The 72,089-nt window shown below is 34.7% G+C and overlaps 2 protein-coding genes and 6 pseudogenes across 8 annotated transcripts; 3 read left to right on the top strand and 5 right to left on the bottom strand.

Moving 5' to 3' along the window:
* Positions 1-15,933: 15,933 nt before the first annotated feature.
* Positions 15,934-19,386, bottom strand: LOC143570060 (receptor-like protein Cf-9). Its single transcript, XM_077055813.1, has 2 exons — positions 17,948-19,386; positions 15,934-17,791 (listed from the first exon to the last, which is right to left on the bottom strand). Exons 1-2 carry the CDS (start codon positions 19,318-19,320, stop codon positions 16,081-16,083), a joined length of 3,084 nt encoding a protein of 1,027 aa, XP_076911928.1. The 5' UTR covers positions 19,321-19,386; the 3' UTR covers positions 15,934-16,080.
* Positions 19,387-19,836: 450 nt separating this feature from the next.
* LOC143570084 (putative ABC1 protein At2g40090) lies at positions 19,837-29,553 on the bottom strand (annotated as a pseudogene). The gene is made up of 15 exons (XR_013141862.1): positions 29,371-29,553; positions 26,044-26,198; positions 25,845-25,970; positions 25,656-25,760; positions 25,469-25,569; positions 25,342-25,378; positions 22,250-22,375; positions 21,963-22,063; positions 21,836-21,872; positions 21,499-21,685; positions 21,309-21,419; positions 20,622-20,714; positions 20,361-20,534; positions 20,167-20,280; positions 19,837-20,061 (listed from the first exon to the last, which is right to left on the bottom strand). The product of XR_013141862.1 is annotated as a putative ABC1 protein At2g40090 (transcript).
* Positions 29,554-36,381: 6,828 nt separating this feature from the next.
* LOC143570083 (putative ABC1 protein At2g40090) lies at positions 36,382-39,257 on the bottom strand (annotated as a pseudogene). Its single transcript, XR_013141861.1, has 11 exons — positions 39,128-39,257; positions 38,916-39,041; positions 38,736-38,831; positions 38,540-38,640; positions 38,413-38,449; positions 38,076-38,262; positions 37,897-37,996; positions 37,210-37,302; positions 36,953-37,122; positions 36,753-36,871; positions 36,382-36,647 (listed from the first exon to the last, which is right to left on the bottom strand). The product of XR_013141861.1 is annotated as a putative ABC1 protein At2g40090 (transcript).
* A 1,476-nt stretch (positions 39,258-40,733) lies between these two features.
* Positions 40,734-43,803, bottom strand: LOC143570059 (receptor-like protein Cf-9; annotated as a pseudogene). Its single transcript, XR_013141852.1, has 2 exons — positions 40,889-43,803; positions 40,734-40,785 (listed from the first exon to the last, which is right to left on the bottom strand). The product of XR_013141852.1 is annotated as a receptor-like protein Cf-9 (transcript).
* Positions 43,804-45,988: 2,185 nt separating this feature from the next.
* LOC143570058 (uncharacterized) lies at positions 45,989-49,141 on the top strand (annotated as a pseudogene). The gene is made up of 2 exons (XR_013141850.1): positions 45,989-48,639; positions 48,717-49,141. The product of XR_013141850.1 is annotated as an uncharacterized LOC143570058 (transcript).
* Positions 49,142-50,913: 1,772 nt separating this feature from the next.
* On the bottom strand, positions 50,914-53,630 carry LOC143570057 (uncharacterized; annotated as a pseudogene). Its single transcript, XR_013141849.1, has 5 exons — positions 53,525-53,630; positions 52,656-52,767; positions 52,413-52,533; positions 51,322-52,311; positions 50,914-51,223 (listed from the first exon to the last, which is right to left on the bottom strand). The product of XR_013141849.1 is annotated as an uncharacterized LOC143570057 (transcript).
* Positions 53,631-59,244: 5,614 nt separating this feature from the next.
* On the top strand, positions 59,245-64,321 carry LOC143570082 (arginyl-tRNA--protein transferase 1-like; annotated as a pseudogene). Its single transcript, XR_013141860.1, has 5 exons — positions 59,245-59,356; positions 61,145-61,334; positions 62,115-63,137; positions 63,219-63,445; positions 64,287-64,321. The product of XR_013141860.1 is annotated as an arginyl-tRNA--protein transferase 1-like (transcript).
* A 3,554-nt stretch (positions 64,322-67,875) lies between these two features.
* On the top strand, positions 67,876-71,717 carry LOC143570073 (arginyl-tRNA--protein transferase 2-like). Its single transcript, XM_077055822.1, has 5 exons — positions 67,876-68,029; positions 69,742-69,931; positions 70,005-71,033; positions 71,102-71,423; positions 71,494-71,717. The coding sequence occupies exons 1-5, from the start codon at positions 67,876-67,878 to the stop codon at positions 71,608-71,610; spliced, it is 1,812 nt and encodes a 603-aa protein (XP_076911937.1). The 3' UTR covers positions 71,611-71,717.
* The last annotated feature ends 372 nt before the right edge of the window (positions 71,718-72,089 follow it).

Raw genomic sequence — 72,089 nt, 5'->3', positions numbered from 1 at the left:
CGTAGCGTCACAAAAAGGACCATAAGTAAAACTTACTATGGATTACGAGTTAAATATTACATTCACATTGCATGATAACAAATCAGAAATTTGATATATTAAAAGTATAAGTTTTAAAGTTTTTTATAAAAGATATTTATTTAAGTATTATTATATTTTTAAAACCAATGCCGTTTTTTAGATTATAGATATGTAAAAGAATGGTGTTTTAAAATTTTTTTTAAAGATGACTATCTGAAAAGTCAAATATCTAAATTCTAAAAACTCAAAATATGTCTTGTAAACAAATGCAGAATAAGTCCCAATTTAAGAAATTATGTTCAAGGCTTTTGAATCTTAAGTCTGAAGTACCATCGTGACAAATTGGGGTACGTAGGCCCATGGGTCAGGTGATATAGATTGTTGTGGGCCCACTTCCTTATCTAGAAAGCATGTTGACGTCACTTAGAGCATTAATAACAGATAGATTTTTAGATGCTGTTTTTAATGACTCACAGTTTTCCAGACCCTCTCTTTCTTAACAATTCATCAAAAGTTAGTAAATCTGTTATTACTCAACAGTTGTGGGCGTTCATTGCTACGATTAACCCCGATTGTTGCCGGGTTTACCCGAACCCTAGGAGGCGGTTGTCGGTTTCTGTATGTGGTGGTCGCCGGTGAAGATTGTGGTTGGCTGAAACCCTAGGCTGGGAAACCTTTGGATAGTTATGGCGGTGGCTGGGTTTTGTACAGCGAAAGTGGGCTTAACCATGTGAGTTGTACATACCATAAAGGTCACAAAGAACTTTACTCTGACCAATTTTGTTAACTTGCACCTAGCTCTCACTGAATATTATTGATTGTGTTATCTTTGATATCTGCAGTTCGTTTTGTAGCTCATGATTGTTGCCGGTATCCTTTTCTGAACTCTAGCCGTCGGTTGCCTCAAGGCGTCCGGTACCGTCACAAAACCAGAATATAATAATCTTTTATTATTATCGAAAACACCAAAATTACAAATCCAAGGCACTTGAGCAACAAAACGAATTAACAGAATCAGTGCAGTAGAAACTTGATTGTGAGAACACGAGCAATCACGATTCAAGAATGATGAAACCCTATATAATAAAGAATGACCAGAGAGGGTATAATAATAATCCAAAGTTGTGTCGGCTGCTACTCCAAAAAGAGACCAGATCCTTCACTAATAGCAAAACCCTAGCAAGTGGGCCTTCTAACTTGAACCAGTAGCATAACCCATCCAGCAACCAAGCCCATCCAACATCCAAGCTCACGAGCCCAATCAGCCAAGAATAACATAAAACAATTATAAGAAATATTAGAAAGAGTAAGCAAACAAATAAGTATAAGACATAAAACTGAAGTGTAAAATGTATATTTTAACAGGTACTACTATGCTGCTGTTTTACCTGTGGCTTTAAGGCCTACAAACTATGACTCGCCTTGGATGACACGGGTTAGGATTATCATGTATATGAGCATATGATGATTGTCGTATACTGTTACGGGTTCCGATTCGATACCCTTGGTGGCAATTAAGTCGAATTTCCATTCACCAAATGTTGGTCTTTCGGTGTTCGCCTTTCGTTAAGTTGGCCTCTTAGATAAGGGAAGTGATGATCATGTATCTGAGTCTCTACTCTCTACAGCCAGCAAACGTTAGGTTGGCTTTTGATTTCATTTTCGTTTTTGTTATAATCTTTTATAACAACAATTAATTTTTAATCAACTCTAATGCGAATTTGGATCTCTTCAGATTCGTTTGCTGAGTTAACAGTTTTTGTTAACTGATCATTACCAGTCGATGCGCAGATTATGATTGCCGGGGTAGATAACACAATTTTTATACAGGTTAGTTTAGTTCCGGAAATGATTATGTTTTACGAATTAATATGGGCCGAATACATGTACGTGTACAAACTGATGTTATTTTGTGGAATATTAAAACCTTTCTTTATTTAAAATGCTTGAATGTGCATACCACAATTCTGAGTAATAGTAGCAGTGTCATGATATATAATACATGACTTAAAAGTTTTAGTTATGTGTTTGTTTAATATGATTGAGAAGTTTTGACAGTGGACTTTAAAGTCAACCAGTCAATTATCGTTGGTATAATTAAAATTAAAATTGTTTATAATGCAGGAGGTTTTTGTGCTCAAAAATTATTCATGTACCTTCATTTGTAAACGCAATGCTTGGAGCCTTTTACTTGCGCACATGAGCCCAGATATCGATGTGTACCAATGCATAGAGTGATAATACAATGATAAAGGAAAGTACGGACATAAACTAGCTGATGTGCGTAAGTACTTTTGGCATAGACTATTGATTTTCTTAATTTTTATTTTTTGGTATACTACTATGTGTTGTTATTTCATTTTTTTATGTTTTATTTTTTATTTTTTTTCCTTAAAAAGGTTTAGACTTTGCTTTGACATATGTGGATTGGGTAATTGGTGAGCTGCTTGACAAGATTATTCCTGTGAACTGCTCTGTCACATTACTTATAACGAAAAGGTAGCATTTCACATATTTTTTGTGCACATCTAAATGCAGTGACGATATGTTATTGATAGTTTTCACTTTAATTTGCAGGCTTTAACACTAATTGGTGATAACATGGATGGAGCTCGTGAAGGGAAATGGACTGTTGTTATTCATTGAGCTAGAGGCTATGCATATTTATATGCATTATCTTTCTTTTGCCTTTATCTAGCCAAGAACATATCCTGAACATCCATGTTTGGGTTGACGAGCTCCATTATCTTCGGCAAGTTTGTGTGTTCTTGACAGATGCTTTGTGGCAACCCAACCTTCATAGGTGCAACCAAATCACCACCACCACATGATGGTTGCAACCCCTTCCGACAAAGTGCTGCCTAATTCTTGACAATAGCCTAGTAACGATTTAATAGTAATAATAATGATTAATAACTAAATACTTAATATATTTCACCAATCTCTCAGTTTGATTATCACACGTCCGTAGAAACATACCTATGTTTCTGCGGCTAACTTCTGAAACTCAGAAACGCCCATAGGCCTGTTGCAGACAATAGCTTTTGTATTATCCAAAGTTTCACTATACTTAAGAGGTTTATTATTTAACAACCAAACACACCTATACATCTTAATGGTCCCATTAAATGGTAAACAAACAGCCCCTAAGACAAGATCACTTGCTGAACAACATAATAATCATCACAAATATTCCACATAATTCAGAAAGTTCTGCACGCTTGCATGATTCAAAAGGGTCCAGTCCAGCCACACTTGAAAATTCAACATAATCTAGAAAAAGAAGGATTTTGATTTACCATGAATCTGAGTTGACAGTCCCTAACATCGAAAAGTTTTTCACACAAAAAGCACCAACATCACATAATTACTATTGAGATTCAAAAACAGTGAGACAAAATTCACCTAGCAAATAACATAATAACAGTAGAGTTTATGTGGTGGGACCCCGTCCTTTACGGAATGGTTGAAAACGAAAGATAAGGAACTCAAAATTATTGATGGTGATTCAAAGAATGACGGACGTGTGAAAATCAAACTGAGAGATTGGTGAAATATATTAAGTATTTAGTTATTCATTATTATTATTATTATCATTATCATTTATGGCATGTTAATTAACCACTAAACGAATGATGTGTGAAAGTAGAATTGAGAAGTTGATGACATGGATTAAGTGTGCAGTTCCAACGCGAAGTATAAATAATTGTCATTTATGTTTCGCATAGTAAATGGTCTCATATTCGAGTTGACGTTCTAAATTTAAACGTTATGCTTTGCATGATTATTTTTGGTAATTTGATTCATTTAGTAATTTACTTTATTTTAATAATGTGTATTACAGTATCTCGTTATATTTGACGTATCGTACCAGGTTTGTTATAACAATTTCAAATATTCATTTGTTTTGAAATAATAATTATTGAGTGAAATAATTATCACTGATCTAGCGGAAATGACATTTATTAGCTAAATGGGATTATCGGTATGTTATTATATATATTAAAAACAGGATTTTCCTCCTCCATACAATAACACTATTCAATTTCATATTATTTTATTGTTAAGACCATGCTCCAAACAAAAGATTAACATCACTTTACATAATCAAATGGTTATTTTTCCCTTTGTTTTACTTAATGTTTTAGCTAATTATAATGTTTAACAAACTATATCTATATCGGTTTTAGCTAATTATAATGTTTAACAAACTATATCGGTTTGTCGACTTTACATGTATTATTTATCATTTAAACGATTTTCCGTTAAGGACGGGGTCCCAGTGAGCACCACATAAACTCTACTGTTATTATGTTATTTACTAGGTGAATTTTGTCTCACTGTTTTTGAATCTCAATAGTAATTATGTGATGTTGGTGCTTTTTGTGTGAAAAACTTTTCGATGTTAGGGACTGTCAACTCAGATTCATGGTAAATCAAAATCCTTCTTTTTCTAGATTATGTTGAATTTTCAAGTAGACGAACCACAGCGAAAGAGGGGACGTGAAACTCGGTCCTTGTGCCTGTATATTAAAGGTAGCAAGATTATGAGCTCGTTATCGTATATGTGAAAGCATCAAGAAAAATCCTATCATGCAACTTAGCATAAGTACATTGTATTCAAAGTATCGTTACTACACGTGTGATCGAGCTTGGACGACCCATTAAGGTTTTTTGACCCGTAGACGAACGTTGGGTTGTATGTTGTTGAGGACGCATGCTTTACCTTGTATGCTTTAGTGGTACTTGTGTTCCCATGTGCATATAAGTATATATACGTGTCTATAAATGTAATTAATAATAAGTAATTATCAACGAAATATGTTAAAGACTCATCCAAAAGTATGTAGTTCATATATTTCATTTCTAATTTGTCAATTAGACATTTATAATAAAAAAATGTATGACACATGTATAGAAAAGTTTGCATCATAAAAGACGCCTAAAGACTTATATGCTTAACTATATCTTTCACATACAAGCCCTTGTATACGTTTGTAACAAGCATATAGTTATCTAGTTTAAGTGTTGAGAGGCAATGATCTATTATTGTGAAATGCATGTCCGCTCGAACAAAGATACACACTCTTTTGTTAATACTTTACTATCAACAAACAGTAACGCAAATAATAACAATGATATTATGAATGATGGTATTAATCAAAATAATAATAATAATAATAATGTTTATTAATGAGCAAAGCACGTTTATCATCAAATAACTACCTACATCATAGTATTTATTATTGACTAACACTTGTTTATTATAGATTTGTTCACATCAATTTAATATTGTGTCCGATCGTGCCTCGCGATCCTTATTGGTTTTACCAATTGTCGCATATTAACGACCATATAACTATAACATGTATTACTTATTGTCATGCATTCGTTATTAAGTTACTAAGATATTATTAATAACAATAGTGACGGTATTAGCAATGTTAATATAATAAATATAACAGTTATTAAGATTTCTTATGAAATTAAGCGCGTAACCGGCTTTTGCTCGTTGATTACATGGTCATCTTAAGTTATTCTTCCTATATCCAATTAATATGTCGTTGGTCGGGTCGGGTCGTTAAAGCTCGGTCCGTAGACCCACACACGATTAATTTTATTTGAATGATGAATATGTAAAGATAATTTTTTTTACCTTCTCGTTTGTTTATACCCGATATCGATCGGGTTTGACCGAGCTGACAATGTTTTGTAGTAATTGATTTACATATAAACCAGCTTGTTGAAGACCCATTTAGAACTACCAACACCCAAACATCAACAAATCTGTGGGTGCTCGAGCACCACCACAAAACGCCGGTGCATTAAAAAACAACCTGATAGGTTTGTTATAACAATTCAAATATTCATTTGTTTTGAAATAATAATTATTGAGTGAAATAATTATCACTAATCTAGCGGAAATGACATGCTTATCAATTATTAGCTAAATGGTATTATCGGTATATTTAATATTAAAATTAAAATACCATATTACTGAATCGAAATGTAGGGGTTGTCACACAGAAAATGTCATTGAGCTCAACCATAAATTCAAAATTTTAAATAAGAATGTGCTTTCAAAGATATCCTACCGGTTGACCTATATGTGACCAGGCTTAATGTATATTCCGCCATTTTTAAAAGTAAAGTTCTTCGAGCCGACGTGCACTCCTGGTGTGGACCTCATGTTTAACTTTCGTCCTCTCAATGCTATCTTCTGACAAGTGAATATTGATAATTTAAAAGTACACCAGTAGTCATATATTTTAGAATCAATTTAAATACATTGTAGAACTCATTCAAATTGTATGAAAAATTGCTTCAATATAACCTATCAAAAAAAACCTTGCAATGGTGATGGTGGTGGTAGATCCGCGCGACAAAAATGGTGGTGGTCAGGCGGTGGTTGTGGTGGGGGTGGCAGTGGTAAGTGGTGGTAGCATTGGTAGTGATGGCGATGGTGGTGATCAGAAAGTGACAGTGGTGGTGATGGTGATGGTTAGGCGGCGGCGGTGACAATGGTTGTGGTGGTAGCGCTGATGGTGGTGGCGACGGTAGTGATGGCGACGACGACGGTGGCGGTGGCGATCAAGTGGTGGTGGTGGCGATGGTAGTGGTTGTTGAGAAAGTAGGGTGAAGGATGAATGGAATGAAAAAGAAGTAGGGGTAGGAAGGAATAGTTTTGATGTAAATGTGATTACATCTGTAATAGATGATTCCATCGTTCCATTGAGCAACCAAACATCACTTTTTCCATTTCCATACAATAAATCATTCAATTCTCCCTGTCATTTCTGCATACCAAACGCTATTGAGTGTAACCTCGCTTCAATATCGGTTTCTTAAAATAACAAAATTAAAATTTAATAGAAAGTTTATTAAATGAATGCTCTATTTATCTTTCATTCCATAAAATAAATCATTTTAATGTTGTGAATTGCGATTCACTCTAGTAACCGATCTCTTTATCTTTCATTATCATTATCCAAATGGAAAGAGCATTTGATGGCTATAGATATTCATATTTTGCTACAATCTATATATACACATCATGGCTATTCGTTTGTGGTATAGATCTATTTCTAAATGGAATACAAGACTTTTGAGTCAATAGGCCTTAAACTCATGCAAAATATCCAACTTTTAATGGTTTGTGGTCCATAACAATAAGTCTCACTCATATAGTAGCATAGTGAAGACTTTTCAATAACGTATTTTTTTGGTTTACAAGACTTTTGACTTGTTCTGTATACATGCAAATACCTTTTAAAATAATTTAACTAATTGATTTTAGGAAGATGAGCATCATAAACACGTTACTGCTACTGAGTTAAGGTGCATATAATGATCGTAGACCACGACTAACATCCACTAGTCTATTCTCTGTCGATGAAAAAAGATGTATATAACACAAAGAAACAAAAGAAAGAAGTACGGGGTGAATGAATCGAAACAGTAGGGTCCTTGGATTGGTAACTTACCCTTTTATCCAATTTTATGTACCGGTAAACAAGATTCTTACGCAAAACTTCAAAACTTAGAATATAGATTTTAATAAACAAGTGGCACGTCAGGGAAGCCGGCTAAGCCTTAACCGCCACTTTATAGGCACGGAATTTTCTGAAAATTAAACGGAACCCACTTTCACTCTATAAAAATTCGACATGTGTCAAAAACGGCTAAACTTAGCCTACATCTATGGTTATTTAGCAGACATCCTCGACTCTTAGCCGGTTTCAAAATATGTATGTATTCACTTAGCCGACTTCATATATTCCTTCTTAGCCGGCTCAAGCTCGGTTTATAGGCTAAAGCTACACTTAGCCGCCTTCTTTTTTCCTTTTAGCCGTCAAAATTTAAAATATTTACATACCCAATTAAATACTTACCCGGCTTTCATGTTTTTTTTTCTCTCGGTCGACTTTGTTTTCTCTCTTAGCCGGCATGCTTTAGGCACCAAAATTAAACATTTTTACCTACCTGTTAAAACACTTAGCCCGCTTCCATTATTTTTACTCTTAGCCGTCTTCATTTTTTTCCCTTAACCGGCTTGTTTTAACAACCAAAATTAAATATTTTTACCTACCTAAGAAGACACTTACCTGATAAAATTTTGGCGGCCAAAAGCGAAAAAAAACGACGGCTAAGTGAAGCTTTAGCCTACAAGTCAAGTTGGAACCGGCTAAGAAGGAATATATGAAGACAGCTAAGTGAATAGACATACATATATTCCAAAGTCGGCTAAGAGTCAAATATATCGCCTAAATAACTAGAGATGTAGGCTAAGTTTTGCCGTCTTTGACACATGTCGAATTTTTATAGTCTCTAATTAGGTCCTGTTTATTTTTCACAAAATTTCGTGCACATAAAGTGGCGGCTAAGGCGGCTTTAGCCGGCTTCCATGACATGCCACTTGTTTATCGGACAAAAACTCAATAATTAGATGAATACGGGTTAAATTAACATGCCTATTTTAATATTTTTCAAGTCAAATTTGTTATTTTGGTATCCTTTAAATTTTTTTTTTTCAATCTTGTTAGCTTTAGTAATGTCCCATTAAAAGAAATAATACAAGAACCACCAAAAAGGTGAGTCATTTAGGGATGGCAACGGGTCGGTTTCGGGGCGGGGAATGCCAATCCCATACCCGGCCCGGTTATATAAAACCCATTACCAAAACCGTCTAAAAACCCGCAGGGACTAAACGGGGAATCCCGTCGGGGATTCGGGGAAAACCGCAGGTATTCGGGGAAACCCGTCTAGCATAAACGGTTTTTAAACGGGCTAAATTCCCCGTGGGGATCCCCATTTAACCATCGGGTTCACCATTTAAAACCCGATTGTAAGAAAATGATACAAAAATTACAATACATTATTAATACATAAAAAGTTCAATATCCAAACACATTACACATACAAAAGACATTAATACATAAAAATATTTATTTCTCGCCATCACTATGGAAATTAACTTCATGATTGATCCTTCTTTCACGTCCATACGGAACCCATTCAACCATTCAAACACTTGTCACGCCGGATTGCTACGATAATCAAACATTAACATATTAATTGGAAACTATATAAGAATCAATGTTAAACCATATATATATGTATTACCTCAGTACCATCGTCACAATCATATTCAATAGTTTGGCAATATGCTTCGGATTCTTCTGAACAAGTTGCTATATTCATATCACAAAAGTCAAAAGTCTAAAACTAAAAAGACGTGTAATTAATGAAATAAAATGTTTGTTTACCTTTGATTTCATTCAACAACCAACTTTGGGCGCACATTAACGCTTCCAATGTTTTTGGATGAAGACGGCTACAATGTGGACTTACCAATCTACCACTTGTACTAAAAGCGGACTCGGAAGCAACGGTAGATATTGGAATCGCCAATATATCTCGAGCAATCTTTTGCAACCTTGGGTACTTGACACCATTTGTTTTCCACCAAGCTAAAAGGTCAATCTCATTGTCTTTTCTCCAAACTTTCTCTTGTGGATACAAATCAAGCTCCGTTGTGACACCTAATATATAAAGTCATAATCAATTTGTCCAATTAAATAAAGTTAATACAATTAACGAATAAAGTTAAATAATGTAAAAAATAAGTCATACCCGAATGATTATCCTCTTCAACGAATGTGAAGTATTTGTTGAAAAATCTTCCATCCCCCGCATTGTTTTAACTTGATCTCACACTATCATCCCGTGAAGTTCCTTGACCGTAACTTTCATAATCTTGAAACAACCTATATACAAGCTCCTTAAGTTTTATTATCTCACTCTCCTACTTTTCAGAACCATATATCTTTGGAAAAGCAAACTCCATTGCTTTCAATTTGTAACGAGGATCCAAAACTGCTGCTACTCCCATTACCCCATGAATAACCGACCAATATTTATCAAACTTAACAATCATCTTCTCTGCCATCATCTTGATCATAGGGTCTCGATCTTCTTTCCATATACCCAAAGAAGATTTAATTTCACATATTGATGGAAAAAAGACATTCGCTGTCGAATATTTAGTACCCGAGAACATCAAAGTCAGCTCATAAAACAAACTCAACTTATCACAAATGCTTGAACCTAATTCCCAATCTCTTTCAGTTGGCAAAGTTTTATATTGGGTTTCTCTTTGCTTTAAACGTTTGAAAACTTCCTTGTAAAGAATAGCAACTTTCAACATTAGATATGTCGAATTCCAACGTGTTTTGCAATCAAGAGGTAACCTTTTTTAACAATCTATTGCTAAATGACGAGCAGCTTCCTCAAACTTTTCTACTCTTTTTTGTGTTCCCGTCCAAAAAAACAACACTCTCTCTAATTCTTTCGATTCCTTCACCAATGACAGATAAACCATCTTGAACTATTAAGTTCAATATGTGCGCACAACATCGCATATGAAACAACTCCCCACTTAGAATCAAAGAGCTTAAAGACAACTTATCCAATAAATAGTGAATCATTAAATCATTAGTGCTGCAATTATCAACTGTTACTGTTGATATCTTTCTATCAATATTCCAATCACACAAAGATTGATATAACACCTCAGCAAGAACTTCAGCAGTATGTGGAGAAGGTACATAAATAAACCTAGTAAAAGTACATTTAATAAAACATTCAACATATTAAAGTAGCAATTAATAAAACAAATTTTGAAGTATACCTCATTATTCGGCTTTGCATTTCCCATTTCTCGTCAATTAGATGTGCGGTAATTGACATGAAACCTTTCTTTTGATTACCCGATGTCCACATATCCGTGGTAATTGCAATCCGGCTTTGATTTTTTTTCCAAGATCCTTTAATAAATCAAAGATATAAATTAAAAGGCAATTAAGTAATAACTAATTATATTAAAACCAAATAATTAATGAAACATACCCCATTGTCTTTTCTTTTTCAAAGTCATAAATCTCAAAATATCACTCTTTAAGGTATTTCGTGATGGAACCTTAAATAAAGGTTGTAGTCCGGTCACAAACTTTCTAAACTTATGATGTTCAACAATCACAAGAGGATATTCATGAACAATAACCATCTCGGCTAGATCTTTCCTTGACTTGTAGGGATCAAAGTTTAAACAAGTTAGATTTGCTTGTCCGTCGGTTGTTTTTTTTCCCATCCCCAATACTTGTTGACGTATATCTCTTTGGTTTCGTTTTGGACAAAATTTGTTATAATGATCAAGTAAGTGGCGTGTTCCATTCTCACTCTTAGCTCCTAATTTTCTCTTGCAATAGTGGCACTCCGCCTTGTCTTCACCATTGATCGTCATCTTCTCGAAGTGGTTCCATACAATTGACGTAAGTTTTCGGTTCCTAGAACCCATGTTGCTATCATCATTTTGGGTTGGGGTTTGGGTTTGCTCTCCTGTGGTTGTGTGTGATGGACCTTCATTGCTTGTATTTGGTGAAGATTGGTTCATACAATTATTGCTATCGGCTTGTGAATTATCACCCGGAGATGTTTGTGGTTGTTGTGTGTGTCCTTCCATAAATCCTACGAATAATTATGAAAATGTAAACAAAATATGATTAGTGAAAGTATAATCAATCGTTGAAATTATAATCTTTAAGCACAAGTGCTAATTGCAAATGACTTCGCTTTAACAAGTGGTAATTGCAAATGACTCCGCTTTATATATTAAACACATAGAATAAATGATAAATTTTCTACTTCATCACCAATAATGGCCCTTCATTTTAAATTTTTAGCAGGTATTTGAGAAACATTTCATATCAAATTAAAAAACAATGCTTGTTTTTGTGACCAACAAGTGAGCAGATGAAGGTTTTTTTTACTTACAGTAAATTGCCCGCTCTTGTGAATTGGGGAACAGGAACTTTTGTGTGACAAAAACAGAAACTATAAAAAATGAGCCCCTCAAAAACTAAATCTATCAAAAACAGAAACTAAATCTATCAAAATCGATTTTGAAACCAAAACAGATTTTCAAAAACTAATTTATCTAAGATGTTGAGCGGACTGAATCCGATGGGGCTGGAGACGACGGATGGCGGCGGCGACTGAAGGAATGGGGCTGTGTGCGGTGGCTGTGGAGACGACGGTGGCCGTGGAAGGTGGAGGTGGCTGTGGACGGTGGAGGTGGCTGTGTGTGGGGTTGTATGCGGCTGTGGAGTACTGGAGTGTGGCTTGACTGGCTTGAGGCTTCCATAGTTTCATATTTAGGGTTAGGGAACTTAGGGGTTGTTTGGTAGTGGATTTGATCGGGGTGAAATGGAATTAGAAATATTTCTTTTGTTTGTTTTCCACTTTTCATTTCTATTTCTCTTTCTATTTCTCTAAAACTAGAGAATTCCATTTCTCTTTAAAACAAAGAGAAATCCATTTCTCAGCAGCCTCCTCATAGCATGTCACCACCTCGTCTCCGGCCACCACCCCGTCTCCAAGTCTGCAACCGCCACCTCGTCTCCAAGTCTGCAACCACCACCCCGTCTCTGCCGTTCGCAGTGGTGAACACAGAGATGGTAACCGGTTGTAGGTTGCAGGTGGTACGGGTGAACGGAGATTAGGGTTTCAAGTGGTGGTTCGTGGTAGGTTAGGGTTTTCAGATGGTCGGGTGATTGTGGTCGCAGGTGGGTGACAGTGGTGGTGGAAATCGGCGGTGTTCGCAGGTGGCTTTTGATTATCATCATCATCATCGCCACCACAACCACCACCACAAAATCTCCAAAGAGGCAGTGATGACAGATCTGAGCCTCCTTTTTCTATATCTTATGTTCCAAAAATTTGAATCTTTTTAATTTCTTGTGTACTGTGGTTGAAGAAGGGGATTTGGTGGCGGCAGCCGGTGGTGGTGGGCTGTGGTGGTGGTGCTGGTGGTGTGGGGCTGTGGTGGTGGTGCTGGTGGTGGTGGGGCTGTGGTGGTGGGGCTGCGGTAGTGAGTGGTGTCAGGTTGGGTGGAGGTGGGGTTGGGTATGGAAGAGTTCTCTGTTTATTTTCTCGTGTACCAAACAAGAGAAATGATTCTCATTCTCCATACCAATTCTCTTTCTCTGCAATTCCATTTCCATTTCTATTTTCTCTCCTTTTCCATTCTCTGTACCAAACACAGGGTAAATAATAAATAATATATAAATATAAAAATCATATTTAATTAAACGGGTATACGGGCGGGTACAGGCAATACCATCCCCGCCCCGAACCCGATTAACTTAAACGGGGAATCCCCGTACCCGGACCCGTCCCCGATTAAGTGTCCCCGAACCCCGCCCCGTTCAGGGCGGGTTTCGGTTTTCCCCATCGGGTTTGGTTATTTTTGCCATCCCTAGAGTCATTCAACGAATACATAGACCCGTGGGCCGGAAGATAAAGATTGTTGAGGGGCCACTTCCATGTTTTTAGAAAACATGATGACGTCACCTTATGCAATCCATGTTTGTCTTTTCTATTTTTATATTTCTATTTCTTTTTAATTTCCCAAATCACTTATCTCTAAAATTTCATAATTCATTAAAAGAATAATATTATTTTATTAATTGAAATTTGTTTAATGTAAATTAGAAAAAAATATCTGCTAAGAATTCAAATTAATTTATAGACTTTTAAGGCATCTTAGATTCATGTAACAAAAAAATGAGGAACGAAAGTAACTACAGTTTTAAAAAGAAAAAAAATACTTATGTTTAAAATTAAATGAAGAGCGACGCTATATGAAGAAAGTGGGCCCTCCTCCTCTCATACACATACATATATATGTATATATAATGGGTCGTTAAAGGGGCTTTAAACCACAACCATAGTGAAGAGCCTTACTAGTAGGGCTGTAAACGAACCGAACGAACACGAATAAGGCATTGTTCATGTCCATTCATTACTGAAATAATGTGTTCACTAATGGTTCACTAACACTTACCGAACAAGATTTTATGTTCGTGTTCGTTCATTAAGGAAATGAATATGTTCACGAATGGTTCACGAACATAGACATAATCGACATAGCCTAGAGGACCAACGTATTCATCAATGTGAATAATGAAAGCCTGTAAACGAATCGAACAAACACAAACAAGGGCATGTTCGCTCAATTAACTTTAAACGAACACGAACACTTAATCGAACAAATATTTATGTTCATTGTCGTTTATTTAAAAAATGAACATTTGTGTTTGTTTGCTTAAGATCTAAACGAACATTTGGCTTCAGTTTGTTTTTACAGTTGATAAGCATATTGACCTCATGACCAAGCAAACACTACAAATCAAACTATTATTGATGATATATGGACCCTTTGGAATATTAAACTGCTCTTCCAGTTTCACGCACTTAAGCTGTTCGATAAAATGCCTGAATGAGTAATTACATCTAAAAATAGATAGACCAGATATTGGTACGTAGAGGATTTAAAAGGAATTAATTATTAAGGTACAAGCCAGAAACATAATATTGATGATGCTGAAGTACCTCTAGTGATCAAACATAAGAAAACAGGGCAATTGTTAACTCTTTTGCATGGTTGAAGATGTGAATCCAGAAACAACACTAATATAGATCATAAGAATCTCGGTCGAAAACAAATGTGAGATGACCTGTGGTGCTAAGCAAGTCTAAGAAAAAACAGTAGCTTCCTAATAGATGTTGAATTTGGTGACTTCGTTGCTTTTATTGCAGCTGGAAATATATTGTTGTAGTCGGAACTAGCTTGTCTCGTTCTTAGACATTATACTTTGCAACCTTATGGAACCATAAACCTAACTAGCTGTAGCGGTATCTGCTCGCATTTGGTGTCCTGCTTTTTATAATCACAGAAGGATCAACAAAGGCTAATCTTGAAAACTTTGACCCTTTGCACCTTTCGGTTTTCGGGGTATTTGGAAGGGTTCATCCGTAATTTTCTTCGCATATGATGGGTTTGACGGAGTGGCAACATTTGGTGAAGAAACCAAGAAGCCGGGAAGAGATACACCCATCGAGTTAGTCGGGTCTATGTTGATTGTCATCACCACTGACTCACTTCTGGCTGCAGTGTTGTGTCTAATGCAACCTTACAACCAAATTGATGTTGATGCCTCTTTCACAGTTGCATTTGAAGCTGTGGGGATGAACAGGGCTAATATATTAGACGCGTTAAAGGGAAAGCTTTCATCATAGCTGAATCTAGATACTTCACTCACATCGCCTGATCTCACATGTTACCGCCCATTCGAGCTGTGGTCCATAAAAAGGTTGGGACACCGGTTAATGCAGCCATTATCATGACTGCTACAAACTGCCTGGTCACGAGCCTCAATGTTCTAGCAAATCTACTTTCCATATCTTGGGACATCGGTTAATGCAGCCATTATCATGACTGTTCATATTCTTGCTAGTGGCAATCGGGCAATTGTGAGACGATACTACTCAACGGGGGTGACAACGGGCCAATATATATATTGGTGTTGACCGTTGTTCGGCTACTGGGATGGGTTTTGTTTGGGCATAGGGAATAAACTGTTGGTTTGTGTATCTGTTTGTTGTGCATACTAAGAAAAATATATATATTCTGCACAAGCAATTGCGCTGAACCACTTTTGTTTGAAAATACAAAAACATGCACATGAAAATCTGCTAATTTCATGTTAAATCAGCAACCAGTCACCCCTGCAGCAAATCTAACGCAAAAAATACACATGGAACTTTGCTAATTTCATGTTAAATGTCTGAATAACAGCAATGAAAAGTTAAACCAATTACTATTATAAAAGAGATTTTTGACTATCAAACGTAATTTTGAGACATTGTAATGCAAAACTAAAACAAATACTCAAAATGTAGACATTGTAATACAAAATTTAAACAAATACTCAAATATAGACATTGTAATACAAAATTAAAACAAATACTTAAAATATAGCATAATTTGATCAGAAAGTTCCCTACAACTGCCTGATTCAAAAGGGTCCAGATGCACCCTAAACTTCTTTACCTGCATCATATTTAAAAAAAAATGAAAGAAAACAAAGTTACGAGTTCTGAACAGTTTTGGAGAATAGAAAAACATATGAAATACATACCATTCATGAACTAATTTTATCATCTTCTCTTATTTTGCCTCTTCATGATCACATAGTTTGCTTCATCAACAATTGCATTGACCCATTTCGGTCTTCCGGTTGATAGCATTAGATATCCCAACACGAACCCAAGTAAGATTCCACATATGTATCCCATCATCACCACTTTCCATGCAAATCCACTCTCATCTTCATCTCCATCACCTTCAAGTTGTGGTTCGTGCAGACGCTCACTGCAATTTTTGGGCAATGGAAACCCACAGAGTTTTGGATTCCCTCCAAACGAATTCCCTTCAAATGTGTTGAACTGTTTTCCTTGCGGAATGTGACCCATGAGATGGTTTTGGGACAGATTTAAGAACTCCAGAAAGGTCACATCAGCAAGGCTTTGTGGGATCTCTCCTGTGAGTTTGTTCCAAGACAGGTCTAAGGATTCAATTTCTGAAATATTTCCAAGAGCCTGTGGGATTCGGCCCGTTAGGCTGTTATGGGACAGGTTGAGCGCTTTCAAAGAGTTTAGATTACCAATGATGTTTGGAATCTCCCCTTCAAATTTATTGTTTGATAGATCGACAATAGTGTACTCAACGAAAAGTCGCGTGAAAATTTGATCCACTCCTTTAATCGTAATAGTGATAGAGTAATACATGTTACCCGTTTGCATATATTTTGGTTCTGTGTTACTTGTTACCACATTCTTCATCGCCTTGAAATTTTGAAAATATTTTGTAGGGAGTTTGCCTACAAACCCATTATGAGATGAGTCAAGAACTCGCAGACTTGGAAATGGGAAATTAACAAAGGAAGAGGGTACAATGCCACCATGAAAATTGTTTGATCTGAGGACGAGAACCTGTAAATTGGGAAGATCTTTTAACCAACCCGGGAATGTGTCATTTAAGTGGTTGTTTCCCAAATCAATTACACTCAATTGTTTACATTTGTTTAAAGAAGCTGGCACCTTTCCTTCTAACTCATTTCCATTCAAAAGAAACCATTGTAATTGGCCCCAATCCTTGTATACATTTGGAATGGTGCCAGCTATTGAGTTATTTGAAAGATCCAAAAGTACCAACAGATTTCCTCCTATCTCCCCTACCCAATCAGGAATGTGCCCATGTATATCATTTATTGACAGATCTAAGTATCTAAGAGCTGTCATGGATCGAATGGATGCCGGAAACACCTTTAGGCTACAAGAGGCCAAACCTAAGGTCATAAAATTAGGATTGACATAATGATTAGCATTATTGGTGGTAACAGATATACCACTAAATGACAGAATGAGTGCTTCAAGGTTTGTGAGGCTTGATAACAATGTATCCAACTCCCATTCACCTGTAAAATTATTATATGAAAGGTCTAGGGAAGTGAGGTTGGTAAGCCGTTGAAATGTTTGCTGGATGGGGCCATTATCAAGCACATCAATCTGCCCGCTTAATCGATTGTTAGAAAGGGATAATACTATTAAAGATTGAAGAGAAAACAACTCCGGTGGCATATTTCCTTGGAACATGTTATGATCAAGCACGATATATTCTATAGAAGAAAGGGTAAACAATGAAGAAGGTAATGTTCCAGAAAGCTTGTTATATGATAAATCTAGATATTCAAGGGATCTAAGGTTACCTATGGATTTGGGAAGGGACCCATTGAAACCACAATATGAGAGTCTCAAGTAAAATAAAGATGTGAGATGGCCAATTGAGATGGGTATCTCTCCTGATAAGCTTGTGTATGACAGATCCAAGTAAGTTAAAGATTTAAGATTGCCAATTGAGATGGGTATCTCTCTTGATAAGCTTGTGAGTGCCAGATCCAAGTAAGTTAAAGATTTGAGATTGCCAATTGAGATGGGTATCTCTCCTGATAAGCTTGTGTATGACAGATCCAAGAAAATTAAAGATGTGAGATTGCCAATTGAGATGGGTATCTCTCCTGATAAGCTTGTGTCTGCCAGACGCAAGTAAATTAAAGATGTGAGATTGCCAATTGAAGTGGGTATCTCTCCTGATAAGCTTGTGTATGACAGATCCAAGTAAGTTAAAGATTTGAGATTGCCAATTGAAGTGGGTATCTCTCCTGATATGTTTGTCTCTGATAGATCTAAAACCGTGAGAGGGATGATAGTGCTTGTGTTAACATTGGGAAGTGGACCAGAGAGATTTTTGTTATCTGACAAGTAAAGTCTTTCCAGATATTCAAGACTTAAGATGTTATCAGGTAACCTTCCTTGTAAGCCGGTGGAGATAAGACCAAGTGATCTTAGAGAAGAAGAGATATTAAGATAGGTGGGTAAAACAAAACCTATATTAACTTCATCAAGACAAAGGTCTCTCAAAAAAGTGGAATTTTCAAGGAGAATACTGAAAATATGAGGTTGCATATGCAATTTATCATTCGAAAAGATACCAAGTGAAACCAATTTAGGAAGAAGTGTGATCTGTGAAGGAATATGCCCTGTGAAATTGTTTCCCCACAAGTAAAGTTCTTCCAAAGACTGAAGACTGAATATGTTGATAGGTAGGTTTCCTTGCAATCCATTGCAGCCCAGATTTAGCAATTTTAAAGAAGAAGAGATATTCAAATTATTAGGTAAAACTGAAGAGATATTAAGATATGCTAGCGAAAGTTCTTCCATAGCAGTAGAATTTTGAAGCAGATTGATGAAAACATGAGGTTTTAAAATAAGATCAACCCCATTAAAAATCCTAATGTTAGAGAGATCAAGGGACACCAATTTATGAAGGTGTGAAATGTCTGTGGGAACTTGACCCGTAAACCCACAAGAAGACATGTTGAGATGTGTGAGACTATTAGAAAGCTTGCTTATGTGAGGTGGAAACTGAGAATCAGTAAAATTATTGTAAGCAAGGTTGAGTCTCTGGAGACGAGGAAGGTGAAAAAGAGTCGTGTTAGGGTGGATAGTACCTTGCAGCATACCACAACTAAGGTCAAGACCAATAACATCTCCAGTGGAGCGGTCACAAGTAACTCCATTCCAATCACAACAGTCCGTACTTGTGTTCCACTTTATAATTTTTGGAATATAACCCGAACCAAGCCAATCTTCACACAAGTAGTTAAACCAAGACATGTTATAATTGATTGAGGAAAGGTTTTGTTTGAACAGAATCAAAGCATGGGCTTGTTTAACTGAACATCTATGAGTGGTGTTCATAGAAGATGAAGAGGATGAACTGGGAGAGATAAAAATAATAAACGAAAGGAAAAAGAAGAGCAGCATTGAATTACTCATTTTTGTTGTTGGTGTGTTTCTAGTAGCTATACATATTCATACTTTGGTACAATCTATATAAACACATTATGGCTATTTGTTCAATAACGTGTCTTTTGGTTTACAAGACTTTGATTTGGTCATGTCTTTTAGGGTTTTGGAAGTATACTTACAAATATCTTGTAATGAAATTAAGCAAATTGGTTTCAGGATGACAAATATCATAGACACATTATTGCTTCATAAATCAAACATAAGGCAAACGCGTTACAATTGTCTCAAATAGTGAACATAGACCACAACTTACATTATCATATTCCATATGGAGATATAAAATGCGGAGATAAAAAAATATAATAAACAAAAAAGTGAAATTTCATCTAACGTCTCAAAACACATACTCTGTCCAATGAACTGAAAATATATAGATTGGTGCCAATAAAGTTGGCTAATTTATTGATTTCCTCAAACTAGCATGGTTGTTAGTAACAAGGGATTCATCCCCAAAGAATACAAACGTAAATGATTTTTGTCTCCGATATAAATGCTAATGATTATTCAAAACTAACTAAAAGCTGTACGGAATTGCAGCATCCACAAGGCAACCTGCATTATGAAAAAGCGGGCCTCTAATGAAATCTGCTCAAAGCAGACAAATAGGTAGGTAAAGAGCGAACTCGCATGTGACAACTTTTCCTCAATCAATGCCTCTGAAGAAACTCTTCCAATGATTATGAAAGACTCCACAGATGGTCTTTGTATCTGTCGATAAACAATATACAAACCTCACTTCCACACACTTTCAAATTATAATTATTATTATACATGTTCAAAAGACATTTATAAATCTGGTAAAAAAGAAGATACCAAAGCGATATTTACAGAACGCAAGCAATCATTGGTCTTTAACATCAGCAGGATAAATCGAGGTAGTTTATGCAAAAGCACTGTGATTTGCAGGAAATACTGAGAAGCATACATCTGCAAAACAAGACATCAACAGTCAAAATGAAAAGGCCCAAATGATTCAATTGTTAGTTATGAAGGGTGAGTCAGTTCACCTGACGTTCTGAGTGATCATTGCCTTGTATGGCAAGATGGTCAACTGCAGGGTCAATGACCCGATTCCAAGGCCTCATTGTAAGAATCCCTGCAAATAATGCATAAAGATCCTCTCCGGCACCCAATTTCATGCAATTTTCCTTGATTCCTTTCGCATCAGCCAGTACTAAAGCCTGCAAAAACATTCACATGATAAGCTTGTTGATCACGTAAACATGGTAAGAAGATAAAAGGTGATTATTAAGATTCAAGAAAAACACCTTCCAGAGGGCAGCATAGTTGGTCCTAGTGGAAACGTCAAGTTGTTTGTACAGGCCGTGGTCCAGCGGTACTAATTGCGGCTTTCTTCTTCCCATTTATATGCATACAAAAAAAACATCAAATAAATTTATAACATGGAAAACTTTAGCAAAAAGAACAAATGAAAGTATGACTGTGAAAGACGGTGTATAAAATGGAAAACATCATCTAATTGTAAATATTCGCATTTCTTATATGTTTAAAGTTTAATATATAAAAATCATCTAGGTCTCTTATCATATTTGATCAAAGCTCTGTTTGTATGAGAAATTTGATAAAAATCGAAAGCTTTTAGATTAATAAGCATCGTAAAAATATGTATGATCACAAGTACTAATTGCGGCTTTGTTCGTCCTATATATATACAAAATAACAAACAAAACATCAAATAAATTTACAAAAATGGAAAACATCAACAAAAAGAACAAATGAAAGCATGAGTGGGAAAGACGATATAAGAAGCAGATTTTGTAATTGTTAGCATTTCTTAAATTTTTAATATATAAGAATCATCCATGTCCTATCAAATTGGATCAAAGCTATGTATGTATAAGAAACGAGATAAAAATCGGGAAGCTTTTGGATTAAAAAACATGGTATAAAAACATATAATTCAGATAGTGTCGTTTACAGTTAGATGTCATACCAAAAATGCCACTTTTGTGGGAAGGCAGTGTCCGAACTAGCAAGTTGGCAGCATGTGGGTCACAATGCACAAATCCATGTTTAAACATCATCTCAGCAAATGTTTTACTCACCTGTATTGTCAAAAATTAATAACATACGAAGCAAAAAAAGAAATAATGGCAATTTACTATCTAGAAAGAAAGAACTTACTAGCCTTGCGATGTCATGTGGGTTGAGTCCAAGTTTTTGAATGCTCTTCAAATCATTGACTTGTGGGCCTTCCACAAACTCCATGGTCAGCAGGTGCATAAACATACTCTGCAATATGAGGAGATAACCTTCGAAAATTATCCATACATTTTATGCTGTTGTTGGCCTCATTTAAGAAATCTAGTTCCTGATATCCATCATTGTAACTTTATTAACAATATATTTTTAAATACATAATGCCACCTTACATTTGTTCATCCAGTTTTTGGTGTTTATAATGTAGCAGGATATCATAACAATTTGAGAAGCAGGTCAAAGTCAAAGATTAGCCTCTAACCTTAGGTAGACTCTCGTGTACTTCATCTATCAACCACCTATATTCAGACCAAGCACAACTATGGTTATTGCCAAATATCTCCATTTGCAAACGCACTCATAAAATAATAACAGCTAATGATATAAACCTGTAATCAAATGAGGGAAAGATCCAATGCAGAGTATTAACAATCAATTCCACTGTCGCATAATCTGCAGCTGCGGTATCTGTCATGTGCATATGTTGTACCTGCAAAAAGAATAATTATCAAATAAAAATAACACAAATCAAGTCTTGTACAAATAATCAAAATAAGATGGAATATTAATGGTAACAATTTGAAACCTTGAATAATATGTGTAAAGAAACATTTAACTCACTTTTAAGACATGAAATAATCAGAATAATATGGATATAACATATTAGCATACATACTTCTTCAGGTGGGCCACTGAGTTCTTTCTTGACAACCTGGCACACTTGATCATACGAAGACGTTGGGCACCGATTTTGAATCGACTCCCTCAATGTATTGATGTATTCTTGAGGTACCAAATATTCCTATATTATAAAATGTCATTTAGCTCAACCATAAATGCAATCTTTATATAAGAACCTGATTTCCAAGATCCACAAATATATCCTACCAGTTGACCAATATGTTGACCAAGCTTGATATATATTCCACCATTTTTAAAGCAAATTCATTTTTTTCTACCCTAAAAATTTCAACATTAAATGACAAAAGCGAAACCGGACAGAATGCCCAAACCGAGCCATACACACCCCTTTTACTACACAGCAGAGCGTTTACAATTGAGAACCCTAACTACTCAAATAGCACAAATGCAATTGAACTTCAATTATAAAAGAAGAAAAGCTCACCAAATGCAATAGTGGCGGCGGTGACGGATAAGCGGAAGAGGCGAACAGGAACAGTGGTGCAAAGCTTGAGAGAAGTGGCGGGATCGTCGGAATTAGCAATGGTGGCAGCACCAGCACGGGCGCCCCAAATAGATCGCGATGTTTTGTTCTCCGAAAGAATGTTTACGGCGTCAAGGGGAAACAAATATGGCGGAGGCGGTAAGGTACAATATGTCACATAACTTAGGTGCAATAAGCATTAAGTAAGCTTATTCTTAAGGTAGCTCATATCACCAACTTTTTACGTAAACCTTGTTATGACACCAGAGGAATCACTTGAGCAAACAGATTTAGAAGCGAAAGCTTCTGCATGGTCTAAAGAAAAAAATAATCCAAGTGAAAAGATAGCATATCATCATATAAAATATATAAGTTAGTTCATGAGAAGTAACAATTACCATAAAGGGTTGAAGAATGTTCATTAGGACCAGGACCAGTATCTGAAGCTAACTCATTACATGGTGCAATACTTAAAGAAAGATATGCTAATCCACTTAGAAAAAATTTATATCAAATAGTCGATTTTTGTTTAACAACATAAAAGATAAAAAATCAAACTATTGATTTGTTAATAGAGGTGTCATGCTCAACAACATTAGAAATATTCTAGAAATAAGATATATTCATGAAATTAGCTAAACAAAAACTCATCTAAACATTTAATGAATTAATTGACATTTTGGAAACAGAATAATTATTTTGAGTATGAATCAATCAATTTATTATAAAAGGATTACATGTAATATAAAAAAAATCTCATTTTAGATTAAAATGTCAAAAAAATATCGGGTTAACATAAATGGTTGAAATTTAAAATTGAAATAGATAGTACACATTCACAAATTATTGAAGTCAATCATGATAGTTTCAGCCACTTTTAGTGTGTTTTTTTCTTTTTAATAAAAATTTGTGAAGACAAGGGAATTAGTAAACTGCATTAACGGCAGAAAAGATTCATGATTGGGGTTGGTTTTATGGTAAACACTAAGGGGACTAATTCAGTTTTTGGTACTTTTAAGGTATACAAATGAAGTGATGGAATTATTTTTATCAATTTGTATAGATGGTAAGAAAATCTGTATCAGTTTTGTATTTGGAAATTGGTTTACTTGACAATAAAAGTCATATATTAACTTTTAACTAAATATAAAATTTCAATGAAGTTTTTGGCATTTTAATACAATTGTTCTTATGAAACATCAACTTTCAAAAGTCAAAAGAATACTATTTTTCGCTGATATATGTGTTCTTGTCACAACAGAGCAAAATTTATATAATAATGAGCTATGGTTCAATGTAGAACTCTATTTTAATTAAGTGAAAGATTTTTAAACTTATGATATTTGTTTGACTAATCTTTAACTGCCAACAACTTGTAGTTTGTGAAGAGTTGTAAATCATGTTTTTTGGGTGTTTGGATATGGCTTATCATGAAGTTGAGCATCAATATTTAACGTCAAGAAATAAAAGTATATAAAATATTACTTCAAAATACACGATTACTAAAAAAATTCTGCAACTTACCTGAATAGTGTGAGGAAACAACTTGTTTTGATTACCAATTGCTTAATCAACTAGCATAATCAACTTCAAGAAAAAAATTTGTAAATGAACAATAACTATTAGCCAGAAGTTGAATATATAGCACTAACCTAAAAATTACAATATATATGTTATTGAAAAAATACATGAACAAAACACTACCTACTTATTTAAACTTACATTGGATAATGATGATCTTTTACTCCTACCACAAAACAATTAACAGACAGAGACCACTTAGGCTTTGATTTCGTTTGAAAAGTCACAGAATTTGGCGAGGAGTTTGGAAAGATTTGGTCGCCGGTTAATAGTCAGCAACATTAAATAGCCAATGCACAATTGATTTAGATTATGATGAATCTATTCGATGTTGGAGTTTGGGAATGAGTTTTGAGAGGTTTGGTCGCCAGTGATTCTGATTAATTTTGGAGTTTGGGGGAGTTGGCGCCGATGATTCTAAAACAATACCAAAGGGGCAAAATTAATTTAGGGTTACACAAAAATTATGATGAATCTAATTGTTGGATTATAAAATCATATCCAGAGTAAGGGATCAGACCGTCATTGGGAGGGGAGTTTGTTGTAGGCGGGATTTGGGATGAAGAATAGGCTAAACTAAGGACACTTGGCACAAATAATCCTTTATTTATTAAATAGTATAGATAAGTTTTAAATATTGTTATAAACAAGATATTTATATAAGTTTTATCATAATTTTATGCCATTACCATTTTTAGATTATATATTATTATTATTATTATTATTATTATTATTATTATTATTATTAATATCGAATAGTCAGTTGGATCATTGATGGGTTACTCGCCCACCAATCATCTTCATTCCACGCCTAGGAGAAAACCGACCATAGGTGTCAAAATTCCCTAGTCCAGCCTGAAACCTCCTTTTATTTTATAACGAGTGAGACTTGAACCAGATACCTCTCCTATTTCTAATTATAGGTGACAAAGAAAAATAGTGTTTTACAAATTATAAAACTATATAAAAAGTCATATATTAAAATTTGGGAAGCAGGTCAAAGTCAAAGATTAGCCTCTAACCTTAGGTAGACTCTCGTGTACTTCATCTATCAACCACCTGTATTCAAACCAAACACAACTGTGGTTATTGCCAAATATCTCCATTTACAAACGCACGCATAAAATAATAACAGCTAATGATATAAACCTGTAATCAAATGAGGGAAAGATCAAATGCAGAGTATTAACAATCAATTCCACTGTTGCATAATCTGCAGCTGCAGTATCTGTCATGTGCATATGTTGTACCTGCAAAAAGAAAAATTATCAAATAAAAATAACTCAAATCAAGTCTTGTACAAATAATCAAAGTAAGATGGAATATTAATGGTAACAATTTGAAACCTTGACAGCCACTTTTGTCCCTGATGAGTTTTGGCAACATGAACCTGAGCAAGGGAAGCACTTGCAATAGGAACAGGATCAAACTCCTTAAATATCTGTGTACACAAACATTTAACTCACTTTTAAGACATGAAAGATATAATCAGAATAATATAGATATATACTTCTCATATACATACTTCTTCAGGTGGGCCACCGAGCTCTTTCTTGACAACCTGTCACACTTGATCATATGAAGACGTCAGGCATCGATTCAACATAGACTCCCTCAATGTATTGATGTATTCTTGAGGTACCAAATATTCCTATATCATAAAATGTCATTTAGCTCAACCATAAATTCCACTTTTTAAGAAGGGGCTTTGGAAGATATCCTACCAGTTGACCTATATGTTGGCCAAGCTTGATGTATATTCCACCATTTTTAAAACACAGTTCTTCAAGCCTACGTGCACTCCTGGTGTGGACCTCATGTTTAACTTTTGTCCTCTCAATGCTATCTTCTGGCAGTCCCAAAAGTGAATACTGATAATCTAAAAGGGCGCCAATGTTTATCTATTTTAGAATCAGTTTAAAAAGATGGTGGAATTCATTCGGATTGTATGAAAAATCGCTTCATTATTACCTAACTACAAGCGTGCATGAAAGTGAAAAAAATGATCCGAAACCTAACTGAAACAAAAACCAAAAGCCAAACTTACGGTTCATTTTTTTATAATTTAAATAATTTGTAGGTATTTAATTAGTCCAAAACATTCCAAAAGAAAAATGAAATTGGTCCAAAGTTATGTACCTACTTTGGAAAGAGATTCCACTTTTGTGCCCAAAATTTTAGAATTCCAAAAATGTCCACCTCTTACTCATCTTTGACGATGTGTTAGGAAATCTAACGCATCTTTGACGATACGTGTTTGTAAAACATGATTATTTTTATCTATATGTTGGCATAAATTTTATTTAAAACCGTGCGGGGTCAAATTTTATTGAATATTTTGATCTTGATCTGACACAGCTCAGGTTTACGTAAGTTTATGTCGGTTTGTAGATAAAAATAAGCATGTATATTCGAAATAATATAAAACTTTATATATTAAGAAAAACAAATATAAGTAGAATTAGTTATATTAATATAACTAGCTTTTGAACCCGTGTAATACACGTGATTTGCCAAATGTTAAAATAAATAAAATGAGCTATTTGAAATAAATGAACAAAACTAAAGGTAAAAGATAAATGAAATGTATTGTACAAACTAAAGGTGCCCGAACCCTATGATGAAAGGCGTTTTCATCTCCTCAAGTCATGCTTTTGTGCCGCAACAAATAAAAATCATTTGCTTCAGCCTCAAGAGACTCCAAAGTTGGCGTCCCAGTCATTGAACTCTTGATATTTTCCACTTGCCACAAGACCTTTTTAAGCATCGGCATTAGGATATTCTAAAAATAGTCTAATACACTTATAAAATGTAGTGATTATATTTTTCAGAATAACAGCATATATGATTTTTTTTCATAAAAGTCTACAGTATCTCTAGCTATTAGCGCATACAACTTATGTTTTACGTCACCAAAAATCTTTAAAAGAAAGGCCAGCAAATGATCTAGAGGGACATGAAGACATTGAATATATACCCTTGTTAGATAACACACCCCCTCTCGTAGCTAGCTTTTTACCGGCTGACTTGGGTATTTTTTTATAAAATTTTTAGTACCTAATGTTAATTTTTTAAATAAAAGAATTAATGAAATGTATCTAGATATATTGTAACATATTAGCTATAAAACATAGATAGACTTCAGATTTTCATTTAAATTCATTACCTCATAAGAAAGTAACAGGCTAGTAGTTCCTGCACCACCATAGCAGTATTCAACTATCCATACCTATTCAAGAAGGTTCCAGAACTAAATCATTCTCTTGATGGAAGCTTAAGCTCTAAGAAACATGTACCAACAACATATGTTTGTTAAGAAAGATAAAAACAAGAAAGATTAAAACAGAAACTTTTCTGACTCTCATTGCTCATTGCTCATTGCAAGCAAATGAGCAATATAAAAAAAAGAAACCTTTCTGACTCTCTTTGAAGTTGTTTGTAATTCAAGCTCAAATCTGCAGTAACTTTAGCGATCATACACTCCCACCATTTCAACTACATGTGAAAAAACTAAATATATTCTTACTACACAAGTCGAACTAAACACTGCTAATTACTGATAAACCAGTAGACTATTAGTCACCTTTAAAGCAGATAACAAAATCCTAAAAACCACACTCATGATTTCGCCTATAGAAGCCAAACAGAGTTCTACAATTTTAGTTAAGCGAGCTTTGTGTGCTTGAGCGTCTAGATTTCTCAATGAATTGATGCATTATAGAAATTTCTTCATTCCTATAAATAATAATTTATCAGCAAAAATTGATGTAACTTATTTAAGCAAGCTGCGGTATTAGCCACTTACTATGCACGTAGGTTATTAAAGACCATCAAATAAAAGCGCTCCAAAAACATATCCAACTCAGGACATTTTGAATCAATCTTTTGAAATGAAAATTAAAATCAAGTAAAATAATCTTTCAGAATCTCAATGAAGTAACTAAATAAATCATACTAACCAAGAAGTTTTGCCACACTCGATCACATGGCAATAAGGACACGTGTGAGAGGTTGCATAACTTGCACCTGCAGTTTGCTTTTACACAATGCATATGGTAGCTTCAAGCAAAATAACCAAGAATCATCATTAAACATTATGTTAAGGTCTTAATATTAGTTAACTAATATAAAGCATAAAAAATATATTTTACCACGTGCCAACACAAATTTCAAAATAAGTAGAATGTGACAAGTAACTTACCGTTAGAAGCTCCTTGAAACCATTGGTGAAGCAGTCATTGGCATTGCTTCCCGTAATAGAAAATATTGATACCGTTGATCCATCATCCTGAAAGAAACTAACACCAAACATTAGAATCCGTGATTATAAACCATATCAATTAATGTCATTTAGAGTTCTATATCAATGCTGATGTGGCATCTAGTTTTGAACCAAAAACATGTAAGCAGCATTACAACAGTAGATCAATATCTTGTATCATTTGCATGAATGAAAACAGTTCATATGTTGAAATGAAAATTATTGAAATCCATTATAAAACATGGCAACTAAAGATCCTTATCTCTAATTTAGAAAAATAAGCTCACTAAAACATGTTTAATAGAAATATTATATACCCAGCGTAACCTTTTTCTTCACTTGACTCAAAAGAGTAGTTGCAGACCATGACAAATTCCTAAGAATGGGCTATAATTCTCTATGTGTCTGTGAGTGCTTGAAAATATAAATATATAAATCTAATCAGTAAAATTGGTTAATTGGGCAAGTTGGGTAACGGGTCAAAATAGCTTTGGGTCAGTTGGTTACTCGCTGACCTGCATATAATTTTTTCCAGTACTGCTACTTTATAAACACGCTACACTTGTCAGTAACTGAGCACCTACTTTCAGTTGAACTTTCTTCTTGCCTTCGCTGTTGATGCGTAAATGATTTCCAGAATTGATACAAAAATTATGAAAGTTCTGGTTATTTGTAACCAAACAAACAATACACACTCCTAAACTACACAACAAACAGAGCGTTTAAAATTGTGAACCGTAACTAGACAAATTGCACAACCGCAATTAGAGTTTAATGAAAAAAAGCTTACCGAATGCAATTGCGGCGGCGGTGAGTGTTAAATGGATGAGGCGAACGCGTAAAGTGGTTCAAAGCTTGAGAGAAGTGGTGGATCTTCGGAATTAGCAATAGTGGCGGCACCACAGGCGCCTAAAGCGAGAGCAGTAAATGCTAGCTTCGATTTAGCGCCCCATACAGATCGAACCACCACCATGTTATGTTATGTTTGTTTGTTTGTTCACCTTGTGGAATATTGACGAAGGAAAGAAAGTCAACTCTCGATAACTAATATTCTTCTTTTTAAGTTGTTTTAAAACATAAGCAAGTAACTTGATACAATATTTTATTTCTTTATAAACAAAAACAAATAATTGTGGATGTTTAAAACTTTTTTATTTTAACAATAAATTTCTTTTCAACGAAAATCCTCTTTATCTATCTTATATTTTCAATGATTTGAACCACCATCTTCATTTTAAAAAGATAGACCTCATACCATTAGATCATTAATGAAACCTTTTTGTTATTTCGTGAATCTTTTATTCACTATTGCATTCTATTTCAAATTAATTGAAAAATAAAAAAAAAACTATCATTAAAGTTGAGTGATCTTAAAAGAGCAAAATGTTTTTGAATGATATTATGAAACGGAATAATAGTTACTCTTTGGTGAAGTTTTTCCATATGTAAAATGATGTTCAGTCTAGTGGCACGCAAAATGAACATGTTTGAAGATGGTTTAAGATCGAGTCAGACAAAGGCAAAACATGTTCGACCCAAACTAGATATGTTTAGAAACGATTTATAATGGAAATAAAAACTAGACATGTCAGTTTCGAACCGATTTCATACATAAACTGGTTTCAAAAATGGATTCCAAACATATATATACTAAACTGATTAGGTCAATTAGACTGTATCCAAACTATTGCCCGTTTCGGTTTGGTTGTGCAATAGTTCAATAATTAGGAAACCGATGTTGGGCCAAGCGGCCAACATTTTAGGCTAAAAAACAAAGGGAGAAGACCCCATTTTCAAATACGAGTATTATAGTTCTACCCATGTTAGAGATGCATAAAAAATCACCAGAGTAGCCGATCCTACCCGCTGGGTATTAGTACCAAAACTTGTACCCGGATCCAGACCCTATTTCCAACACCTGAGTTTTTCAACTTCCCGGTCTATAGATTGCACCATGTTTTGTTCACCGGTGCCGAAAGAATGCTTATTGGCAACAAATATGCGGTGGCGGTAGGGTGTGGGTGGGTAGAACTTTAATTAGTTGGGTATGGGTACCATTTAAGTTGAGTGGTCGGGCTAATGATTTAGCTCCACGTAAACACAAGCTGGTCAACTTATTAATCAATCCCTATCAAATGAATTCTCACTTCGCTCTAAAAAGTAACAACAGAACGTGGCATTATTCCATATTAACTATGTTTGTATCATCAGTCTGGCTAAAATTAATTAAATGTTATAAAATCTCTTAAACTATTATTAGTTGTTTAAATTACATAAAATAAGTTATAAATGTTTAAAGTTTTTAAATTAAGTAAACAAACAAAGCATATTTATAATTAAATAAATTTACAATTGTTATTATTTAGTGAATCTGTTATTCACTATTACCCTCCATTTCAAGTTAATTTAAAAAATTAAGCGATGATTCGTATATGTTTAGTTTTAGATCACATGATTTGAGAAGAAAAGAGTTAGAACACTTACAATAAAATTTCACAATATTAACACAACCTAACTGAAGTTGAGCTAGTTTAGAAGAAAAAAAAAAATACTTTAAATGATATTAATTCATGAAACAATTGGAAAACATTGTTACTATTTGGTAGGGCTGAGCACGGTTCGGTTCGGTTATTAGGTGAAACCCAAACTGAAACCGAAGTAATCGGTTATTTGAATATGCAAACCGTTATGTTTTCGGTTTTCTGGCTTCTCGGTTTTCGGATTTTCGGTTTCGGTTCGGTTATTTTCGGTTTTTCTTCAATTATGTGTTGACATTGAAAAAAAAATTACAAAAATGAAAATACATATTAAACTTGTATAAGAACATGTAAGAGTGTCACAGTCCACATATATATTGAATTCAAAACACAAAAATAGGCACATGTTATGTGGAACTATACGAATACAAAGTTGCTAAATAGAGTTGAAAAATTAAAAAACATTAAAAGTTTAGTCCCGATCTTCATTCATCATCTTATTTATTTATCTTAAAAGTTTGGTCAATTCCTCATCATCTTGATAATATTTATCATCGTCTATCAGTTTGGTTCGGTTCGTTTTTTTAGGTTTTTTAAAATTGAATAACCAAATCGAAACCGAAATTTCGGTTTTTCAAATAAACAAAAAATTAACCATCGGTTAATGCTTTGGTTGGTTTTTTGGTGCGGTTTTTAGGTTAATTCGGTTTCGATTCGGTTAATTCAGTTTTCTGCTCACCCCTACTATTTGGTTAATTTTTTCCATACATAAAGTTATGTTCAATCCTTGTGGCCAAAAAACCGGTTTTTAGGCAAACCAAACCTGTTTAAAGACTATAATTCAGTCAAACAAATGTTGGACCCAAACCGGATCTACTTTAAAAGGAAAACCATAATGGGTAGGGTCGGATTGGATTGCATTCAAACCGTTTTCACCCAGACAGTTTCCGGATTCTTTTCGGCTTGATTGTACACTAGTTCAATTTCTATCATTAGGAAAATGTTGGGCCAAGCTACCAATATCTCAGGCTCAAAAATGTAAAAGGAGAAGAGCCCATTTCAAATATGAAAATTTAGGCCCATCACATTATAGAATTAGAAGTAGAGGTATCGAGGCCCGTCACATTATAGAAATATAATCACCGCCGATATCTTGTTAGAATGTTTTCTAATCTGTAAACTAGTTTTATACTATCTCCGATCCGGATTTCTCAAAATAATAAAATTAAATTTAACCAAAATATTCAACATAAAAGCTCATTAAGCGACTGGTATTACTAGACAAAATAAGCCCTTTCAACTAAAACATATTCCTTCACTTTTATTCACATCCCAAGCTCAACCTCTTTATATTTCAGTATTATTATTATCCAAATGGAATAAGCACTAGTAGACTTTAGTCATAGCCCAAACCTTTCATTTTTTTCTTTTTTTTACTATGGACTACTCACACTTTACTTTTTACTTTTAAACTACACTAGGAGAGTTATCTACTCCAATGATATAATTCGATTCATGGTTTTCTCCTCAAAAGGCAAAAGTCTATATCAACCAACCAAATTGAAAAAGTTGCTTAACACAAATATGATTATATGAGCATGATAATATATGCCGTTGTAGCATCATAAAGAAAATCATGAGTTAAAACTTAATTCCCGGTTACAAGTTAAAATATTACATCCACATCACATAATAACAAATCAAAAGTTTGCTATATTAAAAAATAAGTAATAAAGTTTATTATAAATAAGGCATTTATATAAGTTTAATCATAATTTTATGCCATTACCATTTTCAGGTTATAGAATTATATGTTTTTTTAACGGTTAGTTGGATCTCTTTATCTTTCATTATCATTATCCAAATGGAATGAGCATTTAATGGCTATAGATATTCATACTTTGCTACAATTTATATATACACATCATGTTTCAAAATGTAAGACAAGACTTTTGAGTCAATAGGCCTTGAACTCATGCAAAATATCCACCTTTGAATTGTTTGTGGTCCATAACAATAGTCTCACTCACATAGTAGCATAGTGAAGACTTTTCATTAACGTATTTTTTGGTTTACAAGACTTTTGACTTGTTCTGTGTCGTGGCCCTTAGGGGTTTAGAAAGTATACATACACATACCTTTCAAAATAATTAAGCTAATTGATTTGAGGAAGATGAACATCATAAACACGCTACTGCTACTGAAGCTAAGGTGCATATACTGATCGTTGACCACAACTAAATAAACATGTATATAGAGAACTATGGAACACAAAGTAAGAAACAGAAAAGGGGGGTGAATGAATCGAAAGTACTTATCCTTTTGTACCTATTTTTATGTAATGGTATACAAGATTCTTACACAAAACTTCAAAACTTAGAATATAGATTTTAATAAACAAGTTTGACTTGTTTTAAAATTTTTTCTTTAAATTTGTTTATTTTAGTAATCTTTCCTTTAATTTTTTAGGTCAAACTTGTTTAACTTTGGTAATGTCTCATTAAAAGATATAATCTAAGGTTTTGAACCAACAAAAAGGTGAGTCATTTGACGGATACATAGACCCTGGGTCAGAAGATAAAGATTGTTGAGGGCCCACTTCTATATTATCTAGAAAACATGATGACATCACCCTATATAATCCATGTTAGTCTTTTCTATTTTTATATTTATGTTTCTTTTGGATGTGATCCTCATACACCATCCCCTGCTAAGACATGACATGTCTATACGTCTTGTATAGGCATATACGGGCATGACTGACATGGGACAAAAAATAGCATTTTTGCAGCCTATACAACCTTATAGACCTATACAAGCCGTATAGGCATTTAATTGCTCGTATTGCTCCCTGACACCACCTCCTGCCAATAGGACATGTCTATACTGCTCGTATAGGCATATACGGGCCGATAGGCTACGAATGACTGACATGGAACAAAAAAACAACTTTTTTGCAGCCTATATGACCGTATAGACCTACATGAGCCGTATAGGCATTTAATTGCTTGTATTGCTCCCTGACACACCATAAAACCTATACGAATGTCTATTGCACCATGTGTTTAGAACATAATATATTTCGGGGTGCACTTTTATTTTTATATATAATCATTGATTGATTATTATGTAAGGACTATTATAAAGTGTAACATTATATAATCTTAAACGAAGGTTCTCGGTATACAACCACAAAGGAGAGCGGCTAAAATTGCTAAAAAAATATGGTGCAAGTCAGATAAATTAACGACGCTAGCCACTCTATTTTAGTAAATAAAATTTTCCCTGATACTGTTTATTAGAGACAAAAATAACTCATAGTCAGAGAACCATGAATAGTAATTTTTTATTTTATTTTTTGTTTTCTAAGACTACAATTTTATTAGAAACAAACTAGGAAGTTGTTGTATTTTAGGGTGTGCCCGTTTTGGTTCGTTTGATTATTAGTCCAAACCAAAACTGAAATCGTAATCATCAGTTACTTTGTTTTATTAACTAATTGGTTTCCAGTTAATTAGTTTGTTTTATTCAGTTAGTTTGTCGGTTTTCGGAACGGTTCGGCAATAACAAAATCAAACTTGATCTAAAATTTTTGTTAAGAACAAATAGGGGTACAAATATATGAAGTGGAGGTATAAATACATGAAATTAAGGTATAATACATGAAATTATGTACAAAAGCTAGAAATATATGAAAATATGAATTGTTCAGTTCGGTTAATTTCAGTTAATCGATGGTACGAGAAAACCTATATTAACTTCAGCAAGCCAAAGATCTCTAATAAAAGTGGAATTTTCAAGGAGAATACTGAAAACATGAGGTTGCATATGCAAATTATCAATCTCATTCCAATTGTTGGGAAGATCAAGTGAAACCAATTTAGGAAGAAGTGTGATCTGTGAAGGGATATGCCCTGAGAAACTGTTTCCTGACAGGTCAAGTTTTTCCAAATATTGAAGACTGAATATGTTGTTAGATAGGTTTCCTTGCAATCCAGTGGGGCCAAGATTTAGCAATTTTAAAGAAGAATAGATATTCAAATTATTAAAATATGCAAGCGAAAGTTCTTCCATAGCAGTAGACTTTTGAAGCAGATTGATGAAAACATGAGGTTTTAAAATAAGATCAATCCCACTGTTAGAGAGATCAAGGGACACCAATTTATGAAGGTGTGAAATGTCTGCGGGAACTTGACCCGTAAACCCACAAGAAGACATGTTGAGATGTATGAGACTATTAGAAAGCTTGCTTACGTGAGGTGGAAACTGAGAATCAGTAAAATTATTGTAAGCAAGGTTGAGTCTCTGGAGACGAGGAAGGTGAAAAAGAGTCGTGTTAGGGTGGATAGTACCTTGCACCATGCCACAGCTCAGGTCAAGACCGATAGATAACATCGCTGGTGGAGCGGTCAAAAGTGACCCATTCCAATCACAACAATCTGTACTAGTTTTCAGTTAATCATTTTTGGTTTACAATCAGAACCAAGCCAGCCTTCACCTATGTGGTTAAACCAAGACATGTTATCATTGATTGAGGAAAGGTTTTGTTTGAACAGAATCAAAGCATGGGCTTGTTTAACTGAACATCTATGAGTGGTGTTCATAGAAGATGAAGAGGATGAACTGGGAGAGATAAAAATAATAAACGAAACGAAAAAGAAGAGCAGCATTGAATTACTCATTTTCGTTGTTGGTGTGTTTCTAGTGGCTATACATATCCATACTTTGGTACAATCTATATATACACGTCATGGCTATTCGTTTGTGGTGTAGTTCTATTTCTAAGTATAAGTCTTTTGGCTAATAGGCCTCAAACTTCTGTTTCATGTCTTATTATGCAACTACTTTTAATTGCTTGTGGACCAAAACAATAATTCTCAACCAAAGAGTAGCATAATGTTGACTTACCAATAACGTTTCTTTTGGCTTACAAGACTTTGACTTGTCCACATCGTGGCCCTTCTTAGGGTTTTGGCAGTATACCTGCAAACTGCTTTTAGGAAGACGACCAACAAAAACATTGTTTTGCTTAATAAATCGAACTTAGGGTGTACACGTTACAATTGTTTCAATACTGATCATAGACACTAACAATATCATGTTCCGTACCCTATTGATGAAAAGGAATAATATGGATTCGTATAATCAACTTCATGCCTGCATATAGAGAACTAGAACACAACTAAAAAACAAGCAATCTCATATGACATCTCGAAAGTCGAAACACATACACTGTCCAATGAACAGAAAATATATAGATTGATGCCAAAGAAGTTGGATCACTTATTGAATACCTCGATTTAGTATGTCTATATGTTGTTCATCCCCAAAGAATACAAATGTAAAATAATTTCTTTCGTTATCGAGTATAAATGCTAATGATCATTCAGTACTTACTAAAAGCTGTACGGAATTGCAACATCCACAAGGCAACCTGCATTATGAAAAAGCGGGCCTCTAATGAAATCTGCTCAAAGCAGACAAATAGGTAGGTAAAGAGCGAACTCGCATGTGATAACTTTTCCTCAATTAATGCCTCTGAAGAAACTCTTCCAATGATTATGAAAGACTCCACGGATGGTTTTTGTATCTATCAATTAACAATATACAAACCTCACTTCCACACACTTTCAAATTATTATTATTATTATACATGTTCAAAAGACATTTATAAATTTGGTAAAAGAGGAGATACCAAAGCGTTATTTACAGAACGCAAGCAATCATTGGTCTTTTAACATTAGCAGGATAACTCGAGGTAGTTTATGCAAAAGCTCAGTGATTTGAGGGAAATACTGAGAAGCATACATCTGCGAAACAAGACATCAACTGTCAAAATGCAGAAGCCCGAACGATTCAATTGTTAGTTATGAAGGGTGAGTCGGTTCACCTGAAAGTTCTGAGTGATCATTGCCTTGTATGGCAAGATGGTCAACTGCAGGGTCAATGACCCTATTCCAAGGTCTCATTGTAAGGATCCCTGCAAATAATGCATACAGATCCTCTCCTGCACCAAATTTCATGCAATTTTCCTTGATTCCTTTCGCATCAGCCAATACTAAAGCCTGCAAAATCATTCACATGATAAGCTTGTTGATCACTTAGACATGGTAAGAAGATAAAAGATGATTATTAAGATTCAAGAAAAACACCTTCCAGAGGGCAGCATAGTTGGTCCTAGTGGAAACTTCAAGTTGTTTGTACAGACCGTGGTCCAGCGGTACTAATTGCGGCTTTCTTCTTCCCATTTATATGCATACAAAAAAAACATCAAATAAATTTATAACATGGAAAACTTTAGCAAAAAGAACAAATGAAAGTATGACTGTGAAAGACGGTGTATAAAATGGAAAACATCATCTAATTGTAAATATTCGCATTTCTTATATGTTTAAAGTTTAATATATAAAAATCATCTAGGTCTCTTATCATATTTGATCAAAGCTCTGTTTGTATGAGAAATTTGATAAAAATCGAAAGCTTTTAGATTAATAAGCATCGTAAAAATATGTATGATCACAAGTACTAATTGCGGCTTTGTTCGTCCTATATATATACAAAAAAACAAACAAAACATCAAATAAATTTACAAAAATGGAAAACATCAACAAAAAGAACAAATGAAAGCATGAGTGGGAAAGACGATATAAGAAGCAGATTTTGTAATTGTTAGCATTTCTTAAATTTTTAATATATAAGAATCATCCATGTCCTATCAAATTGGATCAAAGCTATGTATGTATAAGAAACGAGATAAAAATCGGGAAGCTTTTGGATTAAAAAACATGGTATAAAAACATATAATTCAGATAGTGTCGTTTACAGTTAGATGTCATACCAAAAATGCCACTTTTGTGGGAAGGCAGTGTCCGAACTAGCAAGTTGGCAGCATGTGGGTTATCCATGTTTAAACATCATCTCAGCAAATGTTTTACTCACCTGTATTGTCAAAAATTAATAACATACGAAGCAAAAAAAGAAATAATGGCAATTTACTATCTAGAAAGAAAGAACTTACTAGCCTTGCGATGTCATGTGGGTTGAGTCCAAGTTTTTGAATGCTCTTCAAATCATTGACTTGTGGGCCTTCCACAAACTCCATGGTCAGCAGGTGCATAAACATACTCTGCAATATGAGGAGATAACCTTCGAAAATTATCCATACATTTTATGCTGTTGTTGGCCTCATTTAAGAAATCTAGTTCCTGATATCCATCATTGTAACTTTATTAACAATATATTTTTAAATACATAATGCCACCTTACATTTGTTCATCCAGTTTTTGGTGTTTATAATGTAGCAGGATATCATAACAATTTGAGAAGCAGGTCAAAGTCAAAGATTAGCCTCTAACCTTAGGTAGACTCTCGTGTACTTCATCTATCAACCACCTATATTCAAACCAAACACAACTGTGGTTATTGCAAAATATCTCCATTTGCAAACGCACTCATAAAATAATAACAGCTAATGATATAAACCTGTAATCAAATGAGGGAAAGATCCAATGCAGAGTATTAACAATCAATTCCACTGTCGCATAATCTGCAGCTGCGGTATCTGTCATGTGCATATGTTGTACCTGCAAAAAGAATAATTATCAAATAAAAATAACTCACATCAAGTCTTGTACAAATAATCAAAATAAGATGGAAATTAATGGTAACAATTTGAAACCTTGACAGCCACTTTTTGTCCGTGATGAGTTTTGGCAACATGAACCTGAGCAAGGGAAGCACTTGCAATAGGAACAGGATCAAACTCCTTAAAGATCTGTGTACACAAACATTTAACTCACTTTTAAGACATGAAAGATATAATCAGAATAATATAGATATATACTTCTCATATGCATACTTCTTCAGGTGGGCCACCGAGCTCTTTCTTGACAACCTGGCACACTTGATCATATGAAGATGTCGGGCATCGATTCAACATAGACTCCCTCAATGTATTGATGTATTCTTGAGGTACCAAATATTCCTATATCAGAAAATATCATCTAGCTCAACCATAAATCCAATCTTTATAAAAGAAACTGATTTCCAAGATCCACAAATATATCTTACCAATTGGCCAATATGTTGATCTACGTGCACTCCTGGTGTGGACCTCATGTTTAACTTTTGTCCTCTCAATGCTATCTTCTAGCAGTCCCAATAGAGAATACTGATAATCTAAAAAGATAGTAGAATTCATTAGTTCTGTATGAAAAATAGCTTCATTACAACCTAACTACAGGTGTGCATGAAACTGAAAAAACCGAACCTAAACAAAAGGCGTGTCTTGAGTAGCAACATGTGTTTATACCATTTGCATTTAATACTTTTGGTTTCCTCACGCCTTAACTACATAGCCGAGTCCACTGGTCATTAATAGTAATGTTATGACCCCAATATCTATGTTATTAATTGAAATTTGTTTAATGTAAATTAGAAAAACAAATCTACAAGAATACGAAATTTAGACTTTCAAAACATATTAGGATTCATGTAATAAAAAATGAGGAACGAAAATAATTACGGTTTTAAAATTCAATGGCTACTTTACTAGTGCCAAAATATAGTACCGATTTAATACAAATAACTTTTGGAGTAAAGAAAATTGAATACAGCTATAAATCAAACTATTATTGATGATATATGAACCCTTTGGAATATTACACTATTCTTCTTCTAGTTTCAGAGTATGCACTTATGTTGTTCGGTGAAATGCCTGAATGGCTTACGCCAAAAATAGATCAAGTATTGGTAGAGAATTTTAAAGGAACTGATTATCAAGGTAGAAACCAAAAATATAACATTAATGATGCTGAACCTCTGGTGATCAAACATAAGAAAACAGGGCAATAATGTTGCTTGGTTGAAGATGTGAATCTAGAAACAACACTAATTAATAGCTCATAAGAATCTCGATCCAAAACAAATATGAGATGACCTGTAGTGCTTAGCAAGTCAAAGAATAAACAGTGGCTGCTTCCTTAAATATGTTGAATTTGGTGTTTTTATCGCAGCTGGAAATATATTGTTCGAGTATGTTGTAGTCGGAGCCAGCGTGTCTCGTTCATGGAACCAAACACTAAGCGAGTTTCCTGTTAATATTCCATCCATGGGAAAGGGGTTGACTACTTGGACCTGATAACCGTCGTTGTATCTGGCCTCATTTGTATATTTGCATCATTCAGCATGAAAGGATCATCATGGCTTAATTCAATTGAAACCATAATCCATATTGGTGTCCTGCTTTTATAATGAAGTTGGAGCTGTTGATCATAATGAAGTTGAAAGAGGAAATGATGGAGAAAGTGTGGCTGCAACTTCTGAACCTGTAAAACTCAATACAATAACTAGTCGCACCTGATTTTTGTTTAATTTGGTAAACTTATGAAAAATGTGAAATGCAAACTTTAAAGAAACAGATTCCTTTTCTGATGTACATGTTTGAATCATGTGCTATTATTCTGCATAAGCAATTGCGCTGAACCACTTTTGTTTGAAAATACAAAAAATACACATGAAACTCTGCTAATTTCATGATAAATGTGCGAATAACAACAATAAAGTTAGATCAATTACTATTAGGAAAAAGATATTGACTATCGATCACAATTTTGAGACTTTGTAATACAAAATTAAAACAAATACTCAAAATATAACATATTTTAATCAGAAGGTCCTCTACAACTGCATGATTCAAAAGGGTCCAGCTGCACCCCAGACTTCTTTACCTGCATCAAATTTAAAAAAGAAAGAAAAGAAAAAAAAATGAAAGAAAACAGAGTTACGAGTTTTGCAAAATTTGGAGAATAGAAAAACATATGAAACACGCACCATTCATGAACTAATTTTGTCATCTTCTTTTATTTTGCCTCTTCAAGATCACATAGTTTGCTTCATCAACAATTGCATTGACCCATTTTGGTTTTCCTGTTGATAACATTAGATATCCCAACAGTAATCCAAGTAAGGTTCCACATCCATATCCCATCACCACCACTTTCCATGTAAATCCACTATCCAGATCTTCATCTCTATCTCTATCACCTTCAAGTTGTGGTTCATGCATATGCTCACTGCATTTATTGGGCAACTGTTGCCCACAAAGTTTTGGGTTCCCTCCAAATGATTTCCCTTCAAATGTGTTGAACTGTTTTCCTTGTGGAATGGGGCCCATGAGATGGTTTGGGACAAATTTAAGAACTCAAGAGATGTCAACTCAGCAAGGCTTTGTGGGATCTCTCCGGTGAGTTGGTTCAGTGATAGGTCTAACGATTCAATTTGTGAAATATTTCCAAGGGCCTGTGGGATTCGGCCTGTTAGGCTGTTGTGGGACAGATTGAGCACTTTCAAAGAGTTTAGATTTCCAATGATGTTTGGAATCTCCCCTTCAAATTTATTGTTTGATAGATCAATAATCGTATACTCATCTAAAAGCCGCAGGAAATGTTGATCCACTCCTTTCATTGCAATAGTGATAGAGTAATACTCGTCACCTATGTATAAATATTCTGGTCGTGTGTTCTTTATTACCACATTCTTCATGGCATTGAAATTATGAAAAACTTCTATAGGGAGTTGGCCTACAAATCCATTATGAGATAAGTCAAGAACTCGTAGACTTGGAAATGGGAATTTAATCATGGAAGAGGTTACAATGCCACCATGAACATTGTTTGATCTGAGGATAAGAACCTCTAAGTTGGGAAGATCTCCTAACCAGCCAGGAAATGTGTCATTTATATGATTGTTTCCCAAATCAATTACTATCAATCTTTTACTTTTGTTTAAAGAAGTTGGCACCTTTCCTTCTAACTGATTTCCGTTCAAAAAATACCCTTTTAATTGGCCCCAATCCTTGTATACATTTGGAATGATGCATGTTATCGAGTTATTTGAAAGATCCAAAAGTTCCAACTGATTTCCTCCAATCTCCCCTACCCAATCAGGAATGTGACCCTGAAGATCATTGTCAGATAAATCCAAGTATCTAAGAGTTGTCATAAATCGAATGGATACTAGAAACACCTTTAGACTACAAGAGGATAAACTTAAGATCCTAAAATAAGGATTTACATAATGATTAGCATTATTGGTGGTAACAGATATGCCACTGTATGACAGAATGAGGGTGTGAAGGTTTATGAGGCTTGATAACGATGTATCCAAATTCCATTCACCTCTAAATTTATTATACGAAAGGTCTATGATGGTAAGGTTGGTAAGCCGTTGAAATGTATGCCGGATGGGACCACTATCAGGCACTTCAATCTGGCCGGTCAATTGATTGTTAGCAACATGTAAACTTTCTAAAGATTGAAGAGAAAACAACTCAAGTGGCATATTGCCTAGGAATTTGTTATTATTCAGCCATATATATTTTAAAGCAGGAAAGGTAAACAATGAAGCAGGCAATGCTCCGGAAAGCTTGTTAGATGATAAATAAAGATATTCAAGGTTTCTAAGGTTAGCTATGGATTCGGGAATGGACCCATTCACATCACAATCTGAGATCCTCAAATAAACTAAAGAGTTGAGATGGCTAATTGAAGTGGATATCTCTCCCGATAAGCTTATGTCTGACAGATCTAACCTCGTGAGAGGGGAGTGAGTGATTGTGTTAACCTTGGGAAGTGGACCATAGATATTATTGTTATATGACAAGTCAAGTTCTTCCATAGATTTAAGACTTAAAATGTTATCAGGTAACTTCCCTTGCAAGCCGGTAGAGCTAAGATCAAGTGCTCTTAGATAAGAAGAGATATTAAGATAGGTGGGTAAAACGAAACCAATATTAACATCATCAAGCCAAAGTTCTCTCAAAATTGTGGAATTTTTAAGGAGAACACTGAAAATATGAGGTTGAATATGCAAATTATTAATTCCATTTGAAGAGAGATCAAGTATAACCAGTTTTGGAAGAAGTGTGATCTCTGAAGGGATATGCCCTATGAAACTGTTCCTTGCCAAATCAAGTATTTCCAAAGATTGAAGACTGAATATGTTGTTAGGGAGGCTTCCATGCAATCCAGTGGAGTCAGCTTTAGTGATTTTAAAGAAGAAGATATATTAAGATTACTAGGTAAATCGGTGGAGATATTGAGAAATCTAAGCTTAAGTTCTTCAATAACGGTAGAATTTTGAAGCAGATTGATGAAAGCATGAGGTTCAAGCTTGAAATCCATCCCGTTGTAAGATAGATCAAGAGACACCAATTTATGAAGGCATGATATATCTGCAGGAACTTGACCCGTAAACCCACAACGAGAGATGTTGAGATGTGTGAGACTATTAGAAACCTTGCTTATGTGAGGTGGAAGTTGGGAATCAGTAAGGTTTAGTCTCTGGAGACGAGGGAGGTTAAAAAGAGAGGTGTTAGGGTGGATAGTACCTATCACCATGCCACAACTCAAGTCAAGACTGATAACGTCACCTGTGGACCGGTCACAAGTGACCCCATTCCAATCACAACAATCTAAACTTGTGTTCCAGTTAATCATTTTTGGACTATAACCTGAACCAAGCCGATCTTCACATCTATAGGCATACTCATACATGGTATCATTGATTGAGGAAATGTTTTGTTTAAAAAGAAGCAACGCGAGTGTTTGTTGAACAGAACATTTATGTGTTGTGTTGGTAGAAGATGAAGAGGATGAAGTAGAAGAGATAAAGAAAGAGGAAAGGAAAAAGAAGAGCAACATCGAATTACTCATTTTCTTTGATGGTGTGTTTCTAATTGCTATAGACATTCATCTTGAACAAGAGTTAACATGGAATTATTGTGTAGGACCAATATTCTATATTGTTTTTAGGATTGTATATGTCATTTTAGTTTGCTTTTAGTCGGTGTAGTACGTACTAGGTACGTTTATTTTGTAATTTTATTATGTAAAGTTTGGAGAAATGGGACCATATAAAAGGGCCACTTACCCATTTCTTCACAACTCCAACAACACTTTCACAACTCAAGGAATAAAGTTTCTCTCTCTCCATCGGCTCACTAGTTGAGGTTTTTGGATCACAACCTTGGGTTTTGATATTGAGAAGGAGAAAAGAAAGTGTTCCTACAAAGAAAAATCACAAAATATAAAAACAATCGGGTTCCAAGTTCATAAACATGTCTTGAGAAGTGTTCTTGGTAGTAATCATAAGTTTAAAAAATGTTAGATCTAAAAGAATCGGGTTTGAAGATTGCACAAAAATGAAAAGTTAAAAATTTCACATCGCATATACCTTCAAAGGTTGTTGTACTAACCCTTGACTAGATCTGGCAAATTACATATTGTAAAAATGGAAAGAATTTAAAATAGATGAGGAGATTTTAATCAAAACTACATAGTTTTGATTAGTTTAGGTTACATGGCTAATAGCATCGTAATCACTTTCCCCTTGTATATATTAATATATTTATTACATAGCATCAAATCAAAAAATACATATAATAATCTATAATATTTAAAAAAGGATCAATTGCATATTTTCCCTCTAAAGCATGATTAATTGCATATATACCCACCCAAAAAATTCAATTGCATATTTCCCCATCCTTTAAGTTGGTTCTCATCCTTCAGAGACTACGAGTGTAATAGGAGCATCCGTCGACAAAAGGATCACCCTAATATGATCATCTCATGGCTATTGAGAACGAATCAAATCAGATGGTTCTACTTTCTGACTTGCTCCTACGTAACCAAGATCGAAAAGATTGAAAAAATCAGTCATTCACAACCACTGATGAAGGATTCCTCGAAAAGTTAAGGATTAGTAATCTTTTTTAGAAATCGAATGGATTCGGTCTTATACATACGCGAGGAAGGTAATCAAAAAAGAAAAAAGAGGAGTTCTTCTTTCTTTTATCACTTAGGAGCCGTGTGAGATGAAAGTCTCATGAAAATTTTATACTAACAAAATTGTCCTTTCATAATTGAAAAGACTCTAATTTTGAACCCTTCAAAAAATCCCTTCAAATAAAAAAAATCATAATAGAAATAAAACCTGTAAAATTAAAAAAACTTAAAACACAAAATGTTTATTTATCAACCCTAATTCAAAAAATAATGATAATAACAAAAAAATAATAAAACTTGGTTTAGCCTTTAGGTTTAACTTTTAGGGTTAGTTTTTCTTACTCGAGGGTGGGTTTAGTTTTTTTTTTAGCAGTTGGGAAGGGGGGGGGGGGGGGTAGGTTTTTTTTTTTTATGTGGGCTTTTGGTTGGAAGCGCACCAATGTAATGGTAAAATAGTCATTAGATAAAGTATTTTCAATTAAAATAAATCAAAATGGGTAAATTTGTCAATTTTAGTAACTAGAACTTCAAAAGTATATTTTTTGTGGCACAATAATAATATTGTAGAGTATGGTGTTGGAAATGAGACGACAAAAGAAGGGGACATCTATAGTTTTGGGATTTTGTTGTTAGAGATGATAACCATAAGGAGACCAACAGATCCGATTTTCCAAGGATGATTGAACCTCCATGGCTATGTGAAGATGGCATTGCCTGATCATGTCATGGAAATCATTGAACTGGAGCTTTTGTCATGTATCGATGAAGATCATATGGAAGCTGTGAAGAAAAGCACTCGGTTGCTAATTCAAAAAGTCAGTAGTAACGTGGAATTCTATTGGGTGTATGGTAAGCATGCATGGAATGTCGGGTAACAGGTCAATTAAACTCAATGGCAGTCAAATATAACTTAGCCCGTGAGAGACACAAATAGTATATATGAATGGTTCGAATTCCATGTAACGAACGTATAAAATCCTCTTTAAAAACAAGACCAAGACTTATAGAGATCAACTCAAACAAATGTGATATTCTAATTAATGGTTCCCTATCAAGTTGCATCGCAAGACTTAGATTTCATTGTCAATTCCTAGCAATGTTATTTATAGAAATCCCATGCATCTCAAATCAAGTAAGTAAATCAATGTGTCATAAACAAGATAGAATGTTGTCCATGACATACCTTTCAGTTTTCATTCATGCAATAACACTACTACTGTTATGTCCAGTAACACTCGCCACAAACCATACCGATCAACTTGCACTTCTGGCCATCAAATCAGCCATATCGCATGACCCGCAACATGTTCTCGACCATGGAACACCTCCCTCCATTTCTGCCAATGGGAAGGTGTTACATGTGGTCGTCGGCATTCCAGAGTCACCAGACTGGATCTTGAGTCTAGAGGCATAGTTGGTTCTTTGTCTCCTCATATTGGAAACTTGAGTTTTCTCAGAGAAATTTTTCTTCGAGCTAACGCCTTTTAAGGTGTAATCCCACCTGAAATAGGTAACCTGTTTAGGTTACAGAAGCTAATTCTATCGAACAATTTTTTTGAAGGTGAAGTTCCCGCCAGTTTATCAAATTGCACCAGACTTAAGGATCTTTGGTTTTCTAGCAATAAACTAGTTGGAAAGCTCCCACAACAGCTTAGTTCTCTAGTGAACCTTGTGACCATAAGCTTTCATAAAAATGATTTCACAGGAGAGATACCATCTTTCTTGGCAAATCTCACTTCTCTTGAAACCATATCGGCTGCAGACAATCGTCTTAGTGGACACATTCCACATGGTTTAGGTCTAATGAACAACTTGAAGGAACTTGGTTTTACAAATAACCAACTATATGGTATGATCCCTTCATCGTTATACAATTTAACATCAATAACGGTTCTAAGTTTCACACTTAATCAAATCAGTGGAGAACTACCAAAAGAAATAGGGCTGCAGCTACCTAATCTTGTTTTTTTCCAGATAGGAGGAAACAGTTTTACAGGAACCATTCCGCTCTCATTTTCCAACTGTTCAAACTTGCAACATCTTAGCTTATCTGGAAACAGTTTCACAGGGAAAATTAACATAAATTTTAGTCAGATGCCAAATCTTCGGTTTCTTGGGCTAGATCGAAATGGTTTAGGAAGTTCAAAACCAGATGACTTGAACTTCATTGATTCCTTGGTCCATTGTAGCAATCTTGAAATGTTTCTTGTTCATGATAATAAATTAAGCGGAGTTCTTCCTAGTTCTGTTGGCAATCTCTCAGCTAAAGTCACAATTTCCCCATATACGGAACCTTGCCTTCTGGTATCGGGAATCTTTTGAAGTTAGAGCGATTACTCATGTCATTTAATCAGTTCACAGGCATAATTCCTAGTGAACTTGGTAATCTGCAAAACTTGCAGATTTTACAGCTTGATCACAACAGCTTCACCGGGAAATTTCCAGGTTTTATAGGAAACCTGTCTTTGATATTTGAGCTAAGCTTGTCAAATAATAGATTGCATGGACAAATACAACCAAATATTGGTAACTGCACGAGATTGACGTCGTTGCAACTTTCTGCAAACAATCTTACGGGCTCAATCCCCATGGAGCTGCTTCAGTTATCTTCACTGTCTAGAGTTCTAGATATTTCTGATAATCAGTTAGTTGGAACACTTCCTCAAGACATAGGAAAACTCAAAAGCTTGACAACACTTGATTTGTCTTACAATCATCTAGTTGGCACAATTCCAAACGCCATTGGAAGCTGCGCAAGTCTTGAGAATCTAGACATGAAAGCCAACTCATTTCAAGGTCCAATACCTCTTACAATGAGCACTTTAAGAGGTCTTAGAAACCTAGATCTTTCTAGTAACAACCTTTCCGGACGGATTCCAAGATTTTTGGAGCAGTTAAATCTGTCTTCATTGAATTTGTCATTCAACAACCTTGAGGGGGATGTACCAATCACAGGTATTTTCAAGAACACAAGCGCGTTCTTGATTAATGGGAATAGTATGCTATGTGGAGGCCTTCCTGAACTTGGCCTACCCGAGTGTGCCATGTCAGCAAGATCAAAACAAGGTTCAAATTTGCCACGCGCTATCCTAGTTGTCATCGCGGTTTGCGCACTTCTACTTATAGCAATCGTTTTGTCAATATTGTTTTGTTGGAAACGAAGGAAGACGCAAACACTGCCAACAAGATCTTCATTCATCCAACCATTTTCAAGGGTGTCCTATGGAAGCATACTCAAAGCCACAAATGGGTTCTCCCAACGGAACCTTATCGGTAGTGGGACGTTTAGTGATGTTTATAAAGGCATCCTTGAACCAGATGATAAAATGGTTGCAATCAAGATTCTAAATCTTGAAAATCAGGGAGCTTTAAAGAGTTTTGTAGCAGAATGTGAAGCTTTGAAAAACATAAGACACCGTAATCTTGTAAAGATCATTACTTCATGTTCATCTGTTGATTATCAAGGTAATGATTTTAAAGCCCTTATTTATGAGTTCATGCCAAATGGGAATCTTGAAAGGTGGCTCCATGCAAGTTCAGAACAAGAAACTCCAAGAAGATTAAGCCTTCGTCAACGAGTTACAATTGCAACAGATGTAGCTCATGCAATTCACTACCTCCACCAAGACTGTGAGGTACCCATAATTCACTGTGATTTGAAGCCGAGCAACGTATTACTAGACAATGACATGGTTGCTCACATTGGTGATTTAGGGCTAGCAAAGTTTCTTCCATTAAAACCACACCAAAGCAGTTCAATTGGAATAAGAGGCACAGCTGGATATGCAGCTCCAGGTAACTAATAACTAGAATTTAAAAAGTCGTTTTTTTGTGTAAAGTTTTGTGACATAAATAATTTCATATAATTGTAGAGTATGGTGTTGGAAATGAAATGACAAAACAAGGCGACGTCTATAGTTTTGGGATTTTGTTATTAAAGATGATAACCGGAAGGAAACCAACGGATCCGATATTTCAAGAAGGATTGAACCTCCATGGCTATGTGAAGATGGCATTGCCAGATCATGTCATGGAAGTCATTGAACCGGAGCTTTTGTCATGTATCGATGAAGATCATATGGAAGCCGCAAACATGACCCGTGGTTTAAAGAGATTGGAAGAGTGCATGGTTTTGTTAGCAAGAATTGGGTTGGCTTGCTCCATGGAGTCACCTAAAGAAAGGATGGACACTAGCAACATGGTCCTTGAGCTGCAACGCATTAATGAACTAGTTCAGAATACTTTAAAGGAGCTAGTACGTCATGGGGTGGTGGCGCAGTTGGCTAGCTCGTAGGTCTCATAGCATAATAGTGATCCTGAGGTCTCATAGCATAATAGTGATCCTGAGGTCGAGAGTTCGAGCCTCTCTTACCCCAATTCTTTTTTCTACATAATATTGTAACTTGTAAGATATGTTCTTGAAACATGCAATGAAGCCTTTTTTTATATTAATAATACAAAGAGAATAATTATCACAATCCACATAGGCATGCTTCTTGAAGCAACGGTTAAATTTATGTCTACGGCTGCAAACTAGCCGAGCCACTCGCAAGCTACTTGAGATCGGATGGGAAAAAAGCTTGAAATGTGACGAGCCGCATAGAGCTCATTTTAAACAAAGGTCGTTTAGTTTTCGAGCTCCAGCTTTGTATGGGAAGATTGTTTAGATTTTGTCTTGTCTTAATGAACCTAGTGTATTTTTTTAATTTTAACCCTTTAGACTTTCATGTGTTAATTTCACACTACACACCGAGCTTTGGCTTGTTTCAACAACTGCGCATGAGTTTGAGCCAAACTTAGGCTTGTTTTAGGTTTTTTCAAATTATACAAAAATAATTAAAAAGTTTATAAAATAATAATAAATAACACACAAGCCAAGCTCAAGCTTGAAAAATGACTCACGAGTCAAACTAGAGCATCAGAATAAGAGCTCGAAACGAGCCAACCTCAAGCTCTTGTTGCTCTTGTAAGTAAAAACAAGCTTAGTCGAGTCCGTCGCTCGATTCTTATGCACCCTTCAAACGGAGAATGAAGAAGCCAAGAATTTATGACAATATGTGAGCACAAATCATGTCTAGTTGATTTTTTTTGTATCTTTGATTGACTAATCATATATAGTTGCTTTTGGTTGTGTTTTTCTTAAATTCTTATGTTTGACATTGCTAGTAGAAAAAAATAATGTTTCTAGACAATTTGTTGCAAATATACACAATCTTTTTATAAGCACAAAATATCCAACTTCTTTTCCAAATAATCTTGTTTTGTTATACAAAATCCATGGTTGCTATGAACTACTAAGTCACTTTCATTCGTACACTGTATAGCAATGTGAGATTAGGGGTGGAGTCGTAGTCTAAATTGGTCACCCATGTGAAGCGAATCTATAAAGTTTGAAACTTGAGTAAATGGGTCCCACAATATCGCTTCCCTATGTTGATTTATTTCATTACTGATTCTTCCAATTATTGTCCTACCTACCAATAAAATTCTTAAATATTTTGCCCCAATTTTGACTGTTTTTGTCCGGGCGTGCATGATTTGGTTTCGGTCGGTTTTGGTTAAAACTGAATTAGAAACTGAGACTTCAGTTTTCTATTTTTAATAGGTGTTAAATTTATGGTTTTTTTGGTATCGGTTTTCTGGCACTGGTTCAATTTCAATGTTTTAGTTTTGACATTTGAGTTTGAGATTTTTTGGTTTGAGAAAATCGGCCCAAAATAATAAATTTAGGTCTGCATTTTATTAATTAACACCAATCAATTATTATACAATTTGACTAAAACATTCTGAGTTACATTACTAAATATATATTTAATTATTATAAATTACTTGAAATAAAAAATTAAAAATGAAAATTGATCCAAAATAATAAATTTAGCCTACATGTTATTAATTTAAAAAATGATTAATTATTAGTTTTTGTTTCGGTTCAGTTTACCAATTTAGATTTTCATTTTTTTCGGTTGGTTTTTTTGGTTTCTTGCGCACCATCAATGGTTTTCCTATCATTACATCAACAGATTCATCAATAACTTGGATCAAAACAGGGTAAAAAGATTGATTTAGCTTTGTCATTCACATACAGATAAGTAATCCATGTTTAAAACATTATAAACACGAACACGATCACCTGCCACGAATGCTAGCAGGCGAACGAACACCCTTTTCGCTGTTACTCTCGTCATCAATATTATTATTTTCATCAACCGCGTTGTTACTCACTCATTTCCGAGCTCGCATTGCTGCTTGTTGCAATAGGGGAATCCGATACACTAATCATTCGACTTTGTGTGGGCCCGGGTCTCACACTGTACATAGACGATGCAGGAATTTTCGCCATTAACGGTTTCAAATTACCCGGTAGTGTCCGCCTTATATCCTGTTTATAGTAACATAAATAACAAATTGGTTAAAATTCATATACATTATAAGATTATAACTTATAAGATTAAAATCAAAATGGAACATAAAACATACCATATGTCTCATAGCCATATCTAATGATTTCTTTGAAAGTGATCTTCCAAAACCCGAGCTGTCGGGTGACGATGATTTCCCAGATAAATTACTATTCGGTGAGTGTTTGTCATCTTGCTTCGGCGGGGCCAGCTTTCGCATATTTACAACACGCTCAACCATTTTAGTCCCGTATAACCCGGGGCTCACGTTATCATTAGCTTTAGCATAGGACCGGATCAATGCAGGGATCGGTACCGAGCTTCCACTCTTGCGGGTCACGCCATTAGGATTAGGAAGCCGACCCCGAGAAGGTGAGCACGATTGCCTTCTCACCCTTCCGCTAGAGAGAGGCTCAATAGACGAAGACCGGCTGCTCGGTGCACCAGCCCGACCTCTGATTGATGAAATGGGTCGGTTTTTTAGTGAAGTTCTTAAATTAGGCGGTGCGTCTAGAGTATATCCCGGCATTTCTTGTGGCTTCCATGGTCTCGGTCTTGTGTTGGGGGAACCAGCCGAGTTTGCGACAGTTGGAGATTTAACCGGCGGGGTTGATGTTTTTGTGACGGTGGATAATGTGGGCGACCTTCGTGGTGGTGTGGGTGCTCGTTGCACGGGTTTGGTTGTGGATAAAGACGGCCGGCTCGTTGGGGTTGAAGATCTTGTGGTGGACCTAGGCGTAGGTGTGGAAGATCTAGCAGGAACCGTTGATTTGGTTGAAGACAAGGCCGGGCGTGAAGCGGGTGTGGGTGTAGAAGATCTTGGTCTACCGGTTGTGATTGTAGTTGAAGTGGGTGTGTTTTTGGTAACCGAGTTTGATGCAGCTCTAGATTGTGTACCTAAAGCTGGCCTGCTTGTTGTAGAAGATCTTGTGCTTGAGCCTGAGCCCAAGCCTAAGCCTGAGCCTGTAGCCCCTGTGGATAATGGTCTACGGAGTCCAGGAGACGCAGCTCGCGGTTTTGATGCTACCGAATTATTCCTACCGGTAGACTCTTGTTGGGTATTTGATAACTATACCAAAAGTAATAATATAAGTATTACTGAAACATTAAAAAAACATACGCAACAAATGTAAACCAAGTAAGGATTAAGGAACCGATTATTGGTCTTACTCTAGATTTTGCTGCACTTGGATTCGAGAGAGATTTATGAGCACCATTTTGGTTCATGACAGTTTTCTGTGATCCCATTTCCAGTGAAGGAAAAAGAGGGGTACCAGGAGGAGTCAAAAGCCTGAAATAGAAACCATATTATATGTACATGTGACCACTAGCTTTAAATTTTAACCCCACCGAACAACTGGAACAAGTTGGATCACAGAACAAAAAATATCAATGCAAGATTTAGTGATTTACCAATCGTAATCATTCTTATCGTCTTCGGAGTTGAGGAATTCGTCCGCACCAGTTTTTCGAGCCGTTGGTGCAGAATGCATATTGAATATTGGAGAGTTTCCTGTTCTTGAGCCTGCAACTTCAAAAATTTGATAATAATATTATTTAGGAGTTAAGGAATATAACTCAAATGTAAAATCTAATGCATAATTATGTAATTTTTGGTAAGGATAAGAAACTAAGAAGTCTGGTGGGTAAGAGAGTCATTTGGAGTATAAACTATAAACCCCACATTTGTTGCTCCTTACAACCGATGTGCAATAAGTCTCATACCTTGCAATCGTTTCAATCTGTAACAAGGCTGAGATTAATACCGAAATAAACAAACCAAATTTTTTAAAAGGTTGAGACTGAATACCGTACCGAATCTATTGGTGCCCTATTTGTATCAGTACGGTACCAGTACTCATTAAATTATGTTCAGTTATATAAGATATAGGTGCTCTATCTTAGCGAAAATACTGACACCAAATTTTTGGAAAAGCAAGTGCCCAATACTTTACTGAATCTATTGTTACCATACCGGTTCAAGGTTTTTTTTCGGTAATAAGGTAGAGTACCCATAGTCCCATACCATATATAAATGAGCACTTTGTAATGAGTTTGGTATCGTACTACTTATACCGGTACCAAACTCGTTACAATATGCTCATTTAGTCATTTATTTATACATATGATATATAATTATATATACTCTACCTTACGAATACATCGATACCGAATTTGGTGAAACCAAATATTTTACCAAGCTATCAGTACGATACCGGTACCGGTTTTCATAACTGTGAAAATAAAGTAAACAATTAAAAAGAGTTTATTAAAATATATACCAAATGATGAATCAAATTCTGACTCATGACTCTGCACAAGAAGAAGATCATGACGTTCCAATTCATGTTTTCTCATTTCCAAAAATAACCCTGGTTCCTCTTCTTTATCCTTCCGAAAACTCTGCGGCTGCCGGTGCTTCACCGGCATTTCCTTCTCCGGTGCCCGGAAGCTCCGATTCATCACCACCCGTAAATATATATAATTTTGTGAAAGTCGAACCTACATCATAGATCTTCTAATGTTGAAAATGAATGTATTTTTACAAAATATTTTGGTTTAATTAGGGAGATGAGGTTTGAAATTAGGTGAGATGAATAAGACAAACGACTAGAGAGAGAGAGGGAGTCAATTTCATTCCAATGTAGCAGACACTAATGTGGTGAGAGAGTGTAGCTTGCGGATTTGTGAATGCAATTGTATGCTATGGTGGGTTGTAACTGTTGGATTGAAAGATGTAACTTTATCTGGATTTGTGTTGTGGGTTTGGGGTTTGGTGGGAAAGATGACTATTATTAAAGGAATGTTAATTGATGTGGCGTTTTTAATTTTGTTTCTTGGTTAGATGTTTCGTAATGACGATAGGAATAATTCGTTTCGTAAACGTTTCGATTGGGTTGTTTTTAGTCCCTTAAGTTTATACATATTGCAAGTATAGTATATGAGGTTGGTAAAGATGTCATATATTTTCTTAAGGAAGTTGAGTTCTTTATTAGGATGGTTGGGTGGGTGTTGTGGGCAACCGCCCAAGGGGCATTAAGCGGCGTTTGTAGGAGAAACAGAGGGGCAGGCGTTCACGCCGAAGACTGCAAATGATGGGAATCCTATCGATAAATAAGAGGTATAATCATCGCGTGACAAGGGTGTGGTGGGTGATGGCCTACGTGGATGGTGGTGGCACCCCCAATGATAATCCACAGCGGATGGTCTTGTGATTAGCATGTGATATATAAATGATATATTTTGTGTAATGCATTTAGTTGTGTGCTTTAAGTTAAATGATATGTTTTTAGTGTAGAGCAACTGCTTGAATATTCAATTTAGAAGAGGTAATAGTATCATACATTATATTTTGATATTATATAATTATGTTGTAGTAATGTTCAACTTAGTAAAAAATAATTATGCACAAATACATAAATCATCTATCGTTCAGAAGTGATAAATGATCCAAGATAGATAACATTAAATCTTTAAAAGAATTTAAGAATTCTAACAGAGGTTTCAGATTCAAATTAAGCTTTTATTGTTTTTTTGTCTTTACCTCCTTTTGATGGGTCCATTGAGTTAGCAAATCCTCATTGCCGAAGTGTAACACTCATGTTCATGATACTTGAGAAGTGAATTTGTGATTGATCATAATATGAGTGGCCCAATTAAGCCTATTCATAATTTGAAGGGCCTATATTGGAGTTCCTCTCACTTCAAAGCTACGTTATGCCAACGAAAAGGTTTTAGGTTCAGCTTTTCATTTTTCAACTTTTCTTGCCTTCTTGACATTTGTTTTTACCAGGATCATAAGTTTATTTATCTTCACCGAGGTTTCTAATATTAATAAAAAAAACATATATTTTATGCTCTTTATTTCTTTTTCATTTTAACGACCAACAAATGTAGAATACCTAAATATTTCGTTTGGGTGAATCAATGACAAAAGGTTACCATCAGCTGGTCTAACTCTGCCGTATGGAGCCCTTAAGCACATCCAAATTATCTTCATTTACGGGAAAAAACTCACTTGCCCGAAAGATCCACTGTTGGTAAAACCCGCCGCACTCAGGATCGAACTAAAGATCACAAAAATCTCAGTCACTCATGTTCCCCCAAAGTATTGTAACTAGAAATTGAACTTGAATCTCTATTAAAAAAACTTATATTTCCTATCACTATACCACATTAAAAATTATAACTACAATTGCTGTTTTTGAAATATAGGTGTGCCACCACACCATATTTTATATTCTTTGTATCAAAGACTTTTTTGTTATGAACTAGTTTTTCTACCCGGCGTAACGCGCCGGCCAGCTAGCAAAACCCTAGTGTTGAAACATGGGCATTGGTAAAACCCGAGCGTTACGACGATGAGTTGATATGAATTCGATCAATTTCGGCTGCTTTAAAACCCAAAAAAATTAATTCGTCAAATAAACATATAAGAAAACAAAATATTTAATGCGATGTTTAGTTGGTTGGCAAACCCAGGTGGTGGTAAAACCCAAGCATTGTCATCCCAAGCATTGAGGCGGTAACTTGACACAAATTCGGTCGGTTTTGATTACGTATATTACGGTATCGGAACTAAAAAATGGAAAAAAAATATATATAAAAATTGAGGTGGACCAACGACCAATTTTATTTATTTATTTTTTTTGGGGGGGGGGGGGGTCGGTCGGTAAACTTAAGTATTGGTAAACCCTAGCGTTGTCGGTCATAGGCTTTAAATAAGGCCGCGAGTCTACGTGAACTCGGTCGGTTTCTTTCAGGTTTGTTATGGTACCAGAACTTTAAAAAAATGACGTTTGGTCAGTTCTCATTACATTTATTATAACGAAACTGAACTAAAAAAACAAAATTTATGAAACAATACGGTGCCGCCACACTTGCAGTTGTTTATATCAGATAATAATAATATCCATAGGTTTCCTATTTTGTGAATTATTGAATATAATATATTCATTCTAAATGTTGCTTTGAAATATATTTTTGTAGATGTGGTGGTTGGGTGTGATTTCGGGTAAAATAAGGGGTATCATACAAGCCAATCATTGGAGAAATTATAAAATTAAATTGAAGACAGAAAAATATGTTTAGTCACAAATAAGACGTACCAACTTCGATGTTGTTTATAATTTAGCCATAGAAGTTGAAAAGTATACAATACAAATCAAATATAAAAAAATGGTCATAAATATTTAAAAAAATTATGAATTTGAGTCATACCTAACATTGCATTTTGTTATGCTTTTGGTCATTGTGGGGACGGTTTCATATGATTTTTTCTGCCAAGAATTTGAAATCAAATTAAAACAATTAAAATTATTTAATTAAACAAAATATTGTTTCTATATGTCGATGACGATAACTCGACACGATAAATATAGACATGGCTTCCTAGATTAACCGGCATGTACATAACTGTACTTATTGAGTTATTTCACCATACAATACATACTGCCATGTCGTCGCATTCTAAAAGCATGCATATATGAAGCTTGGACCATAGACGCATTAGGAGAATTGAATATCAATCAAGATAAAAATCTAGGGATTATCGGACATATAAAAGATAAAATTCGAATTCTCGTTCATAGGTTTAAGCTTTGTATAGAATAAATGCGAAAGTGAATATCTATAATATATATAAACGAAAACCCTAAAATCCTACGTGTCGCGATGTGGTCGCTCCCCCTTTTTTATGGAAGCCACCGGATTGCTTGATTTTTAAATGGAGGTCTCTCATTGATTTAACCCAAATTCATGGATATGGGTCTTACAAAAACCAGATAGCTCTTAAACGGGTTATAACATCTCATTAAATTAAAAATTAATCTTACCAATTATTTGATACGAAAATCCTATAAAATAGGGATATACTAAAATTTAATATCCAATTTAAAAAAAGGATATTATTTATAATTAATAAATAATTTTATAGTAAAAAACATAAGCGGGTCATGGGTCACCAAATCAATATAGCTTTTAAACGGGTTATAACATATCATTTATTTATGAAACCCTTTTATCATCAAACCCTAAGTATATTATTAACTTTCTTACAATAAAGAAATTAAATCCAAAAAATAAATATTAAAAAACAAAAAATGTAAAACAACCATTCTCTTAAGCTATCAGATTGTTTTATTTGTAAATGAAGGTTTCTCACGCATTTGACCTAAATTCACAAGTAAAGGTCTTACCAAACCTAGATAGCTTTTAAACGGGTTATAACATCTCATTATATTAAAAATTAATCTCATAAAATATTTGATATGAAAATATTATAAAATAGGGATATACTAAAAATTATATCCTATTTTATTTAAAAAAACTATATTATTTATAATTAAGAAACAATTTTATAATAAAGAAAATAAACGGGTAATGGGTATCACCAAACCCAGATAGCTTTTAAACCGGATTATAACATATCATTATTTATGAAACCATTTTATCATCAAAACTCAAGTATATTAATTATTAACTTTCTTACAATAAATAAAATTCAAATTCAAATTCAAATATACACATATAAATATTAAAAACGAATAATGTAAAACAACCCCCGTAATACTAGGGATAAAATCTAGTAAATTTAATATAGTGGTTAAAAAGAAAGCAAAGAATTTGTTGAACTGAACATAGGCTTACCTCACATTTACAATTACACATTAATCGTATCATATCTTGGTTTAAAATCGTAATAAAAAACTAAAAACAAATAAGCATAGTTTTATTATTTTTTTACTCATAACACATGCTTTTCTTATATATAACAAAAAAGTAATAAGACTGTGTGTAGTTGTAAAGCTTACTGAGGGACACTATGCAACACATTGTGTTGCGTCATGAAGGGAGCTTTACTTGAAAAGTGGTGTGGTGGTGTAAAACCTCATAGACCCCTTTAATCATTACACAATTATGGTTATTTTTTTCTATTTTTGTAATATAAATAAAAATATAAATGTAAAGGAAAAATCATGATTGGTCATGCTCTCCACCCACCCGGTGACATTACCAAAACGCCCAATGCTCAAAAAGCTCTCATAGAGCACCAGGGACGGTGTTCCGAGCACTATGAATCTTTTTTCTCCCCTCCCAAAGCACCCATTACACACTGTCTAATTTCGGTTGAACGTTTAACATCTCACTTGTGACACGCGTTTTTGTTTTGTATTATTTTTTTAATGCAAAGTAGTCATCCATTAAAAAACCTTTTAACGGTCTTTCCACATATCACAAACTTGGCATAGGTTATTCTCACACCACATAAGCTATTCAAACACCATGTACTCCTATACGAGCTGAATATCCCAGAATTATGTCATAATGTATCGGAGTGTGTCTCTATCTGTACAGGTCGTATAAACTAAAAAGACTGTCATAAAGTACATTTGTCAATTATGCATGGACTCATATAGCCCTCGTACGTAGGGACGGCAGCGGGCTGAGTTCAGACTGGGTATTGATAATCCCATGCAAAAACCTGTTCGTAAAATCGTGTCCCATACCCGGCCCATTACCCGTGAGTATTTATCGGGTAATTACCCGTCGGGTATCGTCATACCTGCGGACATCGGGTATGCCCATTGGAACTTTCAAGTACATTTTTTTTATCATTATGGTTCTTTTATACCTTTTATTCATACAACAATTATTACAAATTAAAATATAATTTAATTTTTATATAGTTTTTTTTATATATACTTCACTAACTACAAACACAAAGAATTTTTTGGGTATACGATACAGGTATATGGTTTGAGTAAACAAGTACCTGTTTTCGGATAATTGGGTCGGGTATCATTCAATCCCATACCCGGCTCATTCCGATCAAAATTTTTAAATATCAATCCCATACCCCATACTACATCCCAAAGTTTCTGGCATAGCCTTAAAGCTCTTAAACTTTTTTGCCATCCTACCTGTACAAGCCGCATACAGGTGTTAAGGGGACATTCGTACTCTTTTCAAACTCTTGACACAGATTGTCAACGTTTAACATATGGCGGATGAGAGGAAGATCAAAGGCGAAAGCAGCGTGACCGTTGACGTGGGTCGCCACAGTACCTTTTGCGATTACTGCAAATCCGGCAACACCAGTAGTATTATTCACTGTTAGTTACTTTCTCAATTCATCTATTAGCTTTACAGTTTTTTACATCTCTTATGGATCATCATCATAATAATAATAATAATTAGGGCTACTTGTAGGTAAACATAGTTACATGTGCGTATACATATAAACCTTAATGTACAACAATCGCTTAATGTACATTACGCGACATACGTTCAGCTAAAACGTTCAAGCCAAAATTCTCAACCTTTAAACGTTCAGCTAAAACTTTTAAACCTTTAAACGTTCAAGCCAAAATCTAAAACGTTCAGGCAAAAAAACTTTATACGTTCAAGCCAAATCTTAAACGTTCAATGTCAAAACCCATCACTCAGAACTCAAAATTGATCGATTGAAGCTTCAAATTGATGATTAATTGAATCGATTTCAAAGATTAACCAATCAATTGGCTTAATTTCAATTTCAATTCAACTAAACAAGCCTGTGACGAGTTTTGCGTATTTCCGATGAGTTCGTTGTCGACGGCGATCATGGTAACGAAGAGTGTTGATGGCGCCGGCGAGCAGTGGAGATGGATTGAGCGGAGACCGTTTTTCCGGTGACGGCTCACACATAGGAGATCGTTGGGCAGTGAAGGTGATTTAAGGTTTCTTAAAATCAAGGGTAAAGGAAGTCGCGCGCCTATTGTACGATAAGGAATTAATGTATTGGATCCTTTATCTATATATATGTGTATATATATATATATCATGTGTAGATTTACAAGGTCAGATAGATTAAAAGCTCGTTTAGTTATCAAGCCCAAGCTCGAGCTTTGTGTATTTTTAAGTCCCTTTGTATCTATAATATCAACGATATCAGTGTTTTAAGTCTTAATTATCGACTATTAATGTTCAATGTTAGTGTTTTTTAAGTCTTAAGTCAGTTTTTATTGGCTACGATTGTTAGTGTTTTGCAAGTTACAAAAGGTTAATTTGTTAATGGTAGGATAGTATACTGATTTTTTAGTGTTTAATAATTGCTATATATTTGAATTTTACATGATATTAAAATTACCGATTTCTCAAAGTATTGGTCTTTTGGTCCTTGACCAATATCCGATAATTTTCTACATTAAGTGCTTAGCTTATTTGAACTTTTATGAATAGCTTTGGCTTGTTTAAGGTACCAAGAGAGCTCGTTTTGAGCTTAGGTTTGTTTAAGGTTTTTCTTAAAATATACAAATTTTATTAAAAACATTTATAGATTACTTATTTTTAAATAATAAACGAGATTGTAGGCGCGTTTAAACCCCTAGGCTTGACATTGATAATCAAGTTATGTCTATCCAACTGCAGAGATTGTAGGTAGTAGTATCAATGTATCAGCACTGCAGTGTTATTTGTTTTTTCAATTTCACTATCTAAATACTTTATTAAGTTATTAGAGTGGTATTAAGACAGAAAGACAACAATGTGATCTTTTGTAATTTCAAGTACTTAATATTTGATTCGCACTGTGCAAAGATTGTTTTTTTTAATAGCGTAAATTTAAAACCGCTAAAGAGGATTAAATATGTAATTTAAAGTGCCTAATCTCTCCTTTTTTGCTGTTTAAGATGTTCTGCTTATAGCCTTGTTAAACAATTATGCACTCAGCTTATGTTCCAATGATGGTATGATACCCTCTGTTTATTCGGTTATGCTATCGTTTACAATCTTTGATTATTTGAAGGAAATAAATAATTGTTCTTTTTTGTCTTCCGGATGTGTATGCAGTTAGAACATAAAATATACAGAGTTTAACATGCATTTTTTTGAATTTAAATTCCAGTTTCTTGCTCTTGCAGGCTTGCAGGCACACAGTCTGACTGTTCATGACTACCAAGCTCTTCTCGACAGAGGTTGGGGAAGATCTGGTTGTTTACTCTACAAATCTGTAATGGAGAAAACGTGCTGTCCGTCATATACAATCCGTTTGAAAGCAAGTGATTTTGTCCCTTCTAAAGAGCATGTTCGAGTATCCAAACGAATGCATAGGTGAAACAATAAGTTGCATAATTAATTGCTATATTAGAGGTACTAGTTTTTGAACCCGTGTATTACACGGGATTTGTCAAATTACCGAAATTTAAGTATTTAATCATACGTAATTTAGGGATTTTCTTTTGAATTTATAGATTAATTTTAATATAATCACACACACTTCAAATGTTACATATTTAAATTTTACATTTTCTTAAGATTGAAATAATGTTTTAAGATTACATAAAATCAATTATTGGTACCTAAACATATTAAAGATATTTTATATGATCAATACGAATGTAAATAGATTTACAAATTGTAAGATTACAAATATTGTATTTATTCAACAAAATTTGAAGTACAAACATAACTAAATATCTATTATAAACATAGGTCGCTAATTATTATACGATAATGGTTTGTAAATCATTATTTAACTAATTTAGCAATTCATTGTTTGATTTTAAACTTATTGTATGTATTCAATGGTTTATACGTATCTTTAGAAATTATGGTCAAATTTTCTAAATCTAATAGTAAAATTAGATGCAATAGGTTAGTAAAAGTTATTGTTATTTAAATTACATTAAATACGTTTTTTTATATGGGTTACAAATAATGGGTCATACCAGTTAAACCCACGACCCATGCATAGCAAGGATTAAGGAGAGTGGAGATTAGAAAATAGGAGGAAAACTAAAGTTAAGATTGAATAAGGTTATGATACATCATTATTATTTTTGATTATTAGCATAGGTTGATTCTGCTATTTAACTATCAACTTGCTAACAGGTTTCTGAATGGTTCACTTGATATCAAGAATTCAGATGAACAAAAGGCGACATCATCTGCAAATTCAGTACAAAAAGATGAGTTGCAATCAAATAACATTGACCAAACAGTTGATTTTCTGTCTGACCAGATCAATTTGGCTATACTCACATGCATAGAACAGGGGGAGTTTCAATTTCCTAGTGAAATTCAATTACCGAAAGCTTCTGCCAAAAGTGTTGCACCAAACAAAAGGAAGTTACAAGCAGAAGAATCGCAATATCTTGTGTATACCAGCAGCGTTTCTTTTCAGATTGCTGCTGCTTTAAGACGGGCCGAAAAGAATGTTAATTTCTACTCCAAACTTTGTTGCAGAAATGATATCAAACTGTTTAAATAGTTCAGCATCAGCTATCGGTTTATCTGTAAAGGCCTGCAACAGTCATATTAATTTCTACTCCACCGAATCACAAACTCAGCCAGATGCATCAGTTGAAAAACCTGCAGTTTCTAAAGCGAGTTCTTCAAACGATACATCTGAAGAGTTTCAGGTCAAAAGACAGAATCTTGAGATTCGTTTGAAACGGTCAACGTTTGACCCGGAAGAATATGAGTTATATAGAAAGTACCAGATTAAAGTGCATAATGATACACCAGATAGCGTGACTGAAAGTTCTTACAAGGGTTTTTTGGTTGACAGTCCATTAATTTTTGTTCAACCAAATGGAGATGGTGGTGTTCCGTCATGCGGGTTCGGTTCTTTTCATCAACAATATTTGATTAATGGAAAACTGGTGGCGGTTTGTGTTATGGATGTTCTTCCTAAATGTTTGTCCAGTAATTATCTATTTTGGGATCCTGATCTTGCTTTTTTGTCACTCGGTAAGTACTCAGCGCTACTAGAAATAAACTGGGCAAAGAAAGTCAAATTCAATGTCCGAGCTTGCAGTATTATTATCTTGGATACTATATTCACTCGTGCAACAAGATGAGATACAAAGCAGCTTATCGCCCGTCTGAGCTTCTCTGTCCTCTTCGTTACAAGTAAGCAACGTTCCGATGTGGGTTGCAATATGTTAGTGGTGGATCAAACATTTAACATTTTAACAAAATGTGTACTTGCAGGTGGGTTTCGTTTGACATCGCTAAGAGGCTGCTTGATAGAAAACCGTATGTTGTGTTATCTGATTATGCCACTTTGCAAAAGCCTAATGCAAGTGAACAGCAAATTGAACAAGAAGTGTATGAATCAAATGACATTCGTGTTGATGACGGTGACGAAATGTCTGAAGGTGCTTATGAAGACTCTGATTATGACGACGATGACGATGATGAATTAATAGGACCGGCATGTACATAACTATACTTATTACACCATAGAATACATCTTGACATGTCCTCAAAGCCAAAAGCATGAGCATGTTAAGCTTTGATCGTTGATGCATAATGAGATGTTATAACCCGTTTAAGAGCTTTATGGGTTTGGTGAGACCTTTAGCCGTGAATTCGAGTCAAATGCGTGAGAAGTCTTCATTTACAAATAAAGCAATCTGATGGCTTGAGAGAGTCGTTGTTTTACATTTTTCGTTTTTTAATATTTATTTTTTGGATTTTAATTTTCTTTATTATACGAAAGTTAATAATATACTTAGGGTTTGATGATAAAGGGGTTTTATAAATAAATGATATGTTATAACCCGTTTAAAAGCTATCTTGATTTGGTGACCCATGATCCGCTTATGTTTTTTACTATAAAATTATTTATTAATTATAAATAATACCCTTTTCTTTTTAAATTGGATATTAAATTTTAGTATATCCCTATTTTATAGGATTTTCCTATCAAATAATTGGTAAGATTAATTTTTAATTTAATGAGATGTTATAACCCGTTTATGAGCTATCTGGTTTTGGTAAGACCCATACCCTTGAATTAGGGTTAAATCAATGAGATGCATTCATTTAAAAATTAAGCAATCTGGTGGCTTCCAAAAAAAGGGGGAGCGACTACATCACGACACGTAGGATTTTAGGGTTTTCAATAATATATATTATAGATTTAAAAAGGCAAATAAAATACCAGTCGTTAAACATAAAACGGCCAAACGGGTAAAATCTAAAAACTATATTATGTGATAATAATAATAATAAGAATATTGGTTTTAAATAATCTTTTTTATTGGCAAATAACAGCAACTTTACTCTTGGCTGATGACAGTTCCAACTAAAGGTACATTGTTAATAACTACCCGCGACTAACATAGGATTAACTCCATTAGTTGCAAGTCGTCTGGAAAACGTTTTTGTTTGGAAAACTCACATTTTTGTCGGAACACTCAGCATGAGCACCACCACTAACTTGAGCATTGCCAACTGATTCTGGCGGTGGCTCTAGGGTTTTGACGACCTCCATAACTAGGGCTTTTATTAATTAAAGATTCCTAAATGTTCGATCTAAGGTTACAAAGATGTTTGGGATGAAAAAGTTGAGTTTTCTGGGAAAGGATGTGAGTGTTCCAGCAAAAAAAACGTTTTTTTTTCGCGATCTGCAATTAACAGAGATAGTCATTGTTTGTAACACCCCAACCCGGAACAGGCTGGTGTGTCACCATTACAGATATCATAAACCAAACGCAATCCATTTAAAAGAAAGAAATAGAATCTAAGGCCCAACGAGTTAAATCGAACTAAAAGAAATCCTAAGTCTCATTTATTAAATGTTAAAATAAAAAAAAAATATACAAAGTCTTTATTCTTGAACTTCATTTTTACTCTCATTACTGATTTCCTTGATTTCCTGAATTACCTGTCAACAAATAAGACAAACACAAACAAGAAAATACGGCTGAGCCAAAAATTGCCTAGTAACGGAAAGAACAATAGTAATGACGATAAGGCGAATGAACAAAAACAAAATATTAACAGAATCTATCTTCCCAAAATAAGTATTATACCGAAATTTGATACTTTTAGAACATATGACAAAAACCGATACTAAACATATTACTAAAAGAACGGTGGCTGACTTACACGACAATTGACATTACAAAAATAAGTCGCGTAATTAAAGAAGTACCCAGAGCCGAAATATATAACATATAACTTGTAACATTTAACGTGTGACGTGTAACATATAACGTGTGACATATAACGTGTAACATATAACTGAACTAGGATCAATCCATACGCCCCTAAACGACCAAAGTACTACCAAAGTACTAGTTAGAGACGCCGTGAACTTTTAAAACACACTGCCACGAAAAGTGTTGTGCTCGGGTAACAGAGTACTAAACCTGAAAGGCAATATAACTGCCTAGCATATAACATATTAACAAAAATTCATATTATTGTCCATAGGAACATGCAATAATGAGTACGAGTTTATAAGATCTATTGCATGCTACAAATCTCTCTAACCGAAATAAATAGTTGAACAAAACTAAATAAAAAGTTGACGACGTATAAAATGTCCAAAGACCAAATGGGTCGTATCGATAGAGACAACTTGGTGATACTAAAATATAAAATACCAAAAGCCCGTACTACAAAGTAACGGATTAGAATTTGCTATAAGTATACGTAAATAGTTATTCATTTATTTTTAGGTAGTTATATTATTTGCAGGGTATCTGATAGTAACCTTTAGTGTTACTACCTAGTTACTGCATGCATAAAAATACATACATAAATACATGTATGTAGGTATATAGGTCCAAGAAAGAGAATCTAGAAGTTAGTGTGTTCATACACATAAAAAAAACAACATTGACTTAGCCTCCTGAGATATGTCCATGGTTGTTTGCTTGTGGTAAAATCATAATATTTCTTTTATACAAACAATACGGATACGTACCAGATCCATCATTCTAGCAACCATGTTATCATAGTATGATGAATTTAAATTAACTAAAACATTCAAAACCCAACCATTAATAAAAATCATTTATCAATAAAATATTTCTTCAATTATTTATTGATTTCATCTACTAAGTATACACGCACACTGTGATGAAGAGAAAAAGAACTACCAGATTAAATTGGTTTATAAAAGGCTTCGGTTCATCTCCAAGTTAAACTGTTTTAATTCATCGCTGGAACATGTTAACAATCACGTATTCAAAACAAGTTATCAAGAACAACCAGTAGCAAGGAACCGTCGATTACCTCAATAGTTGAACCGCAACGAACGTCTAAAATAGCGAGAGCGGTAGGAATATATGGATACGCGATGAATGTTGGCCTGTAATGATTCGGGAACAGAGTATCCAAGCTTCATATGAAAGGTTGAATACTTTATATATAAGAGATAGATCAATGATGTTGATAAGGGATTGTGATCCCATCTTTTTCGGGAATTCTTTAGTAGGATATAGGTTAAAATTTTGAAATCTTGTTTCCATTAAAATAATCTAATGCACTCATATTCAAATTTTCATGTTATACATAGATGTATATGTTATCATATATATTTTCATTATTTTTCTTTTCTTCCAAAACTCAAGAGTTTATTTATGTTATTATCTAAAGTACTAATTTGTTTATTTTATCAACTATTTTTGCTATTATTTATTATATATTATTATTTTAGAGTATTACATTGTTAATCTCGAACCGTTATAACAAGGCATAGTTGGGTATTTAAAACCAAATTTCTAATTATTAAGTTTACAAACAAATTTCTCTTTTATTATAATGATAATCTATGTAGTCAATATCGTTTATATATCACCGATATATTGGTGATATATTGGTTATCGGTTCCTTGGTAAAATATCGGTTAAAATATCGGTACCGATAATATCGGCGGTATTGACCGTTATTCACTGATATTCGACCGCTATTTGATCAATATCTCACAGATATTCCTGATATCAGTATTTAAGTCTTAATAATCGATTTTTAGTGTTCAATGTTAGTGTTTTAAGTCTTTATCGGTTCCCACTTGTTGTGATTGTTAGTGTTTTGTAAGTTGTAAAAGGTTAATTTGTTAATGGTAGGAAGTTTACCGAATTATTAGTGTTTAATTTCTATACATATGAACTTTACATGATACTAAATTTACCGATATCCCACCGATATATCCTCACCACGATAACCGGTATCTCAGATATTGGCCCTTGACCGATTATTGATATTTTTCCGCATTAACTGCTTAGATAATAATAACTTGAGAAAATTCTCAAAATAACCATTTTATAGAAAGTGATTTCAAGTTTGTCTCTCTTAATTAAAATTTCCAGCCTTTTTCCTTACGTATCTCATCGCTGACGATGTGTTAATGAATACCGCCGATGAGTTAGTAAACCAATCGGATAACGGCGTGTGGCCGGAACACGCATGATACTTAACGCATCGTCACCCATAAGTTAATACTTAACGCATCGTCACCCATAAATTAATACTTGACGCATCGTCAACCATAAATTAACAACACATTGTCAACCATAATTAGTCACGCATCATCAACCATGCGTATTCCATCCACGTGTTGTTAACCGATTGATTTACTAACTCATCGGCATAATTCTCTAACACCTCGCCAGGCAACGAGATACGGCATAATTTATGCCCTAACACATCGACCGACAACGAGATACTGCCAAAACCGGAAACTTATAAGGAGAAAGGTGGTATTTTAGAAATTTTCTTTTAATAACTTCCTGTAGAGGAGAGAGAGGCGTGGAGCCTACGGTTGTGTGACCTATTCCGTCGATTTGTTCTCCGATCACACTCAATTGAATCGGAATGAACAATTGAAAGCAACAACGATCGTGTTGTACACATGGCGGATAAGCGTAAGATCAAGAGCGAAGCTAGCAGTAGCAGTAAAATCATCATCGATAATAATGTTAAAAGCAGCGTTGTCGTTGACGTTGGTCGCCGTAGAAGCTCTTGCGGTTATTGCAAATCCGGTCCCAATTCCAGTATTACTCACGGTTAGTTCGTTAGTTAGGTTTAATTTTTTACATTTGTGGAGAATTAGGGATTCTGAATCAATCGTATGAGTAGGTAAGCATAGATAATAATTACTTTAATGTTGAAGTGGACTGTAAACCGATAGGTTAACTAGTAGATTTACAAAAAGTATTGATATCCAATGGGAGACTGGTAGGGTTTGAGGATCGATAGAAAGCTCCAAACGAGTCGAGTTTTTCGAGCTTGAGACGAATCCGAGTCTCAAATAAAGCTCGTTTAGTTATCGAGCTTGAGCCTGAGCCTTGTATGGAAAGCTCATTTAGGCTCGTTGAGCTTTAGCTAGCCGTGCATTTTTAAGTTTTATCTTATTTGGACTTTTATGTATTAATTTCACACGGCACAACGCCGAGTTTTGGCTCATTTAAGGTACATGTACTACATGAGCTCGAGCCAAGCTTAGGCTCGTTTAAGGTATTTTTTTGAAGTATACAAAATTAATTAAAAACGTATATAGTTTAGTTAATAAGTAATAAACGAGCTGAGCTCGAGAGTAGTCGAGCTTCGACTTGGATCGGCTCGTTTTTTACACCGTTTGACATTGATAATCAATTATATCTATCCAACTGCAAGGATCGTAGGTAGTATCAGCACAGCAGTGCTATTTATTTTCTCAGTTTTACTATCTAGCTCCTTAAATGATCTAGTTGTGTGCTATTAAGACACGAAGTCAAGTATGCGATCTTTTGATTAATAGAAAGGTATTCCTCTATTCCAATTAGGCAGAGTTTTAGGTCAGTGAGACAATATGTATAAATTATGAAGTGTCAATTGTTTCAACTATCAGTGTGTAAATCACCAGAGGACTAGTCAGTTTTAATTGAATATGCCAGGTTTTTTTTAATAGAAATAACAACTGGGAGGTTTTCATTTTCATAACCACCAAATCAAAGGTGAAATTGACCTTTTACTAGACTGTAAAATGAGAACATATCGGTTGGAACTTGGAAATAATCATCAATAGAATATTTTAGTATATTAGCAAGCAAAACTAAATCAATATAGTGGTATGGTAAAATAAAATCACAACAGAACTTGCCAACTCACCACCACTCCAACAGAATTGTTGAGCTCTCTTGTCATCAAAGAACTTTTATCTTTGAACGGTTTTTTTGGGTCTATAAGTTTAGAAGTTTTCTATCATACGAGATGGATAAAATCATAATTCATAAAATAAATTAAAAATTTAACAAGGGTTCTAACTTGCTACTATTGTATCTGGTTTCTGGTGTCCAAACATGTCAAATGATGAACACACAGCATTATTTGATTGGTTAGATTTGTAATTTCAAGTACTTCATATTTGATTTGCATTGTGCAAAGATTGTTGATTGTTTTTTTTCCTTTGAATGGCTTAAATTTAAAATCGCTAGGAGGGTTAGATATGTAATTTCTGGTACTTAATCTCTTCTTTTTTGTTGTTTAAGATGTTCTGCTTACAGCCTTGTTAAACAATTATGCATTCAGCTTATGTTCTAATGATACCCTTTGTATATTCAGTAAAAATAGACATTATTATGGTATCATATACAATATTTGATTATTTGAACGACAGGGCATATATAAATAGTTGTGTTTTTTTTGTCATCTGGATGTGTATGCAATTAGAGCATAAAATATACAGAACTTTACGTGCTTTTTGCTCAATTTAAATTCCGGTTTCTTGATCTTGCAGGTTTATGGGCACACAGTCTGACTGTTCATGATTACCAAGCTCTTCTTGACAGAGGTTGGAGGAGATCTGGTTGTTTTCTCTACAAACCTGAAATGGAGAAAACGTGTTGTCCATCTTATACAATTCGTTTGAAAGCAAGTGATTTTGTCCCTTCTAGAGAACAAGTTCGAGTATCCAAACGAATGCAGAGGTGAAATAATAATCTGCATAATTAAGTGATACAATAATGGTATTCTGTTATTTAATAATCAACTTGCTAACAGGTTTCTGGATGGTTCACTTAATATCAAGAATTCAGATGAACAAAAGGAGACATCATCTGCAAGTTCAGCACAAAAGGACGGGTTGCAATCAAACAACATTGACCAAATGATTGATTTTCTTTCTGACCAGATCAATTCAGCTATACTCACATGCATAGAACAGGGGGGGTTTCAATTTTCTAGTGAAATTCAATTCCCGAAAGCTTCTGTCAAAAGTGTTGCACCAAACAAAAGGAAGTTGCAAGCAGAGGAATCTCAAGATCTTGTGTATACCAGCAACATTTCTTTCCAAATTGCTGCTGCTTTAAAACGGGCCCAAAAGAATGTTGGAACGGGAAAAGATCCAAAATCTCTTGCAGAAACGATAGCAAACCGCTTAACTAATTCATCGTCAGCTATCAGTTTGTTTGTTAAAGCTTGCAACGGACATATTAATTTCTACTCAGCCGAATCACAAACTCTGCCAGATGCATCAGTTGAAAAACCTGCAGTTTCTAAAGCGAGTTCTTCAAATGATACATCTGAAAAGTTTCCGGTTAAAAGACAGAATCTTGAGATTCGTTTGAAACGGTCAACGTTTGACCCGGAAGAATATGAGTTATATAGAAAGTACCAGATTAAAGTGCATAATGATACACCAGATCACGTGACTGAAAGTTCTTACAAGCGATTCTTGATCGACAGTCCGTTAATTTATGTTCAATCAAAAGGAGATGGTAGTGTTCCGTCATGCGGGTTCGGTTCTTTCCATCAACAATATTTGATTAATGGCAAACTGGTTGCAGTTGGTGTGGTGGATATTCTCCCTAAATGTTTGTCCAGTAAATATCTATTTTGGGATCCTGATCTTGCATTTTTGTCACTCGGTAAGTACTCAGCACTACAAGAAATAAATTGGGTCAATGAAAGTCAAACCCATTGTCGTAGCTTGCAGTATTATTATCTTGGATACTATATTCACTCGTGCAACAAGATGAGATACAAAGCAGCTTATCGCCCGTCTGAGCTTCTCTGTCCTCTTCGTTATGAGTAAGTTAAAAAAAGTGTCGTTTTGGGTTGTAATATGGGTTAAACGTCTAAAAAGCGTGTCCTTGCAGGTGGGTTTCGTTTGATATTGCTAAGAGGCTACTTGATAGAAAACCGTACGTTGTATTATCTGATTATGCCACTTTGCAAAACGAGGTGGACCTTTTGCCTAGTGCAAGTGAAGATCAAATTGAACAAGAAGTGTATGAATCAAATGACATTCGTGTCGATGGAGATGAAGAAATGTCTGAAGGTGCTTTTGAAGACTCTGATTATGATGATGAAGACGATGAATTAGTAGGACCAGAATCCACTAGTTTGATGCCTGCGGAAATGAGAAAAGATGTCAGTAATATTGTCATTGGTTTGAGGGGAATGAACCTGAAATATAAGGTACACTTTTGCGTACTAATTTACTCAAAATATAACCCGTTTAACTCGTTATCCATGCTTTTTTTTGAAGGATATTCGAGAAGCGTTTGGAGTTAGGGAAAGGGGATACTTGGAAAGCCAGTTGGATAAATATGTGAGGGCCGTTGGTACTGATCTTTCTGAGCGAATGATTTACTCGGTTGGTTGAATGAAAACAAGAAATAAGGCGATTATTATTGTTGAAGTTCATGCTTTCTAGCGTATAAGTTATGATCCGCATAGTGCGAATATGAACGTGGTTTTAATTTCGCTTGCTTGTTTGAATGAATGAATATATGCTTAGTTCTATTACTCAAACTCGGTCTCACACCCTTGTTATTTAACCTGGATTTAGACAACGATTTATAACCTCTCATTAACTTTGAATATTATTGTTCTTGCATTACATCTTCATCTTCTTTTCACAATTTATCTGAACTAGTAAATATAAAATAACTAGATTTTCTATCCGGCGTGTTGCGCCGGGGCAGTTGGTAAAACCCCAGCATTGAAACCCAGATGTTGGTAAAACCCGAGCATTACGACGATGAGTTAACACGAATTCAGTTAATACTAACTTAAGGTATCGGAATTAAAACAAAAGGGTCGGTAAAACTCGGGCGTTGCGGTGGTGAGTCGGTAAAACCT

Source organism: Bidens hawaiensis, unplaced genomic scaffold (genome assembly GCF_021521415.1).
Source record: "Bidens hawaiensis isolate Kalapana, Puna unplaced genomic scaffold, B.hawaiensis_p1.1 tig00024820_1, whole genome shotgun sequence".
In the NCBI taxonomy this organism is placed as follows: domain Eukaryota; kingdom Viridiplantae; phylum Streptophyta; class Magnoliopsida; order Asterales; family Asteraceae; genus Bidens; species Bidens hawaiensis.
The sequence above is the reverse complement of the archived record's forward strand: the minus strand, read 5'-3'. Positions and strand labels throughout refer to the sequence as shown.

Bases quoted from the DNA above. Each gene is read 5' to 3' on its own strand.
- LOC143570073 (XM_077055822.1), top strand. From the start codon at position 67,876: ATGGCGGATAAGCGTAAGATCAAGAGCGAAGCTAGCAGTAGCAGTAAA. The intron at 71,034-71,101 runs GTAAGTTAAAAA...GTGTCCTTGCAG, and splicing joins CTCTGTCCTCTTCGTTATGA to GTGGGTTTCGTTTGATATTG. The intron at 71,424-71,493 runs GTACACTTTTGC...TTTTTTTTGAAG, and splicing joins GAATGAACCTGAAATATAAG to GATATTCGAGAAGCGTTTGG.
- LOC143570060 (XM_077055813.1), bottom strand. From the start codon at position 19,320: ATGAGTAATTCAATGCTGCTCTTCTTTTTCCTTTCGTTTATTATTTTT. The intron at 17,792-17,947 runs GTCATACACAAG...GTCATACACAAG, and splicing joins TCTTTAATTTTCTTGGATCT to CTTATCAGGAGAGATACCCA.